We start from the raw sequence: 72,089 nt of genomic DNA, 5'->3' as shown, positions 1-72,089 counted from the left end.
AAATATCGGCCCTGATTGAGGACATATCTGAATGCTCTGAAAGGATCCTGTACTTTACAGGTTGCTGCTCCAGTGAAAGCGAAGCTAGTGCTTCTCCTCCCCCCCCCCCCCCACAAAGCTGTGTGTGTTGGGGTGGGGGAGGGACTTACACAAATTAGACCACTTTGTGCTACTTTCTCATCTTTTGACCAGCTACTATTTGTGAGATGAATTTCAGGGAGCCAGACGGACTTGCTGATAGATGTAACAATCTCTTACTAGCTCAGCCCCTAGGGAGAAGGCAGGTGACAGAATTATTTAGGCAATAAAATGAACCTGAGAATAAAAGGTGGTGTTCTTGCTTGGAGCTGCAGTGCTGTTCAGGTGCCATCAGCTCAAATTTCCCAGACAGGTGATCGTGAGGACGATTCTGCCTACTCCATCTCCTTAAGAGGATTTCAACTCGGTAAATAGACTTTTTCCAAGTGTGGGTTGCTTCCTGAGATTAGTTAGGCCTTCCTGAGATATGTCTGGCCTTACAAAAGCTGCAAGTGAATACAACAACTAGTACCTTATGTTAATTTAAGGAAATTATACTCTTCGGGAGACAAAATGCTGTTCAGTTGCTATTTATCTGTGCCAGTTGGGTAAGAAAGGGAGATGATTCATAGCCCAGTCCAATGGGACCAGTGAAAGGCTTGATTACACCTTGGTTCCAGGCTGTCTTGTGGAGCAAATGCTTTGACATTCGTGGGTTCCAGAGGAATGTAATGTAATTATTACACACAGCTCGAGATTTAACTTGGGTACTGGCTCTTATGAGAGAGAACACACAGGTGTTAGATCAGTTGTAGACAGTTACTGTTCATCATTCTGTTTTTTCTGTTCATCATTCAAGGGGGATAAAAGAAATGGATTCCACTTTATTTTTTTTATTTCTTATTTTTAATTTTTATTATATGAAAAAAAATGTTTTAATGTTTATTTACTATTGAGAGACAGAGCATGAGCACGGGAGGGGCAGAGACAGTAGGAGACGCAGAATCCAAAGCAGGCTCCAGGCTCTGAGCTGTCAGCACAGAGCCCGACGCAGAGCTCGAACTCACGAGCCGTGAGATCATGACCTGAGCCGAAGTCAGACGCTCAACCGACTGAGCCACCCAGGCGCCCCTGGATTCCACTTTAATATGGGAATTGTAGCTCCAAAGAAAATCAGATGGAGATGGATATCTTAGGGCAGCTGGCTAAATGGCAGCTATCTAACTACAAACAAAGGAGACATTACAATTCCCAGGGCTAAGAGAAAGTTAACAAAGGGAAAGTTCTAGTGCATTAAAATAAGTCATCCTTGTAGACAATAGCTGCTCCATGCATATATTCTGGTACAAACCAATTGGTAATAAAATTTTGACAGCGTTCATTATGCTAAGTTTATAAATCAAGCTTCTGGGCTTAAGCAACAGAGACCCTCTTTGTTCTGAGAGGCTGCAAACTAGAAGGTACTTGATAAGAACGTGCTAGAAAGAGTCCAGCTGTTAGCTATTATCATTTTTCTTTTGAACATACTATTCAAGGCAGGTATAGTTACAAAGAGAGTATATGAGGGGATTAAAAACCATGGTTACATTAACGTACACCTATCTCGGGGGAACTGCACTCACTTTTCTTTCAATGTATGCTTCCTGCAGCTTCTCTGCTTCATCTGGCAGGCTGCCTTTGGAATCTGTACTGCCTCCAGTCACTTTCAGCAGTGTTGGAGGATAGAAGTCATTAAGGCAGAATAGATGCTAGGGGCAAGATAGCTAATAATGCACTTGAATGCTAGTCAAGAATACGTGCGGCAGCTGAAACATCCTTACACATAAATATTTTGCTGGGGGTAGAATGACATATAGATAACTACTGTCTCCAAGTGATGTTAATTATCTTTAACAAAATTAAATCTGAAGTCTTCCCCCATATGGAAATCATCTGAGCTTAGGAAAACATATTTGAATACCAATGAGGTGGTATAAAATATTATATTACGAGGTTTCTTCTCATTTCATTTTTCTAACCACTACTGCAAACAAAGATAACTATTTCAAGAACTTTTGAGCCAGGTTTGCAAGACTCTGTGTGGCATCTAGGGAAGATTCTCTGAAGGGCCAGCCTCTCACTGGGCAGAATTTTCTCAGGTAACAAGCCACACTTTTCCCTCCTTCTCTAACAAAAAGCCAGGAGGTACGAATTCTTACTTCTGCAACAGGAAAAGTGACTGATTTGTTCAACTCTTCAGCTCACCACATTAGTCTTGAGCTGCAGTCAAGCCACAGTCTCTCCTTCACACATGGGAAGTGTTGAGTGTTGGTGGGACACCCCAGCTTCGGGGGTTTTGCTTCCCGAGCCAGAATGCAGCTTGCTAGGCCAGCCATCGGCTCCAGCCTGGTCACGCTCTCTTCTGAAGGGTGAAGACCTAGGCTTCAGGTAGGTGCTGACGAGCTGCTATTGGTGGGGAATACTTGACTGATTTCCAAATAGTCACGAGTTAGCTCCTACAGCACTTCCCTATTTGTGTATATCCCAAACTGTTCCTTGTGGCAGGCAAAGAGGAGAAGCACGTGACTCTGAGGCACAGCATGTAACACGTGTCTCCTTCTAGGGCAGAGCAGTTGCCAATTTATATCGATGCTTCTTTCATGGACTGATGGCTGTAGTTGGGCAGTCTTATAACATGGGGATGGGGGGAACAGGGGTGGGACCGGATGTTTGTTTGGGCCTCTTCTGTGATTCATTTAGAATCAGAGAAATGAAGAAATCACAAATCGCATCTTTTAAAAAAAAAAACTTTAAAAAGTTTTTTTGAAGGAGAGAGACAGAGTGTGAGTGAGGAGGGGCAGAGAATGAGGGAGACACAGAATTTGAAGCAGGCTCCAGGCTCTGAGCTATCAGCACAGAGCCTGACACGGGGCTCGAACTCACGAACCATGAGATCATGACATAAGCTGAAGTCAGATGCTTAATGGACTGAGCTACCCAGGTCCCCCACAAATCACATCTTTTAAAAAAAATCTGATCCCTACTTATTCTTTCCCCCACACAACCCAGAAATACAGTTATTTTGTATCGCTGATGTGAGAGTGAGTCTTAGGATTTCTTTTCTTTGGGTCTTCCATGTAGCCTTTACAGTATAGTCTTCCTAAATTACATCTTACATTCCTTCATGTATTTGCAAGTGTCAGTAATCAGTCATGGTCAAGTTCCTTAACCTCTCTGTGCCTCAGTTTCCTCAGTTGCAAAATAGAGATAATATTTCTGCTTTATAGAATTATTGTGAAGATTAAACAAATTGATATATGTAAAAAGTTCCTTAGATGACTAATTGGTATATAGCACAGTGTATAATATTATTATTATTATTATTATTATTATTATCATTTATTTTTGTGTTATCATCATGGCTTCCTGGTCTTTGTCACTGCTTTCCTAGGCATGTGGCAGGGAAGGGGAAGGGGTGAATCAGGGACACTGATGTTTAGGAAACATTACAACCTTTTAGAATCTTAAAACCTAAAACATATAAAAATGACATATATTTGGCACTTCATGGAATAATGTTAGATCTGTGCGTCTGAGAACTAGAGATAGCACAGGAAAACTTGAGAACCCATTAGAGAGGGAGAGAAACAAAGGAAGAATTGGTATTGTTTAACTGATGGTGATAGTGTGATCTCCAATAATGATATTTACTATGTGTCAGGCACTATGTGTTTTACACATATAAACTCATTTAATCCTCATGGAAACTGTGTGAGATAGGTACTAATCTTATTCCCATTTTATAAAGGATGAGAGGTAAATATAACCCCAAGTTTATACAGCTAAACACAAGTCATCTGATTCCAGTGCTTATGCCAGACCACCACTTTGCTTAGATACTCTTAGAAGTCCAAACTCTGATAGAAACCAAAGACCAAAATGAACAGTTGGGAGTCATCCACACAGGGGTGTTCATTGCAGTTATGGGAATGATGAGCTTTCTGAGGGAGAAAGAATGCAGATAGGAGAGCAGATGGCCAAAAATGAATCCTGGGGGAGGCCCCATGAGAAGTCAACCACAGGGAATGGTGCAGAGTCCCAGCCAGGGTACACAGATCAGAGAACAGGCTATGAGCTTGGCCTTGAAAGGACTGGTTTAGAGAGGGATCTGGAGAAGGAAATCACAGTTAAGGAGAGAAAGCTTTATCAGAGACCAGAGGGGGAAGCAACCAAGTTTTTCAGGGAAATGAGGAAGAAAGAACAAGGTAGTCAAATAAAGGGTTTGTATTTCTTTTTGTCTTTTTTTCCAAAATAAGAGGGACCTATTCCTCAAGAAGCTAGAGGAAAGGGGGAGAAGGCAATGTGGAAAATGCAAGCAATATATGTGGGGAAGGAAAGATCCTGTAGGAGTCACAAAAGAGGAATTTCAATGGCTTTTACTTCAGCTGTGAGGAGAGGACTATTGTATTGTCACGTCTCAGGGTTAGAAATGGACTTTAAAGTCTGGTTACTTGTCTGGCCCTTGAGATAGATGCGTTGTATTCAGGAGGATCAACTTGAATATGCATTTCCCCCTAAATTTATTTATTTAGCAAAGAGATACATGTGACATCTCCACTTGTAGATCTTGTAGGCATCTCACAATTATTAAGTCTGAAATGACCCCTCATTTCCTTTGCCTCTGGTCCTTACATGCACACCTTGCAACTAAGTTTCCCCTTCTATCCTTCTCATTGTTTAGGCTAAAAACTTTGGTTTCATCCTTCACTTTTCTCTTTCTCTCATATATGGCATCTAATTAATTCATCAGCAAGTCTTGTATACTCTTTGAGATTTATCAATAATCTGATAATTTCTCACTATCTCCACTCATACCACCCTTACTCTAAGCCACTGATAACATTTGCTTGCACCAGTGTGGTCCCCCTGCTCCTGTCTCACCTCCTTACAGTCTACCTTCCTCAAGAAGCAAGGGTAGTTCTTTAACACCAGCGTCCAGAACGCTGCGGTGGATTTTCATCTGTCTTGGAATAAAATCCAAAGTCCTTGCCATGACCTACAAGGTCATCACCTACCATTTCCCCACAAGCTTCCACTGCTCCAGCCACACAGGCATTCTTGAACAAGCCAAGGATTTTTTTTGTCTCACGGCCTTCACATATGCTTCTCCCCTATGACTTGATTCATTCATTCAACAAATGTGACTATGATAGTTGGGATACATTAGTAAACAAGGCCAACAAGGAAACTGCTTTTGCTGGGCTTACATTTCCAGCATGTCTGTATCTCTCACTCCCTCTGCTCAATTGTCACCTTACCAGAGAGGCCTTCCCTGACTCCCTGGCCTAAAATCTCACCATCTCATTATTCCATATTCCTTTATCCAGGTTTATTTTCCTTAATGACACCTATCACCATCTGACACACGTCACTATTTGTCTATGACCTGTCTCTCCTAGTAGGATGCAAGCTCTTGGTAAGGACTTTGTTTTCATCCTTGCTGTAGTTCTAGAATAGGGCCTAGCACATAAAAGTTGTTTTCAGATATTTGCTGAATAATTAATGCATATGATTTTATTTTAGAAACTCATTTCAGTTCTGGGAAGATTTCTTGAAAAAATTTTTAAAAATTTCTCTCTCTACATTTTTTTCCTGTTTTTTTTTTTCTTCTATAAACTCCAATTATAATGTCAGCTTTTGGACCTCCTCAATGACTGTTCATTTTTATTGTCTTTTCTTTCTTTTTGATTTAATTTCCAGGAGATGGCTTCAACTTTATTTTATAACTCCCATATGGCATTTTAAGATTCTGCTATAATATTTTTAGTTGCTAAGAGTTCTTTTATGTTGTCCCATTGTTCCTATTATATTGGTATAATCATTTTACTTACAAGCTGGACCTAATAGGGTCATGCCGAAACCAACTTCATTCTTTCCTGTTTGTCCCTGTTAGATCCCATTCTTGCATACAGTCTTGGCATCCAAACTTTTTCAGTTACTCATAGATAGGGAAAAAAATCCCTTGGTTACTTATAGTCACAAGAACAGCCTCTGGTTGGGGTTTGTAAAGTTCCCTTGTAGTATAAAACTCCAACCCAGTTCTATTTTCCTTTCCTTCTGCCCCTTCTCCCCCCAAATGTGCCCAGCTGGAGAGACACACATACTTCTCTGCTTGCTTGTTTTACTTTGTCTGTCTCCTCTTCCCTATTTTGCAGGGCCAGGCTCAGAGGAGAGGAGATTAATGAAAAAGACTTTTTGTGGCTTGTGTAGCCTGTAATCTGATGATTTCCTCTGCGGTGGCAGGTGCACAATTGCTGGCTCTTCCCCCTGAGGGATGTTTTGGAGGTGTGCCCACTAAGGGCCTCTGACTGCAGCTCTCCTGATGTGGGCGGGGCTCCACCTCAAGAGCCACCAAGATCCCACCCTCAGCACCTGGACCTCTGACAGTCCACCTGCGGGTCACATTTCCCCTCCAGGCTATACTCATAGGTTGGAGCTCCCTCCCAGCTGTCCAACTTGGCCCACAAGGAAACTTTTTTTTTTTTCCCTACTGGGGGCAGAAGTGTAGTTGTTCCTAAGGCACTCACTTCTTGTCATTCTGCCAATAAACCAGCAATTCTACCTGGAATCTTTCACCATTGTCTCCAGGCTGGAATTAGATAATAGCCATTCTGTTTCACAAAGTCCAAGAAACATTTGTCGAGCTCTTCAAATGTTCCCTTGAAACTCTTCTCACTCAGCTTGGGGTAGTGGAAAACATATTCTTCCCTCTCTCCCAAAAGGAGGGTTCAAGGTGTCATTGTGTTGGGCACAGTATGCAGAAAAGATGGGAGAATTAAGGAGTGCAGGGATTAATTTTTCTCCAACCAGAGGAAGAAATGAGACTTCTCAATGGTGTAGCTCCTAAGCTGTGGAACACCTGATACCTCGGGCAGCAGAAATGTCCCAGCTTGGCCCCAAAGGAGACTTGCATCCCTGACACATCACTTTAGTTCTGATATCTGTATCTCTTAACCACAGTGTTCTAGACTAGTTGAAACCTCCGCCTCTGGTACTCATGGAGATAGGAAATAATGTTAAATATTATGACAGATAATCAGTATTTATAGATTTTGAAGGGCCATTAAACAACAGTTGTTAAAAGTATGATCAAGAGAATCAGACAGACTTGGGTTTGAGTTTTAGCTCTGCCACCTATTAACATGTGACCTCAGGCAAGTTATTGAACATCTCAGCATTTTAACTGCCAAAAAAAATGTTAACAGTAACACTTGTTTCCTAGATATTAGAGTTGTCTGTGTGCTGCACTGCCTGATGGTAACTTGACACCATCAGCATTACTCCTATCTAAGGTTGGGAACAACCTTTCCCAGAATCTCCTTTCTTACGTGGTTCCAGGTTGGAGTTTGTGAAAGAGACTTTGAGTTTGTGACTTACGCAAGACTTGGAGGGCAAAAGTGAAGGGAGACCAATGTTTCTGGAATAATAGTTGCTACAGCTCATCAAGGCCTCACAGCCCTCTCTGTGAGCCCTCACTCCGTAGCTATGGCAGGAATTTTGGACATACCCCAGGAGCTGAGTCTCTCCATCCACACTCTAGTGCTCTAGACTCACACATCAGTGACTCTCCACTGCTCTGGCTGCCACCTTCTAGACCTTAAACCCTCCAGGCCTTCTCATATTTATGTAAGCTGTCATTTCTTTAAAAATTTTTAAAAAATGTTTATCTTATTTTTGAAAGAGAGACAGAGTGTGAGTGGTGGAAGGGCTGAGAGAGGAAGACACAGAATCTGAAGGAGGCTCCAGGCTCTGAGCTGTCAGCACAGAGCCCAAAGCAGGGCTTGAACCCATGAACCAGGAGATCATGACCTGAGCTGAAGTCGGATGCTTAACTGACTAAACCACTCAAGCACCCCCCCTGTAAGCTGTCATTTCTATATGAAGCCCCTTATTCCTGTACCATTTACAGTGGCCCTGTTTTCCTGATTAAACCATTCTGGCACAACATATATAGGCTTAGGACATGTAACAAGCACTCAACAAATATTAGACAATAACAATAGTAATAAGTAATAGTAAAAAATAAATAACAAGAAAAGGTATTGTTCATAATAAATTAGAGACTAGTTAGTAATGTTAGGCTGCGTGAGTTCCACTGTTTAGGAAAAACAACGATGAAGAGTGGTACAAAATGGTACAAAAGGGGGCGCCTGGGTGGCTCAGTCGGTTAAGCGTCCGACTTCGGCTCAGGTCACGATCTCACTGTCCGTGAGTTTGAGCCCTGCGTCAGGCTCTGTGCTGACTGCTCAGAGCCTGGAGCCTGTTTCAGATTCTGTGTATCCCTCTCTCTCTGACCCTCCCTCGTTCATGCTCTGTCTCTCTCTGTCTCAAAAATAAATAAACGTTAAAAAAAAAAAATTAAAAAAAAAAACAAAAAAAAAACAAAAAATGGTACAAAAGGAGATCATTCTTAACACCTAATACCAGGAACTACTAACATTTCTGTAATGTTCCTCAATTCACGAAGCATTTGCACATATTTCACTGCACTGGGCTAAGCTGAAGCATATATTGGAAATGGACACTTGTTTTCTTAACAATAAAAGCCCATGTTCAAGAGAACATCATGATTCAAATAACAAAGCAGCTTATGTTACATTGACTTGAAACATGGATTTGTTCCAGAGTTTTCTCTCATCACAAGAGAATGGAGTTGCCCTCTGGCTCATGTGCCCTCCAGTGTTATGGGATCACCAAGAAGAAGTAACAAACCCTAACAGCTGTCCATATAGTGGAAAGTTTAGCTTTCCAATCAATTTACTGAACATACACTTCATGACATGTACACTTGCTATTGTGCCGTATGGTAATCAGGCATAAATGGTAGCAGCCAGTTTATAAATGACTGTAAATGAAATCAATTTTAGGGAGTCAATATTTTTTTATTTTCTTGGTTCACTAGTGTTGACAATATTTTTTTTCACATATTACTTTTTAATTTATTTTTTTAAATTTACATCCAAATTAGTTAGCATATACTGCAACAATGATTTCAGGAGTAGATTCCTTAATGCCCCTTACCCATTTAGCCCATCCCCCTCCTAAAACTCCTCCAGTAACCTTATGTTTGTTCTCCATATTTAAGAGTCTCTTATGTTTTGTCCCCCTCCCTGTTTTTACATTCTTTTTGCTTCCCTTCCCTTATGTTCATATATTCTGTGTCCTAAAGTCCTCATATGAGTGAAGTCATATGATACTTGTCTTTCTATGACTAATTTCACTTAGCATAATACCCTCTATTTCCATCCACGTGGTTGCAAACGGCAAGATTTCATTCTTTTTGACTGCCGAGTAATACTCCATTATATATGTATATATATTATATGTATAATTTATAATATATATTTACTTATATATTTTTAATATATAATTAATTGTACAATAATATATAATAGTGCAATTGCTGGGTCATAGGGTAGTTCTATTTTTCATTTTTTCAGAAACCTCCATACTGTTTTCCAGAGAGGCTGTACCAGTTTGCAGTCCCACCAGCAGTGCAAAGGAGATCCTCTTTCTCCGCATCCTCACCAATGTCTGTTGTTGCCTGAGTTGTTAATGTTAACCATTCTGACAGGTGTAAGGTGGTATCTCATTGTGGTTTTGATTTGTATCTCCCTGATGATGAGTGATGTCAAGCATCTTTTCATTGTCAGTTGGCCATCTGGATGTCTTCTTTGGAGAAGTGTCTATTCATGTCTCTTGCCCATTTCTTCACTGGATTATTTGTTTTTTGGTGTCGAGTTTAATAAGTTCTTTACAGATTTTGGATACTAACCCTTTATCTGATATATCATTTGCAAATATCTTCTCCAATTCTGTCAGTTGCCTTTTAGTTTTGCTGATTGTTTCCTTTGCTGTGCAGAAACTTTTTATTTTGATGAGGTCCCAGTAGTTCATTTTTGCTGTTGTTTCCCTTGCCTCTGGAGATGTGTTGAGTAAGAAGTTGCTGCAGCCAAGATCAAAGAGGTTTTTTTGCCTGCTTTCTCCTCGAGGATTTTGATGGCTTCCTGTCTTACATTCAGGCCTTTTATCCATTTTGAGTTTATTTTTGTGTATGGTGTAAGAAAGTGGTCCAGGTTCATTCTTCTGCAGGTCGCTGTCCAGTTTTCCCAGCACCACTTGCTGAAGAGACTGTCTTTATTCCATTGGATATTCTTTCCTGCTTTGTCAAAGATTAGTTGGCCACACATTGGTGGGTCCATTTCTGGGTTCTCTATTCTGTTCCATTGATCTGAGTGTCTGTTTTTGTGCCAGTACCATACTGTCTTGATCATTACAGCTTTGTAATACAGCTTGAAGTCTGGGATTGTGATGCCTCCTGCTTTGGTTTTCTTTTTCAAGATTGCTTTGGCTATTTGGGGTCTTTTCTGGTTCCTTACAAATTTTAGGATTATTTGTTCTATCTCTGTGAAGAATGATGGTGTTATTTTGATAGGGATTGCATTGAATATGTAGATTGCTTTGGGTAGTATGGACATTTTAACAATATTTGTTCTTCCTATCCAGGAGCATGGAATCTTTTTCCATTTTTGTGTGTCTTCTTCAATTTCTTTCATAAGCTTTCTATAGTTTTCAGTGTATAGATTTTTCACCTCTTTGGTTAGATTTATTCCTAGGTATTTTATGTTTTTTGGTGCAATTGTAAGTAGGATCGATCCCTTGATTCCTCTTTCTGTTGCTTCATTGTTGTTGTATAGGAATGCAACTGATTTCTGTGCATTGATTTTATATCCTGCAACTTTGCTGAATTCATGAATCAGTTCTAGCAGTTTTTTGGTGGAATATTTTGGGGTTTCCATATAGAGTATCATGTCATCTGCAGAGAGTGAAAGTTTGACCTCCTCCTGGCCAATTTGGATGCCTTTTATTTCTTTGTGTTGTCTGATCGTTGAGGCTAAGACTTCCAATACTACGTTAAATAACAGTGGTGAGAGTGGACATCCCTGTCTTGTTCCTGACCTTAGGGGGAAAGCTCTCAGTTTTCCCCATTGAGGATGATATTAGCATTGGGTCTTTCATATATGGCTTTTATGATCTCGAGGTATGATCCTTCTATCCCTATTTTCTTGAGGGTTTTTATCAAGAAAGGATGCTGTATTTTGTCAAATGCTTTCTCTGCATGTATTGAGAGGATCATATGGTTCGTGTCCTTTCTGTTATTGACGTGATGAATCACATTTATTGTTTTGAGGATATTGAACCAGCCCTGTATTCCAGGTATAAATCCCACTTGGTTGTGGTGAATATTTTTTTTAATGTATTGTTGGATCCAGTTGGATAATCTCTTGCTGAGGATTTTTGCATCCATGTTCATCAGGGAAATTGGTCTATAGTTCTTTTTAGTGGGGGTCTCTGTCTGGTTTTGGAATCAAGGTAATGCTGGCTTCATAGAAAGAGTTTGGAAGTTTTCCTTCTATTTCTAATTTTTGGAATAGCTTCAAGAGAATAGGTGTTAACTCTTCCTTAAATGTTCGGTAGAATTCCCCTGGAAGGCCAACTGCCCCCGGACTCTTGTTTTTTGGGAGATTTTTGATAATTCAGTTTCTTTACTGGTTATGGGTGACAATATTTTTTAATGTGGGTTTTATACACCTTGAGGTAAAAAGGCAAGTTCTAGGCCAATTCCTCAGGTCCAGTTCCTTTTCCCCTCGCTCCCCTCTAAGGTCAGGATTCCTGTGCTCCTCTCCAGCCCCAACTCCCACCCTTCCTTTGCCTGGGAAATTCACAAGCAGAATGTCCTGCTGGCCCCTGTATCTGGCTTTCCTAACCATTAGCATGGCACCAACACCACCAGATTCTCTGGAAGCACAAGGCTGTGGATGCCCTAATGCAGGTGCAAAGTGAACCACAACATGGTAAGATAGAGGAGACAGCCTAGGGAAGGGAAAGGGTACAGTGAGATTCAGGCCCAGTGTTTTGTCTCTGGGAGTTCTGAACCAGAACTAAGGGTACCAGTGCTGACAGGGACCCTCCTTCACTCTTGAAGATTTGGGGACTAAAACTCTAACAGCTGCATTGAGACTGGCTCCCAATAGGAACAGAGATATTTTTGCCTATGGCTTCAAATATGTGTTGTTTGTTAGGAACATTGATTGCTTAGTAGGAACATGCTTATGGTGATACACTTGTCCATGTTCCACTTTAGGGAAGGATAGTTGCCTCCTGTCTGTGTGCTATACTGTGACCTCCACTGGAGGGAGCTGCCTTACCCAAGGTCATGCTCTTTCTAGGGAAGCCCATTATATAGCCCAGCACAGGGCATGTCTCACAGGCTCTTTTAGTTCTGGACTCCCCATGGGGTTAGTTGAGGTTGTCAGGCCTGCTTTAAACCTGACTTCTACCCAGTCCTGCTCCCTTGCCCTCCCTTCCACAGATGTTGATCCCAAGGGCCTTCGGTAATAAACATTCAACACCTTCAACTTCATCTCAGGGTCCATTTCTTTCTCACAGAGCCCAGCCTGTAAGACTCTGTTTCCATGTCACCAATATTTGTCCACATCTCTATTTTGCAGTTGTCTCCTCTGCCATTCTCTTTGACCTCACCAATTTATACCTGGTTTATCCATTTACTGTCATTTTATAGTGTTTTAAGAGGGAATAGAGATAAATGCAAATATGTAACCTACCATTGTATTGGTCAGAGTTAAACTGCAGAGAACATAACTAATTCAGCTATTTAAAGCAGAGAGGGTATTTTCAGGGTATTCAGTGTTGAGGCAGATTTACTGAAAAAATAGACCTAAATTTTCATTCCTCCTCTATAATGTGACTTTGTGACTCCTCCCATCAAGGGTTGACTCTGTTTCCCTACTCTTTTTTTTTTTTTAAGTTTATGTATTTTGAGAGAGAAACAGAGAGAGCAGGAGCAGAGGAGAGGCAGAGAGAGAAGGAGAGAGAGAATCCCAACCTTGCACTGTCAGTGCGAAGCCCGATGTGGGGCTTGAACTCACAAACCGTGAGATCACGACCTGAGCCAAGACCAAGAGTCAGATGCTTAACCGACTGAGCCACCCCTGTTTCCCTAGTCTTAAATGTGGGTTGGCTGTTTGGCTTGCTTTAGTCAATGGAATGTGGTAGAAGTGATAAGTGATGGTGTGCTGGTTCTAAACCTAATCCTCAAGAGACCTTGCACGCTTTGCTCTCCCTCTTGGTACCCTCCTATCCCATGAGAATAATCCAGGCTGACCTGCTGGAAGGTGAGGGAGCAATGATGAGTTTTCGTACTTGAGGTCGTTGGAGACCAGCCAGCTTCTAGTTTACCCACCAAATAACCACTGAGCAAGCTCAGTGAGGTCAGCCAAGCTCAACCTAGGCTACTAGAACTGGCCAACTGACCCAGAGAGTCATGAGCAATACTAAATGGTTATTGTTTTAAGCCACTCCTTTTGGGGGTGTTTGTTATACAGTATTATTGTGGCAATAGATGACTGACACAAAGTGCCTTACAGAATCCTTGGGAATGCAGAAGAGTAAATTCTAGAAGAGACAGAATAGACTCACTAATGTCAGGAAGTTGTAGAACCAGGAAATTCAATGCTAAGTTAATAATAAGCCACCTCTCTAAGCCCTGGCTCCAGAAATCTGTCACTGCTGTGGTGACCAGGAAGCTGCTGATAGAGCTACCTTTTCATAACCATGCTATTGCTGCTACCGCCATAACTTACTGCTGCTACCGCCATAACCACAACAGTTGCTTATGCTTTGTCTTTCTTTCTCCCATCTAATTCAATTTATGCAAGTGCTTCTCATCAGCAAAATGTAAGTTACACCTGATCATCAGCTGCAAAGGGGTCTAGTGTCAAAGGGACTTTAGCTTTCCAGCTTCTGCAGTGCATGAGAAGGAGGCTGGAATGGATTTGGAGTGTCAGCCTCAGTATCTGCCACAGCTATGATTAACTCAAATGAAAAGGATTCCTAAAACTTATTCTGTAAGTTGTGCTCCGTGATATTGAAACAATTTCTTTAAATTCATTGTGCAGTATTTTACAATTGGCATATCACTATACTGTCAAACATTATTAATTCAATTACTGGAAGCTGAGAGAATGAACCACATATACTAAGATTTTATGAACTCATTGCTCCAGCAAAACCCAAATGAATGTTTTAAGGGAATCAACAATTATTAAGTCACTAAGGAGAGGAAAACTGATTTATGTTCTGAAAAATTCTTAGTCCCTTATTGGTATTTGATATAGCGTTACTAATAGAACAGTGATTTCAGTAGGAATAACGGCAGGCATTTGGTCTTGACCTGAAGTTATTAAGGTGCCTATATACTACATGATAAAAGAATATTTCAAAATTTATTTTGGAGTAGGGTAGAGATTTAGAAGGTTCTCAGGAAGACAGTGGATAGTGTCCTCTGGTCTGACCTTAAGACATGACACCTGGTTTTAAGTGGTCAGAGAATTAATGCTTCCAAATCTACAGAGTTAGTGATTCCAGAAAAGTCTGTGTCCTTGTGGATACTTTCCTAGCGATGGTGACTTAGGACAATAATCACTGACGAAAAGGGAAGGCAATTTTTTGATAACAAAATCATCAACAGTGAAGGCGTTAAAATGAAAAGAATTATGTGCCTTCAAATTTTGTTCTCTGTGTCTTGTTCAGTGGAGGCACAACATGTTATTATGGTATGTGAGGCTTGCAGTGACTTATGCCTTACTAAGAATTACTTTCTTTATTCAGTCATGGCCTTGTATGGCTAGAAGTCCCTCAGGCTCACCAAAAAAAAAAAAAAAAAAAAAAGGAAAAAAAGTTCATGTTGTCAAGAGAACCTGGAGTCCCTCCAAAAGGTGCCCCATTGATTCAAAAGCCAGACACTTCTTTGTCAACAAAGGCATCCCACAGCGAAAAGTCTGGAGGATAAATTGCACTTGGCTCATCGGTAAGTCTTAATCACACACCCTGTTTATTTGATTCTTACTGAAACTAATGTGAAGTATCAGCAATTTTGCTTCTGAAACAGAATCCATTGATTTAATTTTGTCATTTTTCTTTTCAGTCGTGTAATCAGAAATTCATTCATGTGAGGAAAAAGCAGTTAAAACTTATGGAAAAATGCCAAAGAAAGTGGCTGTCTGACTGATTGCTTTTTGGCAGAGGCTGAGATCAAGATTTACCAAGGAAAGCCCACGTATACGACCCAAGAGGAAGTTACAGAGCTCAAGAGCATTACTAAGCCTGGAAACTGGAATTTCAGTTACCTTGCAAGGTATTTCAGAAAAAATCACATATATGCAAACATAAGGCTGATGCATCACTGTGTTGATTGTAGGGTGGTTTCTAAAACAGCTTTACTCTGATTTCTAAAGCAGTCAGGGAAAATAAGATGACAGAGAACAAGTAACTTACCTTTTTGAGACCCAATCTTGAGCAAATGTTAGTTCTGGCCTGGATTCAGCTACCTAGGGCAGAACAAAAGAGAAAGTGAAAGGTTCTCTCGATCAGGTGTTTCCCAGGATGGAACTTAAAAGCAGCTCTCTTATCCTGTCTGCTCTTTAGTCTGCAGGCTTGGATCAAACTTTCTGGCACTAGATTTAAAAGCATCTTCAGAATACCAGAGTGCTCACATTTAGCACCTTTCTTGAATCCTTCTTTCTATCATTTCCTGTGTTCTTTGTGTGTATGTCTGTTCCTTCATTCAACTGTAATCAGATTTGAAACGGGCTGTATCTTACTCTTCTTTGTATCTTCTTTCTTCAACCCTTTGATAGTATTTTGCTTATATGCAGTATATTTTTGTTTGTAAAATAAAAATATGGTTAGAGGCACATATAGATTCAACACAAATACAAGTTTGAATACAAATACAAATTCTCCAATGTTTCAATTGCTGCTTTGAAAATGATAGGAGATTGTTAGGTTTGTGGAGTGATTGACTTCTTGTTTTTAATTTAATGGGTAGTATATTTGTATTTCAAGTGCAAATAAAAGTTGTTTTTAAAGGATTTTGATATATTTTTGTCTCTAAAAGAGAAAACAGACCTATTGCAATATATAAATCAAAGTAAATCTAGAAAGAGTCAAAGGCGTTAGTTCATGCGAAGAGAATAGTTGTAGTAGCTATCAATACCTTAGAGTCTCCATATATTTATAAGCTGTATGAAATGTTCTTCATCTTCATAGCTGCTATAATGGAGTTGGACTTATGAGTGAGGGAAAAAGTGTCTGTGAATGATAACATCATTTTTCTTCTTTCTTTTGTCTTTCTTTTATGCCAACTGATGGTATACTATACACACCTGTAACTTGCCTTTTTTTTGAACTCCTTCCATGTTAGCTCATTAAAAAAAAATGCTTCTTTCTTTTAAAGGGTTTGATAGGTAGAAGTTACTGAGTTACTGTCTTTCACTTTCAATCTTACCTTTTGGGCTGTGCAGATCCTTTGGATCCTGCTGACTAACTCCCTCTAGGTCTGCTAAGAGAGGACACTAGAGACCAGAATGCCTGCTTTCACTCGCTTTTTGCTCTCAGCAGCACCTTAATGATGACTGTTTTCTCCATAGTAGTAGTTGGTTCAGTCTCTAACTTTTTCTTTTCTTTCTTTCTTTCTTTCTTTCTTTCTTTCTTTCTTTCTTTCTTTCTCTTGCTCTCTCTCTTCCTTCCTTCCTTCCCTCCCTTTCTGTCATTCCCAGGGGCAGCTTCACATTGTTCCCTAAGAGGCACCAGTACCAGCTGGGCAGAGGTCTCACCAACTCCCTGAGGCCTCTAGGGCAAACCTCTGTGTTTCAGTAACATCAACATTTCCCTTTGCTTTTCCAACCTCAGGGGTGTGAGCTGCTTTCTGGAATTACTATCCTGTTTCTCCTTTTAGCTTTTCAAAGTTCTCTAGTAACTCATTAACCAATAGTTTATATTAAGCTTTCTTTTTGGAAATGCCTCTGGTAGTTTCAGTTTTCCCAGCCAGACCCTGATGGATATAACACTTGACACCAGAAGCGGGTCCGACCCACCTGGACATGCTGGGGTGGAAGCCCTAGGGAGCAGAGCGGCCTGCACTGTCATCTGGGCCTGCTGCATAGCCTGTTCTTGCTCTGGGCCCTGGAGGAAACACAATACATCTAACTAGTCCCCTGCAGATGGACATTTAAGTTGTTTCCAATACAGTAAACAACCTTCAACAGATAATTTTCACATATGGGCAAGTATATTTGTAAGATAAAGTTATAAAAGTAGAATTGCTGGGTCAAAGGACTGCAAAATTGTCCTTCATTAGAGGTGGTACCAATTTAATCTCCCACAGATAATTAAGAGAAATCTACTTGCATGAGAAACAGAGACATCAACAAAGGGAAGAGGGAGCCAGGTATGACACCCTCGTCCTAGGAAGAGAGGCTTGGCTGTGGAAGGGAGAAGCTCATCTAGAATAGAAGGTCATAGAATGACATAGAATGAAACCTGTCACTTGAGGACTACTTTCTGGCCCAGACTCCATGGAATTCCCTTTGGAGAGAGGGAAGGCTGAAATACAAATGGAAAAACCCTCCAGGACACTTTGATACTCACTTAATAGAGGGTAACACAAAAAGGAGAGGGAGGTGCCTTGTCACAGATCACCAGCAGGACTGGGCAGTCGGAGGACGCTTCATGCTGTGCCCAGTGGAGGCTCAGTACTCAGCACTTGTGGCTGTGGTGGCCAGCAGCAAGAGTGACACATGCAGATGTGTGGCTACTGAAATGAGAGGCAGCGTTGCCCTGCGTACTGTATGTAGTAGCTGTAAGCACATGTGAGACACCTCCCGGGACTCCCCCAAACACTTGGGTGGAACTTTGTAGGTGCTGGGTCTGCTTCTTGCAGTAGTAGAGAGTGGAAAAGCTGGTAAAACACAAGCTATAGGCTCATATACTAAGGTTGTCCCTTTTTGTATGTCTACGTCTTTGCCTCATAAACTTGAGGAGGCTTTCATTTAAGAATAGCAAAGTACTCTTCTTCCTGGAGTCCCTTTAGCACCTCTCAGCCAACCCCGGTTGTGACTCCGTTATTTTTCCCATCTGCCGCTCTTGTCCTTTATTCCCTTCTCAGCAGAGCCCTACTGCAGTTACCATGGTCCTTGTTTAGCAGACAGGCTACATTCTACATGCCTGCTTTTATTGACTTCGCCTCAGCCTTCTGTCCTAACAAAGCTGTATATACAACCAGACTGTGTTTTTCCTACTCTGTGCAATCTGGACTGTTTTCCTGAAGAGGACCTTCAGTTTATGTTCCGCTGTGTCTTGTTGGTGCCATTCTCAATTTACACGACAGAGATGCTGTCATCACCAATTAACATTTATCAAGGGCCCCCTGGATGCATGGCCACATAGGGGCTAATTTAATATTCTCTTTGTTTCAGGTATCAGGTGGCTCTTTCAAATGAATTTTTAAGTATCTCAGTGATGATGAAGAAGAACAGAGACATCAATTAGGATTCAGGAAGACAAGTCTTGATGCTTAGAGCATCAAGGATTGCTATTAATATTTGAAAGTTTCAAAGAGGGTATACTTTTCTTTAGTCAACAAATGACAAAAGTAAAGGCACTATTTTCATTGTTCCTGGAAGAAGCTGGGCAGTATTCCATTCAGACATCAGCCCTGTGATCGTCCCGTTTTCCTCTTTATTTCAGTCCTTCTAATCTCCAAGGGTGAGTCCGAATATTTCTTCCTGAGGCTTCTTCTAATCATCTCTGCCCTTAAGGACAACTCCCTCCTCCAACTCCTGTAGCCCTTATCATCATACCTGCCATTTGAAAATTTAGCACAATGATACATTATACATTATTGAATAAATATATGTTCATTCTCTGCAAGTATGTTAGAGAACTGTCAGGACAATTTATTTCTTTCCCAGCACAGTGTTCTGTCAATGGGAGAATCTCAAAAAATACTTACTGATGATGATGGCAAGTCTATTGAAATCAGATGCAATTTTATTTTTTTAAATGAATGAGAGGAGAGACAACGCTGAAGCTTTAGAAGCTGAGACTCTCAAGCATCATTAATGTTTTCTAATATTAAGAGCTATATATACTTTTTTTTTTTTTTGCGGGGGCGGGGTAGTGGGAGGCAAAAACATCACTGAAAGTAAGCAGTTTATCTTTCAAGAGTAAATAAAAAAATTTTTTTTTTGGCCTGCCTAAGCAATACTTCTTTTTAGCCTATCCCTTTTGATGCGACAGTAAGTGATGTAACATGGCTGTCAGTTGTAGGACCTGATATTCAGGAGAACAGACCTGAACATTCTCATTTCAGAAAAAGAAAACATTTCGGTTTCGTCACAGACTTGGAATTAAGAACACACCTTCATGTTTTCTGACGTCACGAAACCGGCCCAGCGAGGCCGGTAACATACGAACCCCACCGGCAGGTAGACCCACAGCCACACAACGACCCTCAATACCAGCAGCCGCTGAGCTCTCCCCAGGACAAAGCTCCCGCGGGGCCCCACCCACCCGGTTCCGGGAGCCTCATTGGCCAGTCTTCCGCCCGCCATTTCTGTTAGTCGTCGGGATTTGTCACGGGAGGCGGGCGTCCCCCATTCGGGCACTGATTGGTCGAATCTTAATGACGGCAAGAAGTTCTCGGGGTCTCTATTGGTTCTTAAACCTCAGAATGGGCGGAGAAAGGCAGAGCGTAGGGGCTCAAGGAGGGAAGCGCGGAGTGCGCCGGCGCGTAGTCGGGGACGCCAGGCTGAGGATTTTGCTAGGGAACCGACTGTTGTCGCCCCGCCCCCTCGGGGCTTTTTGTCCCGTTAACTGTCGGAGTGGCGGGGGCTCTAGCGCCGAGCGACATGCCGGTGCGCTTCAAGGTGAGGCCGTGGTCTCCAGATCCGAAGTCTGCTGGGGGAGGGGGACGGTGGGGGAGTCGCGGCGGGGCGGGTGCTGGCGCGGGGGCCGCGCTGGCTTTCTGCTCGGCGCTCCTGGGCCCCGCAATGCCTGTCAGCTCCCGAGCCTGCTTGCCAAGATCCTGAGGGATGCTTGTCTCCTCCACCTAGCTCCCTCTCCGCTCACACACATTTCCGAGTTGCAGTATGGAGGCGTTTGGTGCTGTTGAGAGAGATTGATTTTGGAGGGCACAGGGGAGTGGTGATGGAAGGAGGGCGCTTTGTAATGGGATCTAAGGTGGCTTCAGATTGGAACACCTGTAGCCCATCTCACATCTCAGCCTTTTACCCTCCGCCCCCTACCTGCCCTTTAAAACTTTAAAGTGCCTATGTCTTTTAAAGGATCGAGAAATGGGACCCTGGCTAGGTAAAGATAGGGTGTAAGAAATATACAGTTTTCATAGTTGTGCATAAGTTTCAGGTAGGTGGTAGGGGTCAGGGTCAGGCACCCATCAGCATAACAGTTGACCACATCCTTCCACAAACCCTGTTTTATTCTTTTATCTTAAGGGCTTGTATCCAGAATGGGATGGGAATTCGTCTTTGGTTGACTTTGCAACATTTCGAGAGGTACTAGGCCTAATACCTGATACTGTGTACTCATTGCCAGCGTAATCAGTAAGGATAATTATAGCGATGGGGATTTAGATTGTCACCTGTTATCAGACAAGAGCTCAGGCTTTGGAATCAGACAACCAGCAAAAAGGTATATGCTCAGGGAGTCGGATTCCTGCCAGCATCTGCCTCAAGTGGTTGTGAGGATTAAAGGATAGAAGACGTGTGAACTGCTTATTAGCACAGGGCTGGGTAAATATTAGTTGTTATTAGGGAGCTCTTCTGTGTTTATCAATCTCCAGGCTTTCAACTCTTTTCATGGTTCCGAAATTATTTTACTGATGTCTTTTTTTTTTAAAACAATGTCCATTAATTGCGTTGTACTTAAATTTTATTTTGTATCTCAGGGGCTGAGTGAATACCAGAGAAACTTTCTGTGGAAAAAGTCATATTTGTCAGAGTCCTATAATCCCTCGGTGGGGAGAAGGTACCCATGGGCTGGACTTAGATCGGATCAATTAGGTAAGCTGAACAAACTAATAGTCATTGTAACTTAAATAAAGCTTGGGGTTAAGTTTGCAAAAATGATTAAGAATTGTGAAGCATTGTTCCATTGGTCTGGTTGACATATTTGTTTAACAGCTATTTACTGAGGGCTTGCTATAGGCCAGGACTATTCCCAGCTTCTAGGGACATAGCCTTGAATCAGACAAAGACCCTTAATTGTGGGCAAAAAAAGTAAACAAGTAACTCAATAACTAAACTAGGGGACTTCAAGTTGTTATAGGCTAGCATATAGATAACTTGGGGGAGGGGTGGGTTGGAGGGAAGCCACTTTAGCTTCAGTGGTCAAGAAAGGCCTTTCTGAGGAGTCATACTTGAGCTGAGATGGGATGGCTGAGAGCAGTCAAGCCTGGGGAGGTGTTCTCCCAAGGTCTTGAGGAAGGGAAACTTAGATTAAGTAGCTTGCCCAAAGTTCCTAGCTAGTAAGTGGCAAAACCATGATGTGAAATCAAATCTGTTTTGTTGAAAGCCCATGAGTTCAGAGGCTGTATTTTTGTCATCACACATGTTTCCTCCTGGTATCCCAGGGAAGTCAGCCCTAGGCCAGGGTTTCCCAGAGAATGGTGCAGAGGAAAAGAAACAGAGTGACTTTATCCTACCTGCCTGTTTCACTGGCCCTCACTAGAATAGAAGATCTCGAAGAGCAAGGGCTCTGGTTGTCTTCCTGCCTAGTAGATGACATCTCCTCCAGTGCTTATGCAAACCAGTGTTTGAATGAATGAACGTGAGTTTGGACCTCCATTAGCTTTGATCTTGGGAAAATTTGACCTGTTTTACCAGGTGGGGTTTAGGAAGCCCATTGCACAGGATTGCTGGGAGGGATTAAATGAGATATTCCTTGTTAAGGGGCAGTGCATATATACAGATGAGTGCTTGGGGCCTCACATGTGAGCATGCTTTATGCATGGTATGTATGTCCCTCAAATATTAGATATTTGAAGCCAAGAAAAGAAAAGACGTATGAGAAATAAGCATAATTTTCCCAAGCCTGGGAAATTAGTAAAATGAGGAGAGGGTTTCTGGGATTAGATTTGGAGAAAAAAGGGAAAAGTGGGCTAGAGTCAGTGGCTCTTGGTTCCTCTAAAGCATCAGGATCCTTTGCCCAGAGCCTGACTTCAAACACTGGATGTCTCTGCTTCTTGGGCAAGATGGTGCTCAGTCCTCCAAATGACTCGAAATTCTACAAATTTGAGGCTCTATTAGATTAATACAAAATAAATCTTAAAGTATATATATCCCACTGATGGCCTGTTATGATACTGCGGAATTGGTTAACCAGACTGTTGTGCATATAACATTGTAGCTTAGATCAGTTACATTTGAGGGTGGGTATGTTGAGACAAGACTGGGAGCAAAGCCACTTTAGAGTATGGTACATTATGAAAGCAGGAATGGTCTAGGGGAGGTATGTGAATGGGAAACAATTAGATTAGGGGGAGGGGCAGAGTGAGAACTTCAGAAAGGCAGGTGGGAGGAATAACAGCCATTTTACCTAGGACTGGCTGGGTGTTCTGTTAACAGTGTATTTTTTCCCCTTAGTGTATTTTTGCTGGTGCTCAGAGATTATGGCAGACCACTTGAGAATCGTCCCCTTTCATTTTGCTCTTCTACCAGAAGCCTCTCTGTGTTAAAACAGAGAGAAGTCTAGAGCAATAGTCTTCAAATTTTTGCTTTCATATCCCTTAAAAGTATTTAGAAAGTCTTTGCATCCTTTCACATTTTTTAAATGTTTATTTATTTTTGAGAGAGAGAGCGAGAGAGCGCATGAGCAAGTGCACGTGTGGGAGCGGGGAGGGGCAGAGAGAGAGTGGGACAGAGGATCCAAAGTGGGCTCTGTGCTGACAGCAGAGAGCCCTATGTGGGGCTCGAACTTGTGAAGTGTGAGTTCATGACCTGAGCCAAAGTCGGTGCTTAACCAACTGAGCCATCTAGGTGGCCCTCACATTTTTAAGTTGACATTTAATTTTTTTTATCATAAGTGTAACAAATTCAGTTTGTAACAAAGTGAAATCAAAGGATGTGATTTCTGGCATATGGAATATCATGCATATGTTTCACTTACGTTCTGTTAAAACTTTGGAGCAGCCAATATAGCTGATTCACTTTACGGTAAATGTTCATCATATAAGTGGTAAAGTCAGTCCTCATTGGCAAACTAATCAGGCAAATTAGAATTATTTGCTGTGAGAACAAAGTCTAACTTTATTTTTCAATCCCTATAAATGTGTTAACATGTGTTAACATATATTCATTTCACATGACAACCCTCTTACCCCCGAATTACCATCTAAGTTAGTTAGATGGGAAAAGTGTGAAGATGGGTGAAATAAGGCACTATTCTTTTGTTATTTGTCATCTCTGCCTTCTTTGCTTTGCTGTCAGGTACTCTCTCTTGGTAGTTATACTTTTTTGAATTGTCCCTTTGTCTTTCCCACCTACAAGAATTTTTTATTCCTTGGGGCTGGCTGAGAGGTGTGTCTTCCTTTTGTGAAGTGGGAAGGCGGGGGTGGGAACGAAGACTACAGACAGCAGGTGCAACTCTCAGGCAGACCAACGTTGGGATATAGTGCATACAGAGTTAAGATCTGCAAAATGATTCCCTTACACGGCCCATTTCTGCTTATCCCCTAGAATGTCTCCATATGCCTCCAGACACATATGCACCCAGTTTGAAGACCACTAATCTAGGGAAGTCTTGTAAGGGTGGGGACCCTGGGTTCCATGGCCAAATCATCCTTGACAGAGGCTAAAGAACTCATGCCAGATTTTCAGTCCACCTTTCCTCTCCTTCCCTCTAGTCTTACTCTTTCTTCCCCACCCTGCTAAGTCTTCTTTCTATTTAAAGAATGGCCCCAAACTAGGACAGTGTCTCAGTGGCTGTCATTCCACAGAGCTCCTCTTACTTGGGTAGAAGGTTAAGTTTTTTGGACATTTGCTTGCCAGACAGAAATATAGAGAAATAGTATCTTAGCTCTTGTTAAAAGGGTTCATTCTCTTTAATTCTCAGGAAATCAAGGCAAATGTAGAACCAAGATCCAGCATAATGACATCTCATCCCTTCTCACCTTGGTCTACTGTGCATAAGAGAAGCTTTGTGAAAAGTTCCAAATTTTGACAGTACCAGGGCCCATTGTTCTGTTAAGTAGCACAGGAAAGTAATTAGAAACGGAGGCAACATGTCCTGCTGGCTTTGCCAGGCCCGTCACGTTGCGATTCTAGTGACTTGTGTTGGGGTAACTCGAACATTGTGACCCCAATTTTTAATATTTTTTATGTCAAAAAAATGTTAATACTTTTTAAAAGCAAAATTAAAGATTTTATGTTGAAGAACGAACTATACCTATTTTTTTTTTTTATCTTGCAACTTTAAGGACATTGTGTGTATCTCACCTGGGATTTTTCAGTTCCATTTCTCCTCTCTTAAGTGTTATTAAAAGTTGTCTTTGTAACTTTATGCTATGGTAGAGCTTTATGGCAATTTCTGTATACTGTATTTTGTAGGAATCACAAAAGAGCCAAGTTTTATTTCAAAAAGAAGAGTCCCTTATCATGATCCACAAATTTCAAAATCTCTTGAGTGGAATGGAGCTATCTCAGAGAATGATATTGTGTCACCAAAACCTGAAGCCACAGAAACAGAATTACAAGAAGCAGAACAAAAAGAAGATGTTAACCAAGAAAGAGTTCTTGCACTAGAAGCCTCCAGGGTTCCCAAAAGAACCAGGTCTCACTCTACAGACTCCAGAGCTGAAGGGGCTTCAGATATTGTGGAAAATAATGAGGATGTAATAGAAGGTCATATACCGGTTAATGAAAATGAGGAACTGGAGCATTCTACCAAGCTGCTTTCAGAAAATGTAGATAATGGGGTAGGTATATTCACAGTATTTCTTTTCAAAAGCATAGAATTCTTTGTAAATGTCATCATTTCACTAATACTACATTTTATGCTTAAAATTTTTCCATTGTTTTATTTTTTTAATCTAATGTCTTATAGAATAGTTAAGAGGCTGTTGACTTTAGTTATTATGAGTTCTATTCTTTTTTTTTTTAATTTTCTTTTTAATGTTTATTTATTTTTGAGACAGAGACAGAGCATGAGCGGAGGAGGGTAGAGAGAGAGAGGGAGACACAGAATCCGAAGCAGGCTCCAGGCTCTGAACTGTCAGCACAGAGCCTGATGCGGGGCTCAAACCCATGAGCTGTGAGATCATGACCTGAGCTGAAGTCGGACACCCAACCGACTGAGCCACCCAGGTGCCTCTTATGAGTTCTATTCTTAATAGTTGCCAGTTTGTACTGGTTATACTAAGATATCTCTTCATTGGATGGGCAGCCTGCCTCTGGATTTTATTCATCAAATATCAGCACCAAAGTCCTAAGGGAGAGATCAAATTGAGACAGAGAAGGGGAGTAGTAAGCCATTACCTCTGGCAGGGGTGGTGAGCTGACTTCTACCTAGGCCCTTTTCAATTTCTTATTGTGGACACAAACAACATCTCACTTGACAGAATACAAAAGGAAGGGCAGTTCTGGCAGGATCTCAAAGATCTTAGAGTTCTGCTCTCCTATGTCACACCTGGCCTGTGGAACATCCCTGCAAGCACATAAGCATAGGCTTTGGGGACCTGTGCAGACATCTCGCTGCCTCCCACATTTTTCTCCAGTCCACTACCTCTTCCCCATTTCGTGTCCACTGTGGACTGGAACCACGGAGAGGCATTCAGAAGTGTTGGTGAAGAATCTGTGGCTCGTTGCAAAAACCAGGGGTACAGTAGAATCAAGGAAGGTGATGTGTAAGTGGTGGGCAAGGGAAGGGGTGTCGCAGAAGCAATGTGTGAATAAGGCAAGGTGCTGCTGTTTCTTAGTCATAGATTTAATTGTGAAAAATTGGTAGGAAGAGACTGAGAGGTGCTATCTTTTTCTGGGATGCACAATGATTCATTGACAATATTCAGAAAGAAATTTTAAATAGTTTAAAAGAGAGATCATCAATTAAAAAGAGTTTGCTGTACAACGGTGTGCATGTAATTAACAATACTGTATACTTAAAAATTTGTTAAGAGGGTAGATTTCATGTTATACGAAATATGTTATAATGTCTTTTTGGTTTTTGTTTTTACCACAGTAAAAGAAAAAATTTGAACAGAAACTTTTAATGACTGTGGGTGGGGTTTTTCTTTCCCTAACAGTTGAATAGAGTTCTTCGGAAGAAAGCAGGACTGACTGTTGTTCCTTCACATGATATCTTGAGAAATTCTGAATATCAAAGGCAGTTTGTTTGGAAGACCCCTAAAGAAGCTGCTCCAGTTTTTACAGCCAATCAGGTAGTTGAATGGATGTAATATATTTTTAAGTATCATCCTCTGATCTAGTAATGCAGATTTACACAGAACTAAGGGCTAAAAGAAATTAGGTACTTCTTCAGTGAGCCTGGAGGTAGGTTCTAGAAAAGTGAAAATAAGAGTTTTGCTAACATCCTTCTGTTACTTCGATCTATAGTAGTAATATGACACTATCCTAGGCCACTGATGGTCACTGTTGCCAGATCCATCACGTACGCTAAATATGAGACAGGGTAATGAAGCATGAGGACTGGTAAGTTTTTGCATGCTGCGAGATTTTATTTAATAAAAAAATATTAAATTGCTTTTATTCTAAAATACTGTGTTTTGTTGACTAATATGTTGCATGTTTTCTGTCTGATAAGAAAGGCATGACTACCCTGAATATTTTAAGAAAATACAAAATATGTTAAAAATAATACAAGATACATAATCTTGTTTTTGTATCAAGTGAGCGGTAATAGAAATTGTCATTTTGATGACATTTATAAACTCCAAAAGCTATGATGGTACCTAAATGTGCTCCTAGATTTCTTTGTATCTTGTACCGTTTTTTGGTGCTCGACCACCATTACTAATAAACACTCAATATTTTACTACTGTCATCCTCTAGACAGTTTTTAGGCTCTTAACTCTCATTTATATTCTTAACCATCCTTCTGGGCCTGGGTAAGGAAATACTTGCATTTAGAATATCTTCAGAGGCCCAGGACAGCCTAGACTTTTCTTCTTCTAGATCTTTGCATTTTCTTTATGAACACATACACATCCCTTCATACACCCTTATGGCTCATTTTCTCCTGTATCTCAACATTCGTTTGTAAACTTTATATACCCCTCAGGACTGAGAGGGTAGATTCAACAAGACAATAATATCAGTCCTCTTACACTAATGTAATAATTCTAGTGATCCTAAAAATTGTGGTAGCTTTGGGCTTACTTGTTATTCAGGTTTCTAAAAAAACTGTGAAATTTGTAGAACATTTTAGAAGCATATAAAATAGCTAAGGCAACGTATGTCCCCTTCATGAACCCAGTAGAGGATCAGTACTTCTTTTGTTGGCTCACAAGTGTTCTTGGATAGTAAGTGTGTGTATCTACAAAATCACTCCCTGAAAATTGTAGCTGTTCAGTTTTTGTAGAACATTTCATCTTTAAGCTAAAGCTAATTCAAATCAAAGCCCCATTGACAGCTTTTATATATTTCAGTGGAGACATTGTATAGAAAAGCCCTTTTTATAGGACCAAAGTATAATATAAAATAAATCATTAGCAAACCTTCACTGGTAGTTTTATTGCTTTCATTAGTGGGAGTTTCAGAGAATTTGGGGGGAAAGTAAATGCTCTTTGTCAATTCAAAGTGTATCATTTTCAGGGTCTGTGGATTAAAGAGTCCTGTGACAGAAATTTTCAATGCTTGTTGATAGGGAACTTCTGAAGGAGCTATTCAGCTCTATTTTATCAAACACCTGTTTTCTAAAAAGATGTCTTATATTAATATGTAAAGGAGTCTGAATAATTTTTGGCAGAAAAGTCCTTGAGGTTATACTCGGGAAAAGATACTCTGGATTTGATCTGTATGAAGATGTGTTATTCAGCATTGCAAAGCTATAATGTACCTTATTTGTGGTCCACATCTTTTCCTTTTGCTTTCTTTGTAATCAGTGATAATATACCATAAAATAGAAACCCTATTATAAAATACTAAGGATAAAGGGAAACATTTAAAAACAGAAACATCATTATTACCTGATTTTTTCCCCTTGCATTGAGCTAAAAATAAGCAAAGGAAAAAAAACAACAACAAAGGAACACATCAGATATTCACAATGTTGAGAATCTTCTGTTTTTTGGAGGAAGAAAAAAAAATCATGCCAAGGAAGGAAAAAAAACCTGGTAGAGCTGACAACAGAATTGCCTTATAAAGTGAATGTCTATGTTCACTTAAATATGCCAGTTGTACTTATCCCATTATCAAACTGATGGGAGGGAGGAGTAGGAAACTGGGGAGAAAAGATATGGTTCATTATTTTTTTGGCTTAAACATTATTTTTATTATAGTAATTATTATTCACAACATAGTAGTGAGTGTAGAAAGTTGATCTTTGGGTTTTTTCCCAGCTTTATTGAGGTATAATTGACAAAAATTATATATTTACAGTATGTAAATAATGTTTTGATGTACCTGTACATTGTGAAATGATTAACAAAATCAAGCTAATTAACACATTAACACCTCACGTAGTTAGCTTTTTGTATGTGTGTTGTAAGCTCTTATCCCCTTAGCAAATTTCAGGTATTAACTCTGTTAGTAGTATTAACTCTAGTCATCATGTTGCACCTTAAATCTCCAGAGCTTATTAATTCTGCAAACTGGAACTTTGCACCCTTTGACCAGTATCTCCCTGTTTCTCCCACCCCCTAGTTCTGGCAACCATTATTCTACTCTCTGCTTCTATGAGTTCCACTTACTTAGATTCCACATATAAGTGAAACATGTAGTATTTGTCTTTCTGTGCCTGGCTTAGACTTAGCATATGTTCTTCAGGTTCATCCATTTTGTTGCAAGTGACAGAATTTCCTTTTTGAAGGCTAAATGATATTCTTGTGTGTGTGTGTGTGTGTGTGTGTGTGTGTGTGTGTGTGTGTATCATTTTCTTTATCCATTCTACCATTCTTTATCCATTCCTATTGGTGAACCCTTAGGTTGATTCCATATCTTGACTAATGCGAATAATGCTGCAATGAACATGGGAGTGCAGATATTTCTTTGAGATACGGATTTCATTTCCTTTGGAAATCCACCCAGAAGTAGAATTGTTAGATCATATGGTAATTCTATTTTTAATTTCTTTACGAATCTCCATATTGTTTTCCATAATGGCTGTACTAATTTACATTCCTACCAACAGTGTACAAGGGTTCTCTTTTCTCCACATCCTTGCCAACACTATCTTTTGTATTTTGGATAATAGCTATTCTAACAGGTGTGAGGTGATGTCTTGTGGTTTTGATTTATGTGTGGCTGATGATGAGTGATATTGAACACCTTTTCATGTACTTGCTGGCCCATCTCTATGTCTTGTTTGGAAAAATATGCATTCAATTCCTCTGCCCATTTTTTTTTTTTTGTTTGTTTGTTTTGATTTTTTAAAATATTTATTTATTTTTGAGAAAGAGAGTGTGAGCAGGAGAGGGCAGAGAGAGAGGGAGCTACAGAATCCAAAGCAGGTTCCAGGCTCTGAGCTGTCAGCACAGAGCCCGACGCAGGGCTCAAACTCATGAACCATGAGATCATGACCTAAGCCAAAGCCGGACACTTAACCGACTGAGCCACCCTGGTGCCCTGGACATGGCTTTGTTTTTATAAGAGGACTTAGAACAGCTTCATTCCCCTGAGGAATGTGGAGTAGAAGCAGATTTAGGCAGGAGTATTCAGACCCACCCCCCGGACTGTGGTAGGTAAGTGGGGTCATCAGTCCCTGAGATGGTTGCTTCTAAAAGCAGGAGGAAGAGACTAGATTTCCCTGGAGGCTGCTTTTTGTTCCCAGGCGGGGAGGACTATTCTCCAAGGAAGACCAGAAAGAGAGGCTGAGAGTGGCTCAGGAGCCCAGGAGGATGTCGAAGGCCCCTCTTGTGCCCAGCAGTGTGGGCAGGGCTTTGGCACAGGAGCAGAAGTTCAGAAGCCCCTCCTGGGGGCCGGCTCCCCGACATTCCCGTCTCAGGGCCTGCCTTGGGCCTGGCCGTAGGGTGTCCTCAGACAGCGGCATCTGTTGACTGGGTCCCACATGAGTTCTTGTAGGACAGCCACATGCTCGCCAGGCAGAGGAAGGTGGCCACAAAACCGAAGATCGCTCCAGCTACCAGTCCACTCTGGCTGTAACTCTTGGAGGCTGCCACAATGGAGGCGATTAGGAGGAGCGGGGTACCGATTAAATAGTGCAGAAGTTCAGGGTCCAGTTTCATCCTCTTGCAAGTGACTGTCCAGTTTTCAAACAACATTTGTTGAAGTGATTATACTTTCCCAAGTGTATATTCTTGGCTTTTTTGTTGTAAATAATTGTAGATGCATAGGGTTATTTTGGAGCTTTATATTCTGTTCCATTGATGTATGTGTCCCTTTGCCCATTTTCAAAATCAGATTGTTCTCTTGCTAGCAAGGTGCTTCGGTTCCTTATATATTTTGAATATTAACCCCTATCAGATGTACTATTTGCAGGTATTTTCTCCCATTCCAAGATTGCCTCTTCACCCTATTGATTGTTTTCTTTGCTGTATGGAAACTTTTTAGTTTGTCTATTTTTGCTTTTGTTGTTTTTTCGATGTTAATTAGATATATGAAATAATATGAAATTATAAACAGTCTTATAATTTCACTTTTTTGACATCCTATAATTCAACTTTATATATGAAATTTTAAAGCAGTTCAGAAACTAAGTTTTGTGTATTTAACCAACAAGAAAACTAAACTACAGTAATTTTTGTTTTAAGGTTTTCCACAATAAAAGCAAATTTGTTCCACAATTCAAAGGTAACTCAGTCATCCATGAAACTGAATACAGAAGAAATTTCAAGGGTTTATCTCCAGTGAAAGAACCAAAATTAAGAAATGATTTGAAAGAGAATGGAAATTTTGAAACAGTGTCTCCTGAAAAGAAGGTATTCATCAACTCTTTACTTTAAATTTTTTTTTTTTTTAATGTTTATTTATTTTTGAGACAGAGACAGAGCATGAACGGGGGAGGGTCAGAGAGAGGGAGACACAGAATCTGAAACAGGCTCCAAGCTGTAAGCTGTCAGCACAGAGCCCGACGCGGGGCTCGAACTCACGGACTGTGAGATCATGACCTGAGCCGAAGCCGGACGCTCAACCGACTGAGCCACCCAGGCGCCAATCAACTCTTTACTTTAAACAAAATAACAGACTTATGATTTTAGACTCTACTCATTATCTTTTACTGAATACCACCTGAGAATTTGGGTTTTAGCTAGTTTATTCATTTGTTTGTCCATTAAGTGCCACATGTTCACTAAGCACTTAGTGGGGGCCAGGCACTGGGTAAGTACTGAAAATACAACATGACCACACTAAACCCCACACAGGAGACAGAGTTGTAACTAAATAAATGTAATATGTGACAAGTGCTTAGCAACACAGAAAGTAAGTCTGCTATGTCTAATAGCAAATGATTAGCCTTATAGTGATGTGAGCTATAGGAGTAACAGTAGCGATAGAAACACACACTTTAAGTTAAATAATGGAAGTCAAACAGAAACATGCATACTTACATGTATTTTGTTGGTTTTATTTAAAGTTTATTTATTTATTTTGAGAGAGAGAAATAGAAAGAGAGTGAGCGGGGGAGGAGCAGAGAGAACGGGAGAGAGGATCCAAAGTAAGATCCAGGCTCTGAGCTGTCAGCACAGAGCCTAATGTGGGGCTTGAAGTCATGAACTGTGAGCTCATAACCCGAGCTAAAGTCGGACCAGGCACCCCTGGTCCGACCAACTGAGCCACCCAGGCACCCCTAGATACATGTATTTTAAACCAAAGCTTTAGCATGCCAAATTACAGCCAGCCTAAATTGGATACTGTATTACAATTCTGTTTGTGGAAGTAAGTTTTAACTGCTAAAGATAACCTAGAAATCACAAGCAATCAATAAACAAGTTTTGAAACTACTAGATCCGGTTGGTTTTTTCAAGTATAGCTCAGGTTTGGTTCATTTATAACAATAAAATTTATATCCTTGGCTACAAAAAAATTTTTTAATTAACAAACATGTAAATGAATAAACTTGACATTACCACCTATTAAACAATGTTTTTACATTTGCCTTTGATATTCTAAATCCACATTTTATTGAGTTGCAGTAATTAAATATAAGGTTCCAATGAGTAAGTTACCAACCACATTGTTTTACTGAATAACTTAACCCTTTTTTTTTTTAAATGTTTGTTTATTATTTATTTTGAGAGGGAGAGTGGGCGTGGGAGGAGCAGAGAGAGAGAGAGAGAGAGGGAGAGTCCCAAGCAAGCTCCACACACGTGCAGAGCCCGATGTGGGACTTGAACGCATAAACTGCGAGATCATAACCTGCGAGCTAAAATCAAGAGTCAGATACTCAAGTGACTGACCCACCCATGCACCCCATAATCAACACATACAAACACTTGCCTCTATTTGAACTATAGCTATTTAAGTTACAGATTCAGGTTAAAATGATTGTAAATTATAGGTAAATGGGATAGAAGTCCTATTTTTAAATCTTCTGGAATGCTATAACTAATACCTTGTGGGTTCTAAACATAGAAATTCTATGACTAAAAGTAAATTGGTTTATACATATATGTGTTTCCATACACACACATATATACATATTTTTGGATCTACCATAATGGGGAGATTATGGGGTGCATGGGTGGGTCAGTCACTTGAGTATCTGACTCTTGATTTTAGCTCACAGGTTATGATCTCACAGTTTATGCGTTCAAGTCCCACATCGGGCTCTGCACGTGTGTGGAGCTTGCTTGGGATTCTCTCTCTATCTCTCTCTCTGCTCCTCCCACGCCCACTCTCCCTCTCAAAATAAATAATAAACATTTAAAAAAAAGGGTTAAGTTATTCAGTAAAACAATGTGGTTGGTAACTTACTCATTGGAACCTTATATTTACTGCAATGCAATAAAATGTGGATTTAGAATATCAAAGGCAAATGTAAAAACATTGTTTAATAGGTGGTAATGTCAAGTTTATTCATTTACATGTTTATTTGTTAATTAGAAAAATTTTTTGTAGCCAAGGATATAAATTTTATTGTTATAAATGAACCAAACCTGAGCTATACTTGAAAAAACCAACCGGATCTAGTAGTTTCAAAACTTGTTTATTGATTGCTTGTGATTTCTAGGTTATCTTTAGCAGTTAAAACTTACTTCCACAAACAGAATTGTAATACAGTACCCAATTATACTTTATAACATCTATGTTTTTGCCCTAATGTATAACATATTTTGAGCATAAAATGTTTAAATTATTTCCATTTTAGTGTAATAAAACAGATGATCCTTTAAAATTAGAAGCAGAGATGGAATCAAAAGAGTCAAACCAGCCTAAAAAGAAGCTTACTCCTTGGAGACATCAAAGGCTTGGGTATGTATTTTATAAGAAAAATGTCATGGTATTTAGAAGATCAACATGGTGAAATATTTACTCTCCTTTCATTTCTGTTAGGAAGGTGAATTCTGAATATAGGGCAAAATTTCTGAGCCCAGCCCAGTATTTATACAAAGCCGGGGCTTGGACCCGTGTGAAGGAAAACATACCAGATCAGGTGAGTATACATAAGCTCAGTATGCCCATGTTTTCTTTGAGCCTATATCCCAATTTAATTCCACAATGAGTTTCATTTAGTAATAGAGACTACAGTTTAAAGATATGTGATATAATAGTAACATTGGAAGTATCAGGAACTTAAAGTTGTATGTTAGGATATAATTTATCAGTGTGTTTACTGTTTTTTTTAATATCAAATAGTTCCTTTTTCAACTGGAGATTTTTATTATTAAAGTCTTTAAAATGTTTTTTTTATAATCCAGTATTTCATTATGTTTGTAGAATTGTAGCGTTGTAGTTTTGAAAATAAGATCCAGACCTCTACTCTCTCAACTGAAGATAAATTTTCAAGATTAGTTTGACCATGGCATCCACTGGCAGTTTGTACTATTAGAGTCCATCAGTATCTGGGAGGGGTGCCCTGTGCTGAGAGAGGTTTGCGTTATAGTGTTGGGGTACCCTGACATATGGGAGCAATTCTGAGGACCGAAAGGAAGGTTTGAGGGAAAGGGTAATCCTAGAATTGGGAAGTGCCTGTTCAGCACTAGCTTCTTACAGTCAAAGGATGAACTGTGGAGCTTTTCTGGTTATTGTACAGTTACCATCTTTTAAACCACATCTTGATGGTTTCCTGTTTTTTTCTGTGTGAACAAGCAAAAGTAAAATAGTTTAGACTTCAGTAAACACCCCCTCTCCCATCATTGGGAAGAGAGAGATCATTTGGATGGGGAATGAATCTTTTATTCAGCCCCGTACTTGAAACCATGGCTAATGGTTATATGTAATGAGCCTCTGGAAGAAGGCATTGGCACTTCAAGCTGCTGGCTCTTTGCGCTGGCACCTCCCAGACCAGCGTCCTGGTGAGACTCCTGTACCCCACATGTTGTTTCGGGAGACCACTTGGTTCCTTCCACCGTGGCTGCTCCTCGTGCTGTCTCCTTCCCTACTGGAGAGCGGCTCAGCAGCAATCCAGGCAGAGTAAAAGGCAAATCTTGAAGCTGTTCCAGATATTACTGGGGATATTCATATCCTAGTGAAATAAAGTTAAAAATATAAGAATCGAGAGCAGGCATGATGGAGCAAAGAATTGAGTCTGTGAAACCCTTGAACAGTTTATGGTCATGCCAGACCTTGGCCAGGAGCTCTGATGGGGAATGAGGAAAAGCTGGGGGCAAAAGCAGAGCACAGAGTGTGGCCATAGGGGGCTAGTGTGGCCAATTAATAGGTGTAGGCCACTGACCTATTGTATTTAGGGACTTCACTAGGTTGGGCTCATGAGAGGCTCCTTGTTTTAGAAAGATTATCTCTCAGTCTCTGAGACTTCTTTAAATTAAGATGAGTTGGTATTTAGGCCTCAGATCTAAAAATGTAGTGGACCAAGAGGATTGTTTTGTCTGGAGTCACGATAAGGTGGTAGTCCCTGTCCTGCCCTGATGGAAAACGGCATTTTTGTTGACATTAACTTAAGAGCTGTCATTTCAAGGTTTCCTATTATAACATCTTGGGAAGGTGACTTTTGGGCTTTTTAAAAAAGCTTATTGTTAATGGTGGTTGTTAATGTTTAAATCAGTGATACCATTTTGCCTAACCTGTGTGGGCAAAATAATTCAAAAAGTGAATTGGAGTTAGTAAAGAATATGACATTTAGCTAAATCTTATCACTGATGTTGATAACCATTTCAGTTGATCAGGTCATAGATATTTAATATGGGCCATGTTTTACTTAAATCTTAGATTTTATTTTTAACCTGAAGACATTTACTTATGTGGCTGCTTATGAGATATCTAAGCATAAGGTACTCCTTCACTTTCCCACTTCTAATGTTTCATGGAGGAATATTATTCACACTCTTCAAACGCATTTGGACATCAGCGACTTTATTATCATTAGAATGGTAACTTTGAGTCCTGTTATAGTTTTCTAGTTCATATATCGTTTTCATTTCCTCCTGTGTTGTTTGAAATATTAAACTTTTTGAATCTATTTATAGTCTAGTGCCTCGGTATTTGATCTTAAGATCCAAGTACCTATTCATATAACATTAGGGTGTTTGGTTTTATTTGTCCAGTGGTTGTATATTTATTATCTCCATTATATAACCACTGGCACTGTTGCTTTTTGAAATGCTCACTTAAAAGATGGTTTTTAATAATAACCAACAGTTGCAATTGTTAGGTCTCCTCCTTACAATAACTACTGAATCCGTGTTACATTTCTTGTTTCTTGTTAGGTGATCTTTTAATCATCCAAACTTACGTTAGCTGAGATGTTCTTTTCTAATGTGTCTTTCACAAGTGTGTCTTTCACAAACTTTATTTCAAGATAAAGTTCCACATTTGAGAGACGTTCTGTAATTTGACAAACATTGTAAGGACAGCTAGGCCTAAGATGACTCATTTTGAGGGAGATGATTTTGGGGAAAAATTTTTTATACTGTCAGTTTTTTGAATTTGAATTTTCGGTATATAAATTTTAAACAACTTAGTTGAATTCTTATTTTGGGAAAAGAAATTCAGAAATGAAAACATTCTACTTACAGCATTTATATCCTAGATGCTGATGGTGTTTCTTGACCTGGAAAGGGATATGTGTGTTGTTTTAATTGAGTTTAATTAAGTTCATATCCTTTTTAGTGGCTCTGCTTGTTGGTTGTAGGTATTAAGTTCGTACCATTAGTTTTTTTCTCTTTCTTGTAGAACAACTTGCTTTAGGAAAGATCAGCTTTCTATTTTTTCATCTTACTTTAGGATCATAGAAGTTTAAAGTTAGGTATTTGTAAAACACTATAACATTAGCACGAAGATTATTAATAAAGGTTGCTGACAAAGTAAATTTCAATTACTGAGTTTTGAATGTCAGTGAAAAATAGAACTGAATAAAGTTATACAGAATTTCCATAGTATCTGCTTTTTTTAAAAAAAATCTGGTTGACAAACAAAACTGGGTCACCGTGCACATGGAGGGGCTATTTGTCCATCCTCTCGTTCATTAAGCAGTAGGCCCTCCCACAGGGATGGAATACAGCCTTCTCTGCTGCTCCTTCCCAGCCCACCCCGCACTCAATGCAGGACCGATGGAGCCCCTTTTGAACCACTTCTTCCACTTATATCTCTTTTGTGTATTATAGCATAGACCATACGAATATTATGATGATAACGTATCATACAGGACGAGGAGGTCCGCCTTCTCTATCAAACTGTGAGCACACTGAGTGCTGCAGGGACTTTCTTGTTTATCTTTGGCTACCAGCCATCCAGCTCCAGCCGAGCACTTAGTCCACACTCAGATCAAGTTGTGGAATCAATGTTTAAATGCTGCACATTCCCTCACATTGTGGAGTTTATAGATTAATGGGGGAGAATGATAAGAGAAATTAACTCCACTAGAATGATAAGAGAAATTAACTCCACTTATTTCTAGAATGAAATAAGTACTAATGGGGATGTGCATGAAGAGCTTTGAAGACAGAGGAGGAAATTGTACTAAAGCTTGAAGATTGTATCATGTAGGTGCTGGAGCAGCTGTGAAACATTTGAAGCGTGAGAGGACTTAGTAGAAATAAAATCTGGATTATATCAGGGCACTTTATAACAAGGCCTCTGTGTATTCACAACACCCTGGTGAGGGGGGGCCTGGCTGACTCAGTTGGTAGAGCATGCAACACTTGATCTTGGGGTCTTAAGTTCAAGCCCCACCTTGGGCGTGGAGCCTACTTTAAAAACAAAGAAAGAAAACAGCAACACACCCTGGTTAGTAGTTCAACAGACAAAAACTATACGTCTCAGTTCTATATGTTAAATGCAAAAACTAGTAATTTTCTTTAAAGTTTAGGAATTAACAGAAATGATAAATGAACATGGCTCAGTTTTTCTTGGCAGTGAAGAAAATATATTTTCAGTTATCCTTTAGGAATGTTTCAGGTTTGGTTCATTAGAACAGTGAGACTCTGCTGGGATTATGTGGTTTCTTATGCCACCGTGACAGGTGCTGTCCTTTGCTTTGGCTACTTCCCTACAGATGTAACACTTTCATCCCTTTGCATTCAGTAGTGTCTCCCTGAGGAACTGAGGATGTGTTTCTTTGGTTACTTTTTTTTGCAATGCAAAGTTTCATTATTTGCTTTTTTGCCTGTAAGTGAAAGATTATAGCAGACGGTATCTGGATATCCTTTTAATGCTATTATTCCATCTTTATGATAGGAAAAATTATTGAGTTTTTTGAAGAGTAAATAAAGATTATTTTAAAGAATTTTAAGCTGCAGCTTAATTTTTTTTCATTGTGGAATTGAATTTAGGGAAGCCAGCAGGTGGCAGTATGACGTATAACATGAAAGGGTTTCAAAGAGTATAGAAGGCTCCTTTCCATTTGAACAGATGTTATTTGCATTGTAGGGAATTCACATTACCTTATAGTCTATAAGAACATTTTTTTGTATTGTCACTTTGATGAATATATTATAATTATTATTTTGTGGGATATTCTTTTATGTAATACATTTTTTAAAAGTTGAGGTTTTGCTGATGCCAAGGGAATTTTCAGGAATTTGGAGAGGGAAGCTTCATAATTCTCTCACTGCCGGCTTCTATAGTAGGAGCAGCTGTTGTATAAAGCCAGGAAATAAAGACAGTTCCTGGCATGTCACTACCCTTCCAGAGGTGGGGAAGTAGGAATAATAATTAGGTTACCTGTTATTGATAGCATTTCAGCCATGCAAGAATGTGGCTGGTTTTCATGGTAATATTAAGATATCTTACTTAGTGAATTAAATATTACCAAAAATAATAAAAATATTGATTGACAAGTTTGTTATATATTTAGAAGGAAGAATAATAAGGTATTTCATTGATTCCCATTAATATTCAACTATGGCATTAACCTGTCATTAAGTATGTTTCTGTATTCCTCTCCTAGGGTTCTCTAAATGCCATGTGGTATGCGGAGGTTGGTTGCTTTTGAGTTTTTAAAACCTGTAATAATGCATAGAGTACTTGTGTAATTTCAGTTGAAATAAGAATTAGGTGTCAATATTTTTCTTAGTTGCTGCAAATTCTTCCTGCCTGCTGGCCTGAAATAAAATAACTGCATTGTGCTTTAGCTTGACTGTTTTAATTTCTGCTTAAAATGCACACAGTCTGATGAACGTTTGTGGCTTTTTTTTTTTTTTTTTTTTTGCCTTCCTTTCTCCTTGGTCTCTGGCTGTATTTGTGCAGTATCTTTGATAAGCTACATGGTGGTATTTGCAAAGGAGCATTTAAAGTAATACACAGTGTCTCAACTCTCCTGCATAGGTTAAAGAACTCCGAGAGAAGGCTGAATTTTATAGGAAACGAGTTCAAGGAACACATTTTTCTCGGGACCATCTGAATCAGCTTCTGTCTGATAACAACTGCTGTTGGGATGTCTCCTCAACCACAAGCTCAGAAGGAACCATTAGTAGTAACATTAGAGCTCTAGATCTTGCCGGGTAAGATATGTTCTTTGTGGATGGTGAGAAAGTATATTGTAGCTTAGGTAGATCACGGAATTCTATAGGTAAGTGACATGACCCCTCAAAATTGGTCTTCCGGTTAAATGGAGATATGCCAGCCATTTATTACATTTCATTATTACTAGTTTATTCTCTGTGAGAAGTAAAGCTGTGTGTAAATAATACATAATGTAAATCTGGAAGGCTGGATTTTATAATATTTTTTAACAAGAGTAGAATAGGGATGATTATACAGTGATGGAAAAGAACTTTAGAAAGTAACAGGAAGGAAAGGTACCAACAACAATAAAAACCTAGACAACATAAGCTAGTAGTACATCCTATAATCATTCATTAATGGATTTCTGTGGTTAATACGACACTTAGGCCCTGATTCTATGGGCAAAGTCTCTGCTCTTTTGGGTTTTAAAGTGAAAATTATTTAACTATTTATAAAAGAAATAGCATATTGATTTTTGGCAAATAAAATCATTTTTAGTTATTATAGTAATATAATTATATATGCCAAATTGAACTATAAGTTCTAATTATGTGACATCCTCTTTAAAAATTCATTACAAAATCCATTCTGTAAGAATGTCTTGAAAACACTTATCAATCTGAAGTATAAAATTGGAATCAGTTTGCTTGATCTACAAATACACTTGAATTTGTGCATAAACTGTAACTGAGTAACCGAACAAGTTAGACCATGTGCAGTCCTTGCTTGTGTGTGTAAATGCCAGTCAAGGGAACACATGTGACTGTTGTCAGCAGCGGGACAGACACGCCTGTGTGAAGGTGGAAATAAGAGAAGATACGTAGGTTTTATTTTGGAGTATTGTACTTTATTTTTAAAATTTGCTTACTTTTTAAATGTTTTTATTTTTATTTTTGAGGGAGAGTGTGTACAAGCAGGGGAGGGGCAGAGTGAGGGAGATAAAGGATCTGAAGCAGGCTCTGCATGGACAGCAGAGAGTCCGATGCAGGGCTCGAACTCATGAACTATGAGATCGTGACCTGAGCAGAAGTCGGACACTCAGCCGACCGAGCCACCCAGGTGCCCATGGAGTATTTTAATAGAAAGTCCAAATTGTAGCTTTAGTTTATTATACTGTCAAATGAACTCTTAATTAGGTTTCTTTCTTCAGTATCTGGGCAAGGTAGTACCTGTGGGACATAAAGTTGTGAACGCTGGAGGGGAATGACAGACTCACTGAAATGAGTATAAACTTAGAAACCTCAAACTCCAGTTTGACACTTTTGTTCTGCAGAGATCCTACAAGCCATAAGACTTTGCAGAAATGTCCTCCTACAACACTGGACGAGAAAAAGCCTGCCTTGGAAGAGCAGCCGCAGAAAACTACCACAGAGAAATTGGGCGTGTCAGATGCTCCCACCCTGCCCGTTAGAAGGCGCCTGGCGTGGGACGCAGAGAACACAGATGAAGGGGTGCAGAAACAGCCGAGAGAGGAGGAGGAGGAAGAAACAGAAAAGGACAGGCAGGTTCATAACGGAGAGCTGGAGAAGGTCGAAGTACCGGAAAAATCTAAGGCAGAAAAGATAAAAGAAGGGTGAGAGTTTTAAATTAATCAGTATATGGAAGCATTATGCACACGGTTAATATTTTTTTGTTTTGTCACCAAGTACGGTGGTTTACACTCTTGGTTTTATGACTAATAAAGAGCAGATGTTACTTTAATGTCACAAAGCAGACATTTCAATTTATAATTTGATTCACTCAGGTATTTGAGTCACCAGTAATTGGTAGTTGAACACTTGAACACTGAGCTACTTGGGGAGGAAGCAGTTAGGGTTGTTTTCATTTATGTCCCACCAATTATGATTTGGCAGATTTGTAAATGTGTCTGAGGGAATGGCTTTCTTTGTGATTTAAGAAAATAGCTGATATTCTTTAATATCACATGTTTCACCAAGAAAGAAAGATAATGTTTTCTAATGTTAAAATAAGTGATATCTGCAAATAGCTAATTGTTGCTGATTTATGTGTTAATTGCTTTGGGGAGTGGTTCTCTACCACTGATAATGGTGCTTTTTGTCCATCATCCAAATCCCTTATCATTCTGTCATGAGTTTTGCACCTAATGGGAAACTTAGGAGCTGATTTAATGGAAGAATTCTCTGGTCTATTGCTGCTGACTTGCAGTGACCTTCCGTCTTTTCCAATATTCAGTCCCTCTTAACGGCATGTGTTTTTAGAAACAGGTGACCCTATAAATTTTGTTTTATTATTGCATAATAATGATAAAATATTTTTAATCCTGTTTGCTGGGGGGAAATGCATCATAGTAGATTGTTTGGATTTGTAGGTCAGATTCTTCTTCTGTATGTTCTGGAAAAGGAGGCAGGCTTCCTACTCCAAAGCTGAGAGAACTTGGTGGAATCCAGAGGACTCATCATGATCTCACCACTCCAGCTGTTGGTAATGGGCAAACGCTGTAGTTCTTATCCTACCTGCTTTTTCGGCATGAGAATTTAGTTTGAGACTTGTCGTCTTCTGCATTTTTCTAGGTGGTGCTGTTCTAGTGTCTCCATCTAAAGTGAGGCCTCCAGTCCCAGAACAGAGGAAAAGAGTGTCCCCTCAGGATGGCTTAGGACCTGCAAAGAATGATTTTAGGAAGGTAAATATTTATATCTTGGGGGAAAATATCTTTTTAGGAAGCGATTATTTTAGTCACATGTAACGAATGAACGATAGGTTCAGATTTTAGAAAATTCTGTGCATTGTATGTGGAGGTGATGCTATTAATGTGCTTTTATTAAGGCAAAGGCCTTGAATTATTTTTTTCTGGTAGTGGCATTCTACTTCTGCTGATGTGTTTTTAAATCTTGTCAAATGTGACTCAGCAAGAAGAGAGAGAAGAGAAACAGTACTTTTTATTGAGCATCTACTGGGTGGCAGTTGTATTTCAAGTATGTTCCAGGCACTGTTTTAGCACTGGAGATATAACAGTGAAAGAAGCAGGTGCAAATTCTGACCCTTATTGAACTTCTATTCTAGTGGAGGAGAGAGACAATAAACAGGATAACTAGGTAAAAAACAGAGTATTTTAGACAGTGGTAAGTACTAAAGAGAAAAGTAAAGCAGGGGAAATGAATACAAAGTAGCCAGGGAAGTTCTTGCTGAGAGGGTGACATTAGAGCAGAATCTGAAGGTGGTGAGAGATGGACCCATATGCATATGTAGGCAGGCATTCTAGGCAAAAAGAATGCAAGTGCAAAGTCCCTGAGGTGATCAGGTGTCCGATTTCTTGAGGACTGGCCAGAAAGTGAGTGTGGCTGAAGCAGAGAGCCAGAGAGAGTGTGGGCAATAAGTTAGGAGGCATCATGGGGGGACTAAACTGTGTAGGGCCTTGTAGTTCACAGCAAAGACTTTGAATTTTATTCTGAATGAAGTCGGAAGTCTTTGGAGGGGCAGAGAAGTGATATGTTTTGACTTAGGTTTTTCCATGTGACTCTGGCTACTGTTTGGGAACAGACAGTAGGAATGCAAGAGCCGGGGCCTGAGCCTACATAGGAGTCAATTACAATATCCAGGCAAGAGGTGATGGTCGTTTGGTTCATATGGGTAGCGGTGGAGGTCATGTGAGGAAGTCTGATTCTGGATGTGCATTGAAGGTATAGTTGACAACATTTGCTGATGGTTAAGATATGGCATGGGAGAAAGACAGAAATCAAGGATTCAAGATTTTTGGCCTGTACAGTAAGGATGAAGTTGCCGTTTACCTGAGATGGGGAGGACAGTGTAAGGAAAAGGTTTGTCAGGGAAGATGAAGAGTTCTGTTTTGGACATGTTACCTTTGAGAAGCTTATTACAGGTACAGGTAGACACGTTGAATAGGGAGTTGACTTTCTGAGTTTGAGGCGTGGAGGACAGGTTGGGCTACGGATACAGATTTGAGTGTCTATTGTACAGGTGCACAGGTATGTGAGGGCTTGAGACCGGGGGAGGTCATCAGGGGAGGTAGGTATAGAGAGGGAAGAGTATGTGTAGACAGGTGTCAGCCCTGGTTTTTTGATACTGGGAAGTTGAGGAGTAACCAGCAAAGAGAATGATAAGGAATAGCCAGTGAGGTGGTGAAATAGAAGACTGTGGTATCTGGAAGGTGTCAAGGAGGAGGGAGTGTCAGTGCTACTGATGGATCAATAAGATATGAGAACTGATGATTGGATTTAGCAACATGGATGTTATTGGTGACCTTGACAAAGGGCAGTTTTGATGGTGGGGAGGGATAATTGTCTAAATGCAAGTGAGTTCAAGAGAAAGGAGAGGAGATGAATTGGAGGCAGTCATCACAGACAACTCTTTTAAGAGTCTTTTCCGTGAAGGGGAGCAGAGTAACAAATGGCAGTTGGGAGTGAGGTCAAGATGAAGGAGATAACAGCACATTTATGTGTTGACAAGAATGGTTTTAAAGAGAGAGAAAAATGATGCAGGCCCAGCCAGCAACTTTGCCCCTGTGCACTCAGTGCCGAGCACCACTTGAGATGTTCCATGGGATCTGGGGGAGAAGTGGAAGGGTTGATTGTAGGCACTCTGACAGCTCCTTCATTGTTACAGAGGAAGCAGAATATGTGAGCACTGCTAATAAAATAGGGAGATGTGCTGGGAGCTTTGGGAAAGTCTCTTTGGATTTTTTCTTGGTGGCACATGAAGAAAGATCCTCACCAAGAACGAGGCTGGGGATGAAGAGGTAGGAGGTTTGAGTAAAGAAAAGAAATCATGAAGTAGTCTTTTCAGAGAGTGGGAGAGGGAGTGGGCCAGGGAAATGTGAGATAACGCAGGGCAACATAAAGGGCCCATTTTAGGCTAGTGGTCACGGATTTGATGTAAGAGCAGTCGTGAGGGGTTGTGTGTTTTTCTCCAGCCATGTTTGGCTACAGAGGTGCAGGGTAAGTTAGAGAGTTGAATTTAACTGGGGTTCATGTTTTGTCAAGGGAGTAAGACAAAATGAGAAAGGGGGTCAGGGAGTTAAGGTACATGTAGGGGAGTGATTATAATGATTGGCCATGGAAGTTGAGTTGGTTAGAGCAGGAAAAATAGGACTTGGGAAGGGAAGGCACAGTGCAGAGGTGACAGGATCAATGGAAGGTCTTGGCCAACTTAAGGACTTGTTGAAATTGGAGTACCTAGAGGGAGTAGTTTTAAAGTCAGGAGGTGGTAGTCAGAAATTGGAATTGTGGAGAGGTTGCAGTTAGCAGTAATGACAAGGCTTAACATATAATCGTGGGAGTAAGTGGCTGAAGTAGGATAGAGAACATTTAGAGAAGAGGTTGCATTTCTCCAGGGGATTTTCCTGATGCCTGTTCATGAATTTTCAGAGGTATGGCCCAGGGGAAACTTTTTAGGTGTTGGGGAGAGGTAGGAGAGGGGATCAGAGCCTAGTTGTCCCCAAAGCCCAGTACCGAAGTCACCTCATAGCAGGTACCTGTTAAATAGGTGTTGACTGAGTATTATTAGAATGACAGAATCGAAACCAATGTGTATACGTTGGTTTATGACAAAAGGAATACAGAGGACTGATCAGAATCAGATGTTAGGAATCGCTTGCCCCCATGGGCTGTTCTGCACCCCCAGCACTCCCTCTCATCCCAGGATCCAGGTTGCTACCTGGAAGGTGTGAGCTTCTAGGCAGCTTTGCCCACACAGAGTTGACTACCCTCAGCTAAAAAGAGTAGCCTTAATCCATATTGGCAACTGGATTTGTATGTAACATTTTCATTTATTGTGGAATTAATTATTGAATAGTTAAATTAATGAAATAGAATGATACTGCTCTTTAATGCCAATTTCTACCTCATCATGCACACAATATAGTTTCCAATAAATCCTTTCCAGTATTCAATTTCCCTCAATATCATTGTACATCTTTTTAATTGTAAGAATCAGAATGTTTATAATATCCAGAAATTTAAAAAAAATTTTTTTTTCGACGTTTTTTATTTATTTTTGGGACAGAGAGAGACAGAGCATGAACGGGGGAGGGGCAGAGAGAGAGGGAGACACAGAATCGGAAACAGGCTCCAGGCTCCGAGCCATCAGCCCAGAGCCTGACGCGGGGCTCGAACTCACGGACCGCGAGATCGTGACCTGGCTGAAGTCGGACGCTTAACCGACTGCGCCACCCAGGCGCCCCTATCCAGAAATTTTTTTAATATTAACTTTTAGTGACATTTAATTGTGGGAGGGTTATGGGGCAGCAGCAATTTGGGTAACTTAAAAACATGGGGATGATCATAATAGCTAGCATTAACTGAGTGGTTAACTATGTTCTAGGCCCTGTGCTAAGTACTGTATATATATTAACTTAAGTCTTCATAATGACTCCAGGAGGTTGGTATTGTTATTATTCTCATTTAGATGAAACTGGGGAAACACAGCTGCCAATTGGTGGGGCAGAATTTAGTCCCAGGGAGTCTGTCCTCAGAGCCCACGTTTTTAACTCCTAAACAACACTGTCTCACAAAATTCAGAAAATTCTCATGGTATTGGTTTAATTGTCAAGGACCATTTTAACGTCTTATAAATGATATTAAAAAGCTAAGTGTGTGTTAGCTCACTTTATTCATTCATGCAGCAGATGTTACTTATCTGTTTACCCACATGCAATAAAGATAGTGAACAAAAATAGACATGGGGGGGTGCCTGGATGGCTCAGTTGGTTAAGCAACCAGCTCTTGATTTTGGCTCAGGTCATGATCTCTCGGTCATGAGATTGAGCCCTGTGTCAGGCTCTGCATTGACAGCATGGAGCCTGCTTTGGATTCTCTCTCTCCTTCTCTCTCTGCCACTCCCCGCCCCCCGCCCCCTCCAAAATAAATAAAGTTAAAAAAAAAATAGACATAGTTCATGATCTTATGGAACCTACAGTCTGGCGAAAGAGATACACAGTAATCAAAGAATCATACCCCCCAAAAAAGTAAAATTAAAACTAATAAGAGTTTCAAAGCAGTATATAGTGCTATTTTGAAAGGAATTGGCCTAGTCCTGGAAGTCAGGAAGCTTCTTGGAAATCAAGGATGCTTCTTAGAAGAAGTCATAATTGGGTTGAGATATTGAGGAAGAGGAAGAGTTGACCGGGTAAAAAGGGTGGGGAGGAGAAGTATAGCATGTGCCAATATCCTGTGGTGAGAAAGAACATAGGGTTCTAAGAAACAAAGGTAAGTATAGTGTGTGGCAGGGAGTAGGTCAAGATGAATCTGGCAAAGATAGCAATATTGAGAATTTTTATCATTATCTTGAGAGCAATGGGAAGTCACTGAAATATTTTAAAGACCTTTCGGCTGCCATGGAAAGCAAGAGTAGACTAGTTACCCTTAGAAGGTAACTGTGGTAGTCTAGGTAGGACAAGTTGATAGCTTGGACTGAGGAGGGTGGACATTGACAGAAGTGGATGAAACTGAAGAATTGTAAATAAGGGGAGCAAAGTCAAGGCTTGGTGCTGGGTTGGATAATGGTGGATGAGAAACCATGAATGACTTCCAGGTTTCTGCCTTACCTTGTAGGATTGATAGGGGATGCCGTGCACTGAGTAGGAGAACTCTGGACAGAAACCATCTTTGGAGGGAAATATCAGGAATTTCACTTTCACTCACTCAATTTGATATTTAATGTGCTCTTACTATGTGTCACGTACCATTCTGGGATCTGGGGATTCTTTGGTAATCAAGACAAAATCCCTGACCTCATGGAGCTTACATTTTCATTCTGAGAGACAGATGATTTTTTAAAAAGATAATTTTAGGTAGTATCAATGCTGTGAGTTAAATAAAACCACAAATAACCTCCAAATCATGGGTGAGGTTGCTTTACTATCAGGACAGGCTATCAGGACAGGCACCTCTGCGGAGGTGACAATTTAAGAACTGACTAATGAGGTATGTGCCCAGGCAGAGATGAGCAGAGATTGTTTTCCTGTTTGAAGGAACAGTAAGTACAAGTGTGTAACAGTGAGAGTTTTGAAGACCAGTGTGACTGGGGCCTAAGAGGGAGGAGGAGAGGTAAGAAATGAGATTGGGAAGGGAGGGTGGGTGAGGTGTGGGGGCATGATTCTGATGGCCCGGGGAAGCCCTGGGAGGGTGTAAAGCCACACAGCAAATATCTGGTTTACATGATAAAATCACTCTGGCTATTCAGTGCAGAATGGGCTGTATGGGGTGGAGGGGGAAGGAGGCCAATGAGAAGACTTTAGCCTCAAAAACAGATTGCAAAGTCCATTAAATTATACCTGGGAACCCCATGTTACAAATATTGTAAGAGAGATTTCATTCAGGCCTTTTAAGCAGTAGCGATTCCAATTTGACAGAGATCTCAGATTCTGTGTATATATGTAGAAAAAGTAAATCAGAAGAACATTTTTCCTAAGTGATTCTTATAGTTAAAAAGGGAAGCAAGAGGAAGATTTGTGGTTTTGTTTTAGATCTTGATGTGAAAAACATGTATGTTTGTTGGATAAGACCCCAGGCCTCTCCACTTTGAAGCAGTAAGCTCTCTAATTACAGAAAAAGATACCAAAGGTCAGAAAGCATTGTTTTGAATATTGCATCAATAAATCCAAAGTAAATAAAGGCCACATTTACAAGAAATAATTAGGAAAGTTTGGAACTGTGTTTGATTTTACTGGTTCGCATTCTTCTAATAAGGAAAATTCTACAAGGACTTTTAAGATAGTGATACATTATCATTGTGGAAAATAGAAGATACCAGCTAAAAAGGAAATCAGTGGTGTTCCATCTACTGTTCAGGGCAGCCATATTGAATTTTTGAGTTCTTTAGGTGTATAGTGTATTTGTTTATTATGCTGTAGGTAAGATTAATCTATTTTTTCTCACTTGGCAATGAATTAACATATTTACATATCATTAAATATTATGATCTAATTTTTAATAGCAACGGGATATGCAACGTATAGTTATGCAGGCTGTTTATTGTTGAAAGCAATTTTTAAAAAATTAGATGCCTATAGTTATTAATTTTTCTGTTTTGAAAAAGTGCTGTAAAGAAATCCGTCCTTCAGCTACATTTTTGTTCATTTTATCTCTTTTTGTATAAATACTCTGCAAGTATTACTGTGTGACCAAAGAACACAAAATTTTAAGGCTTTTTCTATGTTTTGCCAGCAACCTGGGAATATTAAACTCCCAGGACTCTAGGAGAGTGCCGGTGTTTCCATAGTCTTGTCAGCATCAGTATTAAAAATAGTGTGTTTTTGACAAAAAAAATTTAATCTTTGTAATTTGGTAAGTGAAAAATTAGTGCCTTGGTGCTTTTAGTTTGAAACTATTTGATTACTAGTGAGGTAGGGTATTTGTGCTATTTGTAATTTGTCTATATGAATTGCTTATGTATATCCCTTTTCTACTTTTTAATTGCCTTTTTCTTACTACTTTTAAAGAAATATCTATGTAGCAATGGTCATTCATTGTCAATATATAGGTTGTATATTTTCCTCAAATTTGTGATTAAAATTTTTTTTAATGTTTATGTATTTTTATATAGCTAAATATATTTACCAATATTGTTTGTTAGGCATGTAAAATCTTCCTCACATGGAGGTTCCATAGATTTTTTTCATAATTTCTCCTACTGCTTTTGTGGTTATATTTTTTGTGTATTTAAAGATTTTACTTATATGTATACAGACACATATATGTATCTTTTTTTTTTTTTTAATCACTTAGAAAGAAAGTCGTGCTATAGCCCTCCTGACTTCTCCAGCTGCTGGTATGAAAACAGTTGATCCCTTGCCTTTGAGGGAAGATTCTGAAATCAGTATCCCCAGGCGTGCCGAGGTAGCTCTTCCAGTTTCAAAAATTCCAGAATATCCAGCAAACACACCTGGGCAGTCTCCTTCCCCACCCTGTGCTCCATCCTACTGGCATCCCTCTCGTCGAATTCAGGGCTCTCTCAGAGATCCAGAATTTCAGCATAATGGTAATCATTTTGGTTTTTATTTTTTGTCTTTTAAAACAAAAATGTTATCCTGATGGGTACAAAGGCTTAAGTATGTACTGTATGTTAAAACTTGTGTTTATTATCTAGGGTTTTTTAGTTAATGTAACACATTTCTTTAAATAGGAAAAGTCCCGGGGCGCCTGGGTGGCTCAGTCGATTAAGCGGCCGACTTCGGGGTCCGTGAGTTCAAGCCCCGCGTCGGGCTCTGTGCTGACAGCTTAGAGCCTGGAGCCTGCTTCGGATTCTGGGTCTCCCTCTCTCTGACCCTCCTTCATTCATGCTGTGTCTCTCTCTGTCTCAAAAATAAGTAAACGTTAAAAAAAAAATTTAAATAGGAAAAGTTCCATCTCATCTTTGGAACACCGAGCTGTGCGGCAACCCCAGTACTTTTGTAGCAGCGTGAGGTTTCCTCCAAGTTCTGTCCTTTCCACAATAGGCAGCCTACTAGATGCCAGTAGCACCGCTTCCCCTGGTGTGACAACTGAACGTGTCTTCAGACATTGCCAAACATTGCCTAGATGAGAATTCAAGGTCATAAATTGGTTTCCTTTAGTTTTATTAGGCATTGCTCTGCTCTTTTCTAGCTTCCACTTTTACTGTCGAAAAGTCTTAATGCTCTTATTTTATTAAAAAATGTTTTTAAATGTTTATTTATTTTTAAAAGAGAGAGAGAGAGAGAGAGAGAGAGAGTTAGTGGGGAAGGGGCAAAGAGAGAGGGAGACACAGAATCCAAAACAGGCTCCAGGCTCTGAGCTGTCAGCACAGAGCCCAACGCGGGGCTTGAACCCACAAACCATGAGATCATGACCTGAGCTGAAGTCGGACACTCAACCAACAGTGCCACCCAAGTGCCCCAGTGCTCTTTTTATTTTTGATCATTGTATATGGATTTTTTGCCCCCTGGCATCTTTGGGGATCTTCCTTTTACCCTTAATGCTCTGAAATTTTAAAGCAGGTATCTTCGTTTTGCTAGTACTCAGTCAACTTTTTCAGTCGGGGAGCCTGGTTCCTCACTTTCTTGAATTATTTCATCAGTAATTTCTTCCCCTCCATGTTCTGATTCCTGTTTCTCTGACACTCCTCTTATTCCAATGTTGGCCATGTTGAACATGATCTTATTATATTCTTATCTTACCTTTCCTATTTTCCATCTCTGTCTTTTTATTTTAATTTGAGAGGGTTACTATTTATTTTTCACCCCTTCTGCGTTTTAAGAAATTTTTGCTATATTTTTTAATTTCTAAGAATTTTTTAATTGTATATTCCTTTTATGTAGCATTCTGTTCTTATTTTATGGATGTTTTATCTTTTTGAAAATAAATAAATGATATATATAATTGCCCTGTTTTGAATATGGTACCCCCGCCCTCAGTTGAACCTGGTGTTCTTCAGTCAGAGCAGCTCTGATAAACCTTTAGAGAGGAAACCTCCATTCCTCTCTTGTGAGAAAGGTCAGTTACCCAGCCGTGGAAATATAAAGAAGGATTTGGCAGACTAATTGTTTTGTAAAAGACTTCAACCAGTTTCCTGGTTCAGGCTTATCTTCACTCCAACTTTCAGGGGTACTTAGTACTCCTAAACTTGAGCTAGGTTAGGAGAACAAATTGGTTGCTTCTTGGATTCTTTCTTCTGCTGACTTAGGATTCAGCTTAGGTATGATGGTAACAAACACACTGCTTGTCTAAGCTCTTTTTTTTTTTTTTTTTTTTTTTTTGAGAGGGAGAGAGAGCATGGAAGCAGGGGAGAGAGGGAGAGAGAGAATCTTAAACAGGCTTCACACAGCCTGAGAGCCTGACTCAGGGCTCAGTCTCACGATTGTAAGACCATGACCTGAGCCCAAATCAAGAGTCATACACTTAACCAACTGAGCCCTGCCGGTGTCTCATATACTCACTGCTTTTCTGTTTGCTTTCCCGTTTCCAAAATTTTGTTGTTTTCTTATCTTCATTTTTCTTGTCCTGTGGGTTTAATGTCATTCTTGTAAATGTGTGTTGTCCCATCTCCCATCTTTAAACAGAAGCCTACTGCATTTCTTTAAAGTTAGAATAGATCAATATTATTATTGAAAAGAATTCTAGAAGTTTTCCATTGCTTGTTTACATATTTGCTAAGCACGTTATAAATTGGTGAATGGCCCATTGATAATAATTTCTATCAAAGATATAAAATTAATAAAAGTTTTGACCATCTTTCACTAAGGTTTTCCTATAAACAAAATATACTGTTACATGGCTCTGAAGGATGATTTTTCTGCCTTTTTTTTTTTAAGTGGGAAAAGCAAGGATGAACAATTTCCAGCTGCCTCAGCATGAAGTCTTTAATGACGAAGGTATTTCAATAGTGAAATAACATCAGATCCAAGTATGAGGTTTTATTATATGGTAGTTGATAGTAGTATCATGATTTTAACATTGGGTTAGCACTTTATAGTTTACAAAGTACTTCTGCAGATATTATATCATTAGATCCATGAAACCCTGTGAGGGGGGATAAAGTTATCCCCATTTACAAATGAGTAAACTGGGACTTAAGTCTTGAAAAAAATTTTTAGGGCAAACAGATGATAAGAGAGTGTACCTTGCATCACACCTGAGGTCAGTACTCTTTCTTTTTTTCCATCCTGGCTGGCTGTGGGCTCAGGAATCCAGTCTAGCATTATATGTATCATTTTTTCCAAATGCTCAATTTTCAATTATCAATTATCAAAAGAAATATGATTAGGGCAAATGGACTTTTTTTCTTGTGTTGTATTCATTCTGAAAAATTCATTTGCTTCTAATAGTGGCAGCAGGAATTTTGAATTCCTGATGTGAGCAATCAAAGTTACTATTTTAACTCATTCTAGGATGTATGAAATTATTGAATTTATAAATTTTGGATTTGAAAATAAATTTGAATGAATACTTTATATAAGTTCACATAGGAACTGACTGAAGATTTTCACATTGAAGATTTTCTCTCCTCTTAACAAATTTGGGACTTTTTTCAGAATTCAGTGAGCCAGAAATCAAGTTATTATGTTTTGAAATATAAATATCCAGACACTTCGAATCCAGCTCTGTTTTCTTCTTAGTTGAAGAATAGCGTTTACAAATAATCTTGTAACATATTTGCTTACTCAGAATGAGGAATTTCTGTCCTAATGAAGGGTAGCATATTAAAGTCAAACATTAAGTGAGATTATTTAGGAAATGTGAACATTAAGTACTGTGTTAAGGTATGGCATTTTGTTTTTAAAAAGCTTAAAAAAGCTTTTTGCTCAGAAGAGCTGTGCTTTTTAAAGTAGGGCAAGACAGTATGATGATGAATTGTTTCCAAGTAATACTGAAATCACAGGCCATGTGTTTAGGTAATGTCATTGTGGGATTTCAGGAAGGAAACAATGCTCATTTGACACGAAAGTGTTTGATTTCTCAATATGGTAAACTTGGGAAATTGTGGTGAACTGTCTTGAAAATGTTAATCTCTTTTATTTTAATAATTTTTTCTGACAGAGTCAATATTGACATCACAAAGCCTGATGCTTTTAATTTTCTGTTCACGTTATAAAACATTGTGTTTATATTAGAGATACTTTCTGATTATGCTTTTTTCATTGCAGATGAAGACAGATTATCTGAGATTTCTGCTCGCTCCGCAGCTTCTAGTCTCCAGGCTTTTCAAACTCTGGCACGAGCTCAGAAAAGGAAGGAGAATTTCTGGGGCAAAACATAATTACCATATATCTAGTTGAGTTGCCTAACAATTTACGGAACCATTAGCATAATTTTTCCTTATTGCTTTACTATGTTAAGACTTTTAAAGTATTTGGATTTTTTCCCCACATTTCCTACTTAAAAAGAATTGTTTCAGTTTTCAATAGCCAATTCAGTTTCCTTGGAAAATTTTAACACTGGTTCATACAAATTCAACCTACAGAATTCTTTTGACACCTATCCCAAAGTACAAAGACATAGGTTTCTTCACATGTTCTAACTTTTGTATTAAGGGTAGCTGGTAAAATTGTGAATTTTACCTATCCAGAGGATATTCTAAAAAATAAAGTGAAGTAAAAATTAAGATCTAAATGTGAAGTATATGTTCCTTGATTATTGGCTCTGTGTATCTTTATAGTCTGTAGATGTCATAAGATGAATTTGTTCTTCCCGTAACTTTTGCTGTAGTATTTCTTTTTATTTTAGTACCTTCTGTATGTGGTTGCAGTGTTAAGGCAATTGTACTTTAAATTGAAAATATGAGCTGTATATATTTTTCTTATTTATGTAACAAAGTTTGCTGAGAGAATATGTATATTTTTGATCTTTGTGTGTATTCTATTTGTATAAGGACTTTGGCTTACATTTGAATAATGTCTCAATTTTGAAAAATTATTTGTATAATGGAGAGTTAAAACTTTGTAGACATTTTGAAATAAAAATTGATCAAGTATTTTAATTCTTTTTGTTTGAAGTGTTTCAAGTGTTTGGCTTCTTCAGAAAGTTATTACACATAATAAACAATTAGTAATAAACAATTACCTTTTAGAAACATTTTACTCATAACAAGTGAACTAAATGTTTTACTTCTTTTACAGCTGTCAAAATGCAACAAAACTGTGTTCACAATAATTTTGTATGAATATAGGAAAAATACAAGATTTCCAAGGCAGACTTATTTTCAAAAATTTAACACATACTTTTTGACTATTCCTTCATAGGACATGTTCTGTTTTCCTAGTCTTTACTTAATCTTGCAAATCATAATATATCTAACTTCCTAAAAAATATGAATTTCATAAATATGACATGTGATGTGTACAAGACTACATACATACAAGGTACCGAAGGTAAAATATATGAAATATTCATGCCCGTTGGTTAGAAAACAAATAAGCAGTTTGTTTTAAAGTACTTAATTTGGTCAAAAGAGCTTTTGCAAATCCTTGATTCACAATAAGTTTATTAAAGATCTTACATTATCAGGTTATAAATAATTGGGCATACACATGTTTGCCTACATCTCACTGACGTTTGTTGATAAAAAAAGTTTTTAAGGCACTGGAGATGGAAATAAAAGTTAGAAAGTAATGTGTAATTGGATTTTAGAACACAATCATTTGGATTCTATACACATGTACTGAGGCATATTAGCTGTAAAATAAAGTCGGAACATACTGTGTCTCTAGAAGCTTAGGGGTATCATCATCCTCTTCCTCTAAAGTTGGTTAGTTTGGTTGGTTAGGATAGAATTTTCAATGACTGATCACTGATCTACGGTAAAGAAAGGAATGACAGCTAGCTTGCAGGGAATGTGTAACACAGTGCATCTTACCCAAGGTACACATTGTAAAATATGGGTACATCTGTTGGAATAAGTCACACCACATGAACTTGCTCTGTCAGATGTTAGATGGATTAAGGTATGGTTCTGATGAGGCTGAGTTCATTACCCCGCTCTGGGTGACAATTTAGCATTGTAGTATACTGCTGATTGCCTCTTAAAAGCCCTACGCAGTGGCCCTGGGGAGAGAATAGTGTTGAGAGATTAGTCCTGTTTCGTCGCTTGTACTGAAAACAGCTTAAAGGATAGGCATTTGAGTTGGTGGGTAAGTAGTTTTAGTTGTGTGAGAAATATTCCATGAGATGTGCTGACATTTAGGAGTTGGCATTGTTAATTCAATTTTTAAATCAATTTTATTTTGGCATACTTTTATGTACAATAAACAGCGATCATTAAGAATTTACAGCTCAGTGAGTTTGGAAAGAACACATACCTCTGTGAAACCACCCTACAACCAAGATACGTTACTACGTTTCCATCGTCCTAAAAATTTCATTTCCCTCTGCAGTTCAATCCTTCCTTCCACCTCTTATCCCAAGGTGATTGCTAATCTGCTCTGTCAGGATGGTTTGTAAGAACTGTGTATAGATGGAGCCATCTTTTACATTGCTTTCACTCAGAGTGTTTTTAGAAGTCTTCTATGTTTTGATGTTTATGTTCCCTTTTAATCCCTTCACCCCTGGCGGACTTTTGGATTGTTTGCAGTTTGGGACCATAATGAATAAAGTTGCTGTTAATAGTTACAAGTTTTTGTGTGGATATATGCTTTCATTTCTCTGGAAAATAGGTAATTCGGTTTTTGTTCATCCTTCATATAACTTCTACTTTGAGTATACATGCAAATCAATATGTTAAACTGGTGGTTTGGCCTTTTTGTCAAAACTGGTACAAGCTAGACTGGGGAGCAAACATCAGAATCGCAATGGAAGGTTTTTCCAAAATGCACACACCTGTGCCTCTGTTCCTTCTCCCAGCTTCACCCCAGATGCTGAGATTCTCATGCGTCCCTGGTTGAGAACCCAGATAAAAATGCACAAATATGCATATATGGTAGGCTTTGGATGTTCATTTCTGGTATCACTTCTGGATCTCTTTGAAAGGAGTCTGAACTCCATATTAAGAACTTTTGAAAGCTGATTTTGAGGGTTAAGGAAAAAGAACATGAGAAATATGCTTAGTACATGGTAGGAAATGTTACCATGATATTTAAGCACAAATATCTTCATTTTTCAGATGGGAAAATGCTATTAGGTAAAATGACTGGGCCAAGACCTCATATCTGGTTAATTAAATCTAGGCATTCTTACTTGAAATCTACCTGTACTGCCTACTTTAGAGAGTTTATGTTAAAATTTTGAGTCCTACTGTGATCACTTCTCTCTCTGATTCATTTAGGAGTTACCTTTTCCATCTTAGAAGATCAATGAAGTGTCTACCTTTCTGGTCAAGAAAAAGGTATGAGGGCATTGAATTATTGTACAAATGGATTCAACCAGAATGAAAGTGAGTCAATATGCAAAGCAAGTTTGCCCTTCTATAGAGCAGGGGTGTGGTTGGCTACCCAGGATGCTCAAGGATGGAGTATCTACCTTTAGTTGTAGACACCCCAAAAATATTTATCCTGACTTCTGGAAGCTTATAAAAGGGACAAATCATCTAAAATGGAAAGTGATCCTAGAATCATTTACATTTGTTCTTGGAATATGTTTTTGCTCCTTTTACATGAATTGGTGATAGTCATGTTGGTGTTCTCAGAGCTCAGGCTTTGTTCAACTGACACCATTACTCACTTTCCCAAGATGAGTCAGTTGTGCAAAGGCTGCTCCAGGCAAAAGCACAGTCTCTATCCATTGGGCTAGAGTTGTGCTCCGCCAGGCCTGGTCACGTGAGAAGCCAACCTGCTCCTCTAGCTTACCTCATGGATGAAAAGCAGGCTGGGCTTATTATCTTCAGCTCTGTTCCAGTAGACTTCATGCCAATGGTGATCGTGCACTCTGATTTGACTGTACGGGTCTTTCTCCTAGGGTAAGTAGACACATAGAAAGACCCAGCCGTTTTTCTTCCTCTCAGGTTGAAAGCCAAGCTTCCTATAACCCTACTTCATGTTTCATTCCCCGCTTGGCCCTGCAAAGCTCACTAAGGACGGCAGCCTCTCTCAAGCAGAGGGCAGCTCCCCCATAGTACTACCCTTGCTTAATAAGGCAGGTAGGAGGGAAAGAGTAGTCATCCTAAAGGTGGTCTCACCTCTCTTTCACTAAATGCTCCATCCACTAGTCCCATCCATGGTTTCATTATGCTCCAAACCCATATCAGAGTGTGTCCTTGGACACTGAGTGAGAGATGAGAACTGAGGTGCCTTTGGAAGTCCGAGCATGAGGCCAACAGGTAGAGTGATGTTTAGGGAGACTACACCAATTTGAATCGCATTATGGGCAATCTAGGTAATATCGGAAAATTGTTCAGTTTCCCCCCCATTATTATCCACCCACTAGTACGTTGGAGCTGGCTTTGGGGCCAATTGTTAAATATTCAGAAATATTGTGAGTAGGTTGTTCGTTTGAATTGGCTCTGGGGGGAGTATTTATACCATGGAAATTAGCAAATGCTATAAATTAGGACTTCCTCCCCACTTACCCACTGGAGGCAGTTTCAAGCCCACCACTGCAACCACTACACCAGTCTCTGATTTTCTTTCCATATCATTTGCCTGATAGAAAGCAGTCTACTTCAGAAAGGAGAAGAGGCAGCCCAAGAGAAGTGGCTATAAACCATTCACACCTTCCTTAGTTAATAAAGACAAATACCACATGATTTCACTTATATGTAGAATTCAAGAAACAAAACAAATAGAAAAAGAGATAAAACAAGAAAACAGTCTTAAATACAGAGAACAAACCGGTGGTTGCTAGAGGGAAGGTAGTGGGGGGGGGGGGGGGGGGGGGGGGGGGGGGGGGGGGGGGATAAAGCAGATTAAGAATTTAAGAATACACTTATCTTGGGGCAACTGGGTGGCTCAGTTAAGCGTCTGACTTTGGCTCAGGTCGTGATCTCACGGTTGGTGAGTTTAAGCCCCGCATCGGGCTCTGTGCTGACAGTTCAGAGTCTGGATGGAGCCTGCTTTGGAGTCTGTGTCTCCCTCTCTCTCTGCTCCTCCCCCGCTCACGCTCTGTCTCTCAAAAATAAATAAACATTAAAAAAATTTAAAAAAAGAATACACTTATCATGATGAGCACTGAGAAATGTGTAGAATTGTTGAGTCATTATACAGCTGAAACTAATATAACACTGTATGTTAATTATACTCGAATAAAAAATAAAAATACTTTGGTTTGTTTCCTTTCTTGGCTGAAGTCCACGTAGAAAATAAAAATAAACAACAAATAGCAGATTATAGATTGTAGAGGCAGACTATGCATGTCCCGTCCATGGAACTACCCAGAGAAAGGGCCTGAGAGAATATATAATCTTCCACATGATTCTGATAGTCGGGTAGTTTAGGAGCCACTGGCTATGGCGTTATGGCAACCTATGGTTAAATTCCAACTCTAGCTTGAGCAAGCAAGCCAGTTAAACTTCTTTGACCCTGTGTTCCTCATCTGCAAGATTTAAGATTCCATGGCTTAAGGTCTCTAAAGATGTTTGATATCCCCTATTAAGATGTTCAAAACGTTCTGTTGTGTTGAAGGCAAATTTTCCTTAAAGTAATGGGGGTGGGGGGTGGACAGGCGTGTTTTAGAGAGGTTAAGTTTAAATCTAGAAAGGAGGGGGCAGTGTATCCTGAAATTGTGGCATCTGGCATCAAAGCCCTATCTGTGATGACCTACATTCAGTTCACACAGAGGCAGTTTAGCGCAGAGATGCTGGAATGATTTGTCTATTTCCGTTATGTGGTAAAGCAAGAAAGACTGACTACAGTCTTGTGACTCAGCAATTCTGGAAGGTGGAATCAATTACCTGAGCTATGCAAACTGTATTAGTGTAACCATGAATTAGAGATGTTATCAGGTATGAGTCAAACAATGCAGAGACAAAGGACCCACGATACTTACTGATGAAAGGAAAGATAGGCAAGGTTGGTCCGTAAATGAATACACCCGGCCAAAATCAAAGATTTCCTATGTTTGCTACGAGTTATTTTTTTTATTTAGAGATTGATGATATAAAACTCAGAGTTTTGTAATTTCAAGAAGAAAATATAAACTAACCTAAATGCCACACATTATGGGAAAACGTAGGAGCTTTACACTCATAAATTCAATTACAGTCAGAGCTTGGGCATGTTACTCAGGAAGATTTTGCCCACAATGAGTACCTTAGCATTTGATGTTCTTGTTAAAAAAAAATTATTCAGGTCAAAACAGTGAACTCTCTGGACAAAGAGAAAAAAGTGGAAAATAGGTTTGTATCACAACACACACTTTTTGGTTCCATAAAGAACAAACAACATCATAAGGTATGACTTGTAATTTTGTGAAGATGAAATATCCAGAGTGCTTTGCAAATTAGCATACTCTGGCATTACAAACACCCTAGCCTGATCATTTAAAATTAATTACTATGAAGGATAGCTGCTAAGACTTTAAAACATCATGGATCAATAACCTAAGAAGTTGTCACTTTCTTTCCTCATTCAGAATCAAAATGTGGGGGCCAGGAAAAGATATTTTATTCAGGTTTATTTTTATAATTGGAAGAAATATAAAAATACAGGGTACCAGAGACTAATATTCAACATGTACAGTTCTTTAGTCATTACTTAAATAATAATATAATAAAAATAAAATGTAGAAGCTGAATACGTGTGATTGGAGAAGCTTCTAGGAAAATATCTGATAACTCTTCCTTCTTTACAAATACAAGTGAATATGTTCATTCATTCATTCATTAAAATGCATGCAAAAGCTACACAGATTAAATTACACACATTAATCTTAGTGTCTTTTTAGGTAATAATCCATTTAAACATGTCATGGTTTACAATTTACAAAATAATCTACTAGACATTTAGCTATTTGTTTTTTGTTAATTCCATATAAGGAGAAAGATAATTTTCCACGTATGCTTTATGGATTTTCAAATTTTCAAATTTATTGGGCAACTAATTTCCACTTGCTTTTCTGTTAAGGGCAGCGTAGCCATCCAGCGAGTCTTCCCTTTTCCTGTGTCAGATGCCCTTTGTTAAACTCTCGTACCTAGTTGCTAACAGCAAAAAAGTCCCATCTCAGTTACTGGAAAATATGGTATGTGTGGTCTGTGTGTGTACACAAGTGTGTGTTTGCATGTGTGCTAATGATAACACCAGCACACTGCCGTGTTATTTATTGCCATTCGTTTTTGTTCATGAAGAGTAAAATAAAAATATAACAAATCTTGTATGGTTTTCTCTCTGCTGAACGAATCTGCTTTAAAGAACATTGGCTCTGGGACGCCTAGGTGGCTCAGTCGGTTGAACATCTGTCTCTTGATTTTGGCTCGGGTGGTGATCTCACGGTTATGGGATCAAGCCCTGCCTCAGGCTCTGTGCTGAGTGTAGAGCCTGCCTGAGATTCTCTCTCCCTCTCTCTCTCTCTCTTTCTCCCTCTGCCCCTCCCCGTGCACTCTCTCTCTCAAAAAAAAAAAAAAAGAACATTTGTCCTAGCTTTGTCTTCTGGTTTTCCATGGGTCCAGGGCACTGATTCTAGAGAATGCATCTTTTCCTTGGCTTCTGCAAGGCATCTCATCCAGAAATGGCAATGACATATGGTCAAATGTGGTAGAGTATGTTACCACATTTTTCTCTGGGCAAAGGAATCAGTCTCCCCAAGCCTTTCTACAATAGATTTTATTTAGCAAGCTGAAGACCAGAGAAGCTGGAAAAAAGAAACACCCATCAATGTTCATTGTAAACAGAGCTTTCACTCTGGGGTCAGATAATAGGAAGGCTGAATCTTGGTTCTACCTCTTGTTAGCTGTGTTATCCTGGGCCAGTTACCTAATTTCTCTGAGTTCTAGTTGATAGTATGTTAAATAGGGATCATAAACAGGGGTAGTGAGGGATATTATCCTTAATAATAGGGATAATAATAAGGTGTCTTAAATGTTTCTTGTGCAAATGAAATAATTTCATGCATGTGAAGCAACTTAATGCTGGCACAGAGTTAGAGTTCAATAATTGCAACCATCACTTATTTTCTATCTCATTTTCCAAAACTGCTCTATTTTAAGGCAGATGAAGGACATGGAGAGGAATAAAAATACTTTTAATTTAGTATTTTCAGAAATTTTAACTAGCTAGTGAGACAGGAAGTTGGGCAGTGGCCTGAGGATGGGAGAGCCAACCCTAATAGATGTACCACGGTGCGTTGATAACTTTGGACCTCAAGCATGCTCTCTGCAGACAGCATTTTACCACCCACCTGAATGGGACTTGAAAGAGAAGTTCAAAAAAAGAGAAAAGAGAGAGGATGCTTTTCATATTGAAAGCTGCAACTACAGCAATGCGTCTACCCTGGAGATTAATCACAGAAGCATCCAGTAAAGGGCTGTATTATTAAACCAGCTACCATGCTGAGTAACTTGAGCTTAACACAGCTGGGAAAACTCTGGGAGCTTGTATCTCAGCACTGAGGCTTGAGGGAACTCCCATCAGTCACTGGGTGAAGGATGCTGGGATGAGGAGGGAAGTGAACAAACGTCAATGGCCTCAGTGCCCTGGCAACACATGTCGTGGAAGTGACAGGCAAGCCGAGGAGAGCAGGTGCTGCCGTTGGAAATCAGCAGAGGTGCGCTAAAGGCTTGGGTGGTGGGTAGAGGATGCTCACTCATAGTGTCTGTTGCAGCACTGTGTTCTCTGTCCTCTGTCACTCGGAATCCTTGCAGGCAAGTCCTAAAGGTCTGAGTACTGCTCCACAAATACCTGCCTTGTGAAAATGTGCAAGTATTTTTCTAGGGTATCATATTAACTCGCTAGGGCTGCCATAACACAGCACCAGCGACCGGGCGGCTTAAAGAACAGAAATTTATCTTCTCCCAGACTGAGACTAGAAGTCTGAGATTAAGACACTGGCAGGATTGGTTTCTTCCGAGGCCTCTCTCCTTGGCTTGTAGATGGCTTTCTTCTCTGTGTCTTCACAGGATCTTCCCTATGCATCCTAATCTCTTCTTATAAGCACACAGTAATATTGGATTAGGGCCCACACAGATGATCTTGTATTACCTTAATTACTTCTTTAAAGACCCTGTATCCAGGGGTGCCTGGTTGGTTCAGTCAGTTGAGCATCCAACTCTTGATTTCAGCTCAGGTCATGATACCAAGGTTGGAGCATGGAGCCTCCTTAAGATTCTTGCTCTCTCTTCCTTTGCCCCTCTCCCCCCACTCATGATCTCTCTCCCTCTAGAGAGAAAGAAAGAAAGAAAGAAAGAAAGAAAGAAAGAAAGAAAGAAAGAAAGAAGATCCTGTCTCCAAATACAGTCACATTTTGAGGTCCTGGAGGGTAAGAACTTCAACATATGAATTTGGGGTGGGAGGCAGATACAATGCAGCCTATAATAGGTATATGTCAAAAAATATACAATTGTGGGGTTACAGAGTATATATATCTTAAATTTTAATAAATTGGCCAAGGTGTCATCCTAAAGATATTAATTTTCATTATAGGGAAAAATAAATAAAATTGTGTTTCATGCTCTGAAATATATGCCACGCCTTTGCCACCCAGAAAATAATCCTTGGCAGCCAGTGCTGGTAGGGGTTTGGGAGGTGAGAGAGGGAGTGAATTCTTTATAATGTAGTAAGCTATTATGTCTATATAGTCATTATATATCTTTCTTATCCCCATTCCCCAGTCTGGCATTTTCTTTTAAACGGTTTCTCTCTTCCAGTTCAGCACTGGAACACAAGTTGGTATTACCTATAAAAAGGTTGCCACTGAGTAAGTAGTGAAATAGAAAGTCAAGCTTTAGGATTTTGTTTTTGAAAGGTAAAAGTTGGATGACTTGGGAGTCAGGCATCGCCAGTGTTTCTAGCCTGCAGGAGACTCAAAGTGGTCAGACTAGGGGTGGAAATGAGAGGGAGACAGGACTGATGTTGGTGGGCTGCTGACAAAAGATCCTTCCCTGAGGCTCTTCTGGATGGAGACATGGGCTGATTGAATGAGTGAGGATTACAGGCATTTCAGTTCAGGTGAGGCAATGGTGTACTGAACCACAGTACCTGCTTGTGGAAGTCACTAGTGGCGTCTCTTTCCAACTCCCCCTTCAGTGTTCTTTCACTAGGAGCTTGAAATTGGCCATGGTGGGAATCTCTACAGCACAGAAATTGGCAAACAGAGACAAATCAAGACCTCCCCCCCTCGGAGAACTGATTGGTAAACATTTACCAGCGCATCACTGGTTTGGGAACTATTGAGGGTAAAGTTGAGCTCTGCTTCACTTCCCAGGTTGAGTCTAGAGAGGTGGCAAGGGTTTGGAAATCTATCACATGCCTACCCTACATCTGGAAAAAGGTACAAATGGCTTTTGCTGCATGACTTGTGGCTTATCTTAGCAGAAAGGATGTAAGACAGAATCCCAGAATTTTCCATGGCCACAGATGGGCATGGAAGACCACTCAAATTTGACCCGTACTTTTGCGAGTGGCTCAGAAGTAATTGAAATGGAGCCATACCTGTGGGTTTGATGATCAACAATCAGGCAGGAAGATGTACATCTCAGCATGGAAGAGGTAGACAGGTGACAGCAGAGGACAAGTTTCCTCCTTGCTCCCGTTGGTGGGCAAGAATGTGGAGATGCCCCCAGATATGATAGAGAAATGAGAGGGATTTTTTTTTTTATTCTCAAGTTAGCATACAGTATAGTCTTGACCTTAGGAGTAGAACCCAGTGATTCATCATTTACATATAACATTCAGTGCTCATCCCAACAAGTGCTCTCCTTAATGCCCATCACCCATTTAGCCCACTCCCACCAACCCTCAGTTTTTTCTCTGTATTTAAGAGTCTCTTGTGGTTTTCCTCCCTCTCTGTTTTTATCTTATTTTTCCTTCCCTTATGATCATCTGTTAAGTTTCTCAAATTCCACATATGAGTGAAATCATATGATACTTGTCTTTCTCTTAGTGATTTATTTCACTTAGCATAATACCATCTAGTTCCACCCATGTTGTTGCAAATGGCAAGATTTCATTCTTTTTCATTACAGAGTAGTATTACATTGTATATATATATATATATATATATATATATATATAGATAGATAGATATACCACATCTTCTTAATTCATTAATCAGTTGATGGATATTTGGGCTCTTTCCATAATTTGGCTATTGTTGATAGTGCTGCTATAAACACGGGGGTGCATGTGCCCCTTTGAATCAGCATTTTTGTATCCTTTGGATAAATTCCTAGTAGCACAATTCCTCAGTCATAGGGTAGTTCTATTTTTAATTTTTTGAGGAACCTTCACACTGTTTTCCAGAGTGGCTGCACCAGTTTGAATTCCTACCAACAGTACAATAGGGTTCCCCTTTCTCCACATTCTCATCAACATCTGTTGTTTCCTGAGTTGTTAATTTTAGCATTCTGATAGGTGTGAGGTGATAGATAACTCATGGTGGTTTTGATTTATATTTCTCTGATGATGAGCGATATTGAGCATCTTTTCATGTGTCTGTTAGCCATCTGGATAGCTTTCTTGGAAAAGTGTCTATTCATATCTTTTGCCCATTTCTTCACTGGATTACTTTTTTTGAGTTGGGGGTTGAGTTTTGTAAGTTCTTTATAGATTTTGATATTAACCCTTTATCTGATGTGTCATTTGTAAATATCTTCTCCCATTCCATCAGTTGCCTTTTAGTTTTGCTGATTGTTTCCTTTGCTGTGCAGATTTTGTCTTGATGAGGTCCCAGTAGTTCATTTTTGCTTTTTTTCTCCTTGCCTTCAGAGACATGTCAAGTAAGAAGATGCTGTGGCTAAGGTCAAAGAGGCTGCTGCCTGTTTTCTCCTGTAGGATTTTGATGGCTTTCTGTCTCACATTTAGGCTTTCATCCATTTTGAACTTATTTTTGTATATGGTGTAAGGAAGTGGTCCAGATTCATTCTTCTGCATGTTGCTGTCCAATTCTCCCAGCACCATTTGCTAAAGAGACAATCTTTTTTCCATTGGATACTCTCTCCTGCCTTGTCAAAAATTAGTTGGCCATATATTTGTGGGCCCATTTCTGGGTTCTGTATTCTATTCCATTGATCTATGTGTCTGTTTTTGTGCCAAACCATACTGTCTTAATGATTACAGCTTTGTAATACAGGTTAAAGTCTGGGATTGTGTTGTCTTCAGCTTTGGTTTTCTTTTTCAACACTACTTTGGTTATTCAGGGTCTTTACGGTTCCATACGAATTTTAGGATTGTTTGTACTAGCTCTATGAAGAATACTGGTGCTATTTTGATAAGATTGCATTGAATGTGTATATTGCTTTGGGTAGTATTGACACTTTAACAATATTTGTTCTTCCGATCCATGAGCATGGAATGTTTTTCCATTTTTGTGTGTCTTCTTCAATTTCTTTCATAAGTTTTCTATAGTTTTCAGCATACGGATCTTTTACCTCTTTGGTTAGGTGTATTCCTAGGTATTTTATGGTTTTTGATGCAATTGTAAATAGGATTAATTCCCTGATATCTCTTTCTGGTGCTTAATTATTCGTGCATAAAAATGCAACTGATTTCTGTACATTGATTTGTGTCCTGCAACTTTGCTGAATGTATCAGCTCTAGCAGCTTTTTGGTGGAGTCTTTCAGGTTTTCCACATAAAGTATCATGTCATCTGTGAAGAGTGAAAGTTTGACTTCTTTGCCAATTTGGATGTCTTTTATTTCAATTTTTTGTCTTATTGCTGAGCCTAGAACTTCCAACACTATGTTAGATAGCAGTGGTGAGAGTGGACATCCCTGTCATATTCCTGATCTCAGGAGGAAAGCTCTCAGTTTTTTCTCATTGAGGATAATATTGACTGTGGGCTTTTCATATTGGGCTTTTATGATGTTAAGTTATGTTCCTTCTATCCTGACTTTCTTGAGGGTGTTTATTGAGAAAGACTGCTGTATTTTGTCAAATGCCTTTTCTGCATCTATTGACAGGATCATATGGTTCTTACCCTTTCTTCTAATGTGATATATCATGTTGATTGATTTGCAAATATTGAACCAGTCCTGCAGCCCAGGAATGAATCCCACTTGATCATGGTGAATAGTCCTTTTAATGTACTGTTGAATTTGATTTGCTAGTATCTTGTTGAGAATTTTTGCATCTAGGTTCATCAGGCATAGTGAGAGGGATTCTTGATTACAGTTACTTGGACTCCATTCTACCACCCACCCCCTTGATAGAAAGTTAAGTCCCATTATAGACAAAAAATAAATGAAACTATGTTTTTTTGCACACCTGATCTTGTAGTCTGAACTGTATACTTACCACTTGAACTCTTAAGAAAGTTGTAGTACCATCTGGGGTATGTGTGCATGAACCAGTTGAGAACCCCTTCTCCAAGCTGTTTCAATGTAAAAGTTGTAAACTTTTGATAAGTAAAAACAAATGGTATTCACCAACTTGTGATATATTTTGGAAAAAGCATCTCTTTGAGTGGTGCAGTGGTTAGGCATATAAGCTGTGTAGTTAGACCTTCTGGGTTCAGATCTTTGCTTTGGCACGTTGATGTCATCTCTTGGACAAGTGGCTGAATTTCTCCAAGCCTGTGTTTAGCTCCTCCTACAAGGATAAAGTGAGTAGGTCCATTAAGGATTCTTAACTAGTGCCCTGCACACAGCAAACGTTCAGTTAACTCTAGCTATTATTAGAAGGAAAGTAACAGTGATCGATGCATTTTATGTGACTTGTCCTTTGACTACATGATTTAATTCATGTTCCTGAACCATCTTATGAGTGTTGTCTCCCTTTTCTCAGTAAGAAAAGTGAGGCTAAGATAAGTTGAAATCCAAATACTAATTTTCTAACAATCCTTTTCATTGCCATGGAGAAATGGACAAAGGGCACTTACAGACTTCTTTCAACTCAATTTGATAGCCAAATGGCAGAGTTAAATGGCCTGTGGGAGATTCTGACTCTAAAATCATGAGAAGCTACATAAATTCTTTTTGACTTTTGAAATATAAGTCAAAACTAAGAGGTTTTCATTAGAGAAGAAAAACAGTTTATTCTAAATAGGCAAAGATACCAGTTCAACCACTTTTGTCTAAGAAAGGTGTTACAGTGAACCCATGTATTTATTTTTTAACAAATACCTTAATATCTTATTCTAAATTGCATACCACTTTGTTTTTGCTAAATAGTTAGAGCTTGATAATTATACTGGGTATTTAATATAGTTATCTTTTATCCGCGCCCGAGGAAAGCCCAACTGGTTGAGGCTAATTATCACTGTTCATCTGGTGGTGGCTACATAAATGCCAAAATGTTGACCTAAATGGAAACGCTGAGTCTAAGGAGGTTGTCTTTAAAAGTACAATCCTCAGAGAAAGACAGATACCATATGTTTTCACTCTTATGTGGATCCTGAGAAACTTGACAGAAGACCATGGAAGAGGGGAAGGGGAAAAAAAAAAGTTAGAGAGGGAGGGAGGGAGGCAAACCATAAGAGACTCTTAATTAAAGACTGAGAATAAACTGAGGGTTGAAGGGGAGTGGGAGGGAGGGGAAAGTGGGTGATGGGCATTGAGGAGGGCACCTGTTGGGATGAGCACTGGGTGTTGTATGGAAACCAATTTGACAATAAATGTCATATTAAAAAAAACAGTACAATTCATAACATCACAGGGGAGATTGAGTTGCAATGGGGAAAGTTCCACTTGCTTCTTTGAGTTATCAAGGTTTAAATTTAAAAAGGCTTTAAATTATTAGGTTGAACCTTAAGAAATCACCATATCTGCAGGTCCCAAATCATCAAATATTAACAGTTCACATGGTTCAAACTATTGATTAAATTAAATCTTGATTCCTGATGAACATCTCTTCTTTCCCAAAATAGGACTGGACAATAATCATAGCAATAGGAGGAGGCTTTGTTGTCTCAAGCACTTATACTTGTTGAACTCTTACAATGCCCCTAGTTCTAGTCTAAGTGTTTGTGTATATATGTATATATTCAAAGAAGCTTTTCATCTTGATAAGGTCCCAATGGTTCCAATTTTACTTTTGTTTCCCTTGCCTTCGGTGACACGTCAAGTAAGAAATTGCTGCGTCCGAGGTACTATATTAATTCATTTAATACAATAACCATGTGGAATAAGAATTATTATTACTTCCATTTGAAAGATTTATCAAGTTGTATACAGCAGCTTTAAGCATTGTATTAAATGTTCTACAGGAATGATCTCATTACCTATAAGTTAAATGCTACTTATTGCCTATAAGATAAATGTCCTCATTCCTCAGAGGAGGACCCCAAGGTGCAAGAGGTTCAAACATTTCCTGAGGTTCTCAAAATTAGTAGAGGCAGAGGAGCAGACTGAAATGAGACTGACCCAGTTTGGGGCCTCAGTGCCTAAGTACGAAGCTAGCTCTCTATTTCATTCTGTTGCCTTTTCTATCCTGCCTGTCCAGATCAAAGAACATCCCCTCATCTTCTCTGATATTTCAGCCAGTCTCACTAAGGACTTGGTAAACATCTTTGCATGCACATTAATTGCAAATGCTGCTGATTTTTGAAAATGCAGAATCGCCAAACTGCTTGTGAAACTAGGCATCAAGTGCATTGGTTCCAGCAAAGGTCTTACTAACTTTGATTCCTCTTTGTGATACTGCAAAGTGCCCATAGAAATAGCACTGGACTTAAATAGGCTAGATTTCCCTAAATGAGATTCCCAGATAAGCACCAGTCTTTTAGAGCTCACAATGTCTCAGAATATAACAGATAAATGCCCCTGCACTGATGTGGCAGTGAAATGATTTCTCTGGGTAGTAGCTCAGTTCTTAGTCTCCAAATACAGTATTTACTGAATCTTCTCATAAGGTATACATATTTCTGTTACCATGAAAATGGTGAACAAGAGCTGAACCCAAACTGCTCATATCTGCCAGAAAGTGATTAGTAAAAGACAAGAGATGACAGGTGATGGGGAGGATGTGGAGAAAAGGCAAACTTTGTGCATTGTTTCTGGGAATGTAAATTGGTGTAGCCACTATGGAAAGCAGTATGGAGTTTCTTCAAAAAATTAAAATAGAACCACCATAAGACCCAGCTATTCCACTTCTGAATAAATATTCCAAGATGGAAACACTATTTCAAAAAGATTTTTTAAATGTTTATTTCTTTATTTTGAGAGAGAGAGAGAGAGAGAGAGAGAGAGCAGGGGAGGGGCAGAGAGAGAGGGAGGCAGAATCCCAAGCAGGCTCTGCACTAATGGCGGTCTCCAACCCATGAAACTTAAGATCATGACTTGAGCCGACATCAAGAGTTGGAAGCTTAACAGACTGAGCCACCCAGGTGCCCTGATGAAAACACTATTCAAAGAGGTACTGCAACTCCATGTTCATTGCAACGTTACTGACAAAAGCCAAGACATGGAAACAACCCAAGTGTCCATCAATAGATGAATGGATAAAGAAAATGTAGTGTGTGTGTGTATATATATATATATATATATATATATATATATATAACATATACTATTATATATAGTAAATACTATTTAGCCATAAAAAGAATGAAATCTGGGCATTTGCAACAACATGAATAGACCCTGAGGGCGTTATGCTAAGTGAAGTAAGTCAGTGGAGAAAGACAAATGTTGTGTAATCTCAGTTATGTATGGAATCTAAAAAGGCAGAACTCATGGAAAGTAGAATGGTGGCCAGGGGCCTGGTGGGGGCGGGGGGAAGCAGATGGGGAGATGTAAGGTCAAAGGGTACAAACTTCCAGCTGTAAGATGAATAAGTTCTGGGAATTTAATGTAAAGCATGATGACTATAGTTGTCAATGCCTTATTATATGCCTGAAAGTTGTTAAGAGAGTAGATCTTAACTGTTATCACCACACACACACACAATGGTAATTATGTGAGGGGATGAAGGTGTTGACTAACATTATCATGGTAATTATTTCACAATATATATGTATATTAAGTCATCACATTGTACGCCCTAAACTTACGTATGTTATATGTCAACAATATCACAATAAAGTAGGGGGAAAAAAGGCCAAACTGCTATTTGCACCTGTATTGAAAAGATTTTCTGAAGCCAAATGATTTAACTGCTTTTGAAAGATTTGCTGACTTCAATCAAAGACGTCCACGTAGAGTTGAGATTTTCTCCCACACATGATTAAATCGCTAGAAGTGGCTCGTTTCCTGCTGTAAAGGGGTGGCCCTCTACATCTGGTACATAGGGTGGGTTCATTTGGAAGACTTGTCACACTCACACTCATATCTTTACACACTTGTCTCCCATAAGAACTGTACAAATGAGGGCCTCTTAATTTAAATGAGCTGAACTGAAACATAAAAGGAGAGAGAGGTAGTGAAAATATTTGCTATCCCTCCTTCAAAACTGGAATGACTCTGCATGACATTTTGCCTGCTGAGATACGGAACAACAGGCCTCTTTTACACTGGCCAAATAATAATATTCATAGTAACCACTTACTAAGCCCTTACTATGTGCCAGGTATTGTGCTAAGTGCTCATATGTGGATAATCTTCCCTGTTATCACCTGCATTTTGCAGATGAGGAAATTGAGGTTTACAGAAATTGAGTAACTTGGCCAAGTTCACATCCGGTATAAATGGTATACTTGGGGCTCAATCCAAACCCAACTGATTTTGGACATCTCAGTCTTTACCACCATGACATATTGACTTTCAGAAAAAGTAACCAATAATGGACTGATTGATTCAGCTGGACTGAATCTACAAGCTGCATCCCTTGACTATAGAGAGTCCTGCTTTGTTCAGCTTTCGTGCACAAGATAGCCTAGATTCCCTCTTTGGGAGATATATAGTGGCTGTGTAGTCTTCCTCAGGTTCCATAATTTGCTATAATGGTTCACAGAACCCAAGGAAACACTTTGCTTATTATTATGGTTTATTATAAAGAATATAAATGAACATCCAGATAAAGGGTTACATAAGGCACTATCTGGCAGATTGGGACAGAAGACTGAAGCTGTTCCCATGGAGTTTGGGATATGCCACTCTGCCCAGCACATGGACACATTCACTAACCTGGAAGTTATCCAAACCCCTTTGTTTAGAGTTTTTATGGAGGCTCTATTACATAGGCATGATTGATTAAGTCTTTGGCCATTGGTGAGTTTCACCTCTCTCCTCCCTGAAGGTTTGGGAGATGGGGTTGAACATTTCAATCCTCTAATCATCCCTTGGTCCGGTTTCTGTGTCACCAGCATGCAATCCTGAAGCTACCAAGGGACCCACTGGGAGTCAACTCATTAGCATTCAAAAAAGGACTCATCACTGGAGATTCCAAGGGTCTTAGAAGGTCTTCTGTCAGGAATCAGAGACAAAAACCAAATGATATAAGAAGAGATGGTCCTACCACTCTTATCACTCAGGAAATTACAAGGGTGTTATGAGATCTGTGCCAGGGACCAAATATATATTTCCTATTATATTACAATATTACACATGGTAATCTTTCTATATTAATATGTGGAAAACATCTACTTTCTACTCTTTTTTTTCATTGCATGTGTTTTTATTTTTCACTGAACTATATTCGACATATGTCATTGTGTAAATGTAAGAGGTACAACATATTGATTTGATTCATCTCGATATTATAATATGGTTGCCATTGTAGCAATAATTAGCATCTCTATCATGTCGCATAATCATCATTTCCTTTTAGTGGTTGAAATAGTTAAGATGTAGTCTCTTAACAAGTTGATAATTCTAACACAGAATTGTTGTCTATATTCGCTCTATTGTGCATTAGATCGCTAGGACTTATTGAGTACTCCGTGCAAATTTCACTTTTCACTCTTTACATTGCGTAGTATTCTATTGTGTGGCTGAACTGTGATTTATCTAATTAGTCCCAATTAATGGGCCTTCAGAGCATTAAGATACTCTAAATGGATATTAAAATTTTTGAAATCTTGTAATTACAAGCAACATAGCAGTGAAGAGACCTGTATAAATGGCATTTCTTTTTCATGCAGCTGTATCTGCAGGATAACTTTCCAGAAGTGGGATTGGTAGGTTGAAAGGCAAATGCATTTTTGATGGTTATTGTCAAGTTGTCCCTTATAGGACTCTCCCACCAGCATTATATAAGCACCTCTTTCTCCACTGCCCGGCCTATAGAGTATGTTATCACACTCTTGGATTTTTACCAATCTGATAGGCGAGAAATGGTTTTCGAATGTAGTTCTGATTTACAGCTGTTGTTTTTCTTTTTATGACCAAAGTTGATATCTTTTCATACGTCTAAGGGCACTGTATTTCCTTTCTGTGAAAAAAAAAAAAATGTAGTGGGGAGATTATGTTGCCTGAGATATGAGTGACAAATATCTAAATCTGTCACTTATCTTTTGATTTTGCCCTTGTCATTATTATTATTGCTATTCTTTTGCCACTCAGAGGGCTTTTGTTGG

The 72,089-nt window shown here is 39.4% G+C and overlaps 1 protein-coding gene across 3 annotated transcripts; it reads left to right on the top strand.

Annotated features, from left to right (window-relative positions):
- Nucleotides 1-19,552: 19,552 nt before the first annotated feature.
- On the top strand, nt 19,553-53,600 carry MDM1 (Mdm1 nuclear protein). Of its 3 annotated transcripts, XM_042992710.1 has the most exons (15): nt 19,603-19,847; nt 20,885-20,999; nt 24,543-24,910; nt 26,234-26,368; nt 30,878-31,045; nt 33,436-33,539; nt 33,621-33,720; nt 38,635-38,664; nt 39,012-39,187; nt 40,465-40,764; nt 41,521-41,633; nt 41,723-41,832; nt 48,893-49,145; nt 51,436-51,495; nt 52,768-53,600. In XM_042992710.1, the coding sequence occupies exons 1-15, from the start codon at nt 19,830-19,832 to the stop codon at nt 52,878-52,880; spliced, it is 2,163 nt and encodes a 720-aa protein (XP_042848644.1). In that variant the 5' UTR covers nt 19,603-19,829; the 3' UTR covers nt 52,881-53,600. The 3 variants fall into 3 exon arrangements, with proteins under 3 accessions (XP_042848646.1, XP_042848644.1, XP_042848645.1); XM_042992711.1 differs by lacking the exon at nt 38,635-38,664 and having other exon boundaries at nt 19,604-19,847; XM_042992712.1 differs by lacking the exons at nt 24,543-24,910; nt 26,234-26,368; nt 30,878-31,045; ... (8 more) ...; nt 51,436-51,495; nt 52,768-53,600 and adding an exon at nt 24,049-24,285 and having other exon boundaries at nt 19,553-19,847.
- Nucleotides 53,601-72,089: the final 18,489 nt, after the last annotated feature.

The sequence above is a fragment of the Panthera tigris genome, chromosome B4 (assembly GCF_018350195.1).
Source record: "Panthera tigris isolate Pti1 chromosome B4, P.tigris_Pti1_mat1.1, whole genome shotgun sequence".
Lineage (NCBI taxonomy): Eukaryota > Metazoa > Chordata > Mammalia > Carnivora > Felidae > Panthera > Panthera tigris.
Note: the sequence above shows the minus strand (reverse complement) of the source record. Positions and strands in the feature narration are given on the sequence as shown.

Bases quoted from the DNA above. Each gene is read 5' to 3' on its own strand.
- MDM1 (XM_042992710.1), top strand. The intron at 26,369-30,877 runs GTAGTTGAATGG...TTTTGTTTTAAG, and splicing joins CAGTTTTTACAGCCAATCAG to GTTTTCCACAATAAAAGCAA. The intron at 39,188-40,464 runs GTAAGATATGTT...TTTGTTCTGCAG, and splicing joins AGAGCTCTAGATCTTGCCGG to AGATCCTACAAGCCATAAGA.